Source organism: Macrotis lagotis, chromosome 1 (assembly GCF_037893015.1).
Source record: "Macrotis lagotis isolate mMagLag1 chromosome 1, bilby.v1.9.chrom.fasta, whole genome shotgun sequence".
Taxonomy (NCBI): Eukaryota; Metazoa; Chordata; class Mammalia; order Peramelemorphia; family Peramelidae; genus Macrotis; species Macrotis lagotis.
The window spans coordinates 63,431,674-63,499,852 of NC_133658.1; the positions used below are offsets into that span (position 1 = coordinate 63,431,674).

Genomic DNA, 68,179 nt, shown 5'->3' on the forward strand with positions numbered 1-68,179 from the left:
AGCCAAAGAATTGCACAGGCTTTATTTCTTAATAGTGACTCCCCTCATCAGTTGTCCAGTTGTGTGACTGTCCCTCCCTCTACCCAAGTAGCAGCAGGTATGGTCATTTTCTTCCTAGGCAGAGGGAGATGGGGAAAGGTTAGGTTCCACCTTATTCCAGTGATTCGACAGGAAATGGGTGAGACCAAAATGGAGAGGCCCAGCCTAGGGGAGCCCCATTCCCTTCCCTGAGAATGATTTGAAGGAGGAAGCCCTCCCCTCCCCAAGCCTTTGACCCCAGCCTTAAGGCTCAGCAATGTTGCAGTCATAGCAGAAGTTGTAGTTAGTGGGTGGGGGTGGCACAGGGGGCGGCTGGTCAGGGATGGGCACATTCTCCAGCTCCAGTAGCCGCAGCTTAGTCTCCATAGCCAGCAGCAGCTCCAACTCCATCCGTGTCTGCTCACTGCCCATGGTCCCACCCAGTAAGGCGCTCAGTCCATCGGTCCACAGGTAGAACTAAAGAACAGGCCACAGTGATTCATCCCTTCAGATAGAGAGCTGAGCTCTCCATCCTCCTTCCCTCCTAACTCCCTCCCTGGGCCTCCCCTCTGCCATGCCAGACTGACCCTGCCTGGGCACTTACCTCCCGTTTAGAGGGGGCAATGAAATTGAGATAGGCCTCTTCTTCCCCAGCATCATAGCTGACTGAGAAGGCAAGTTCACAGATGTCCTGAAGAGAAGAGGACAACAGTGAGGAGGGAATGGGCTAGACACAGGAGAGGAATTATACGGCCACTTGTCTCTTGCTCTGAGGTAGCCAGAGCTGCTTTTCTCCCAGCAGCCCTGTGAGGCAGGCAGGGCTTTTTATAGAGGATGATACTGAAGGTCAGAGTGGACCATAGAACTGGAGCTTGCCCTCAAGCCCAGCCATCTCACTATGCTACAAGGCTGCCTCTGTGGCAGGTCAAAGTTCATGCAACACATTCTACCACAGTCCTGGTTGAGAAGGAATGTAAGGATCCAGATAATGAGGACAGGTTCCGGGGGGTGGGGGGGGAAGAGAGAAAGCACCCCAAGGCCAGTGCCTTGAATCCAGAGGTGCCTCCTGAGCCCTTACCTTATTCTGTTTCCCAGAGCCTTTCTCCCGTACGTGAGGACAGTCCTTGCCCAGCAGTAGTGTCCTCAGATCAGCCACAGGGACTGTAGGGAGGAGGGATTGGAGTGGTTATCCCAGATCATCCTGGAAGGGGAAGGGGAGGCTGGAGAGAATTGGGGGCCATAGCTTCTTGGGATCCCACCCCTGAGAGGGGCAGTCCCATGGAGATCCCTCCTGCAGTGTCATGGGGAACCCTCATACGCTTGTCAGGCAGGCTCTCTGGAGAGGGGGGGGCGCCTCCTTCCTCCACATCCCCATATTGCAGCATCTTGTGGTTAGGGGACAAACAGCAGAACCAGGCCTTGTCTGTGGAATAGGGAGAAGAGTGGGGAGAGGGAGAAACTTAGGATCCAGGACCTCTTCCACAGGTTAAGCTTGGGCCCTTCCTCCCCTCACAGGGACCCCCAGCTTTTATCCACTGACCCTGTCGCCGGCGGCTGCTAATCTTTCGGAAAAGTGTCCCCTCACAAAGCCGAAGCAGCCTCTGTTGTTGGATCAGTCCCAAGAGTTCTGGCTTCAGCCTCTCACGAAGCTCCCTGTAGTCAGAGGAGGCACAGACATGACAAAGGGGATGACGAACAGGGAGCTGACTGCTTACAGAGGACAGGCTACAGCAAGGATCCTAACCTGAGGTCCAAAGGACCCCACACATACACAAAGTATCAGTGGAAAGATTCAGGGTGATTGCAAATTTGGACAGAAAAAAGTAATACAAAGACCAAAGACTACCTTTCCTTCACTTGTTTAAACATGGAATACTGAAAAGGGGTCCCTTGGGCCTGCAGGAAAGACTGTCAGCCTTCAGCACCCTCTAAGTGGGATCAGGGGGGAACCAAAGACTCCCAAACCACTAGCAATGACTCTGGACATTTGTTTCTTCTAAAAACAGAGGATCCTAATCTGTTCATTTTCCTGGTGATGAAGAAGGTGCTTGGAGAACCTTGACATGAGATCTGGATTTAAATCCTGCCTCAGTCATTTACTAAGTAGTCAACTACTTTTCACATGTCCTGCTATGCCAGAGGGCCAGCCTCAGGATTACAGTCAAATCCAGTCCTTCACCTCTACTGGCTGAGTGACCCTAGGCATGGCACTGCCTCTCACACATCCAGACCCCCCCAAGGAACCCCTAATACATGAAAGTCCTTATCCCCAGGCCTCAAATGTCCTTATCTCTACAAAGGGGGGTGGTGGTACAAGATGACTTCGATGATTCCCCTCAATTCTAAACCCTATGAATTGTGAGATGTGAGTTCTCTTTTAAGGGTGGGCAGCAGAGACAGAGACTGGAGGTGAGGGGGAGGCCCAGAGCCCTACTCATCACCCACCCCTTCCCTCAAGGGGCTCACAGGATGGGTTGGGCCATAGTGCCCTCCTGGTGCATTCTCTCTGTCTGCCGGAGCTTTAACACCTCGCTGTAGCTGAGGGTGTTCACCTTGGTCCTAAACAGCTCTAGAGAAGTTGGCTTCAGCGCCAGGGTTCGAGTCAGTTGTTCCCGAACCACCTGCATGACCTGGGAATGAATCTCCCTTCAGTATCCCCATGTTCTCTGATCCCAGTGGCCTCCCATCTCCCAGACACTTCCTCCAGACATCAGCTTGCGGATCTCCTTACTTTATCAAAGTCTTCCTGGGTGGCCCGCATCTCCTTCCATGTCTTATTGAGCAACTGAATGCACACACAGAAGAGCTCCTGGAAACTGTTGTCTTGCCCAAAGAACATTGGAGAGAAGTCCTGGGCAGTCTCAGAGACTTGGAGGGTAGGGAGGAAGGGAAAAAGAGCTCAATAAGATCACTTCCTTAATGGCCCTTAGACCTCCCCTGACCTCCAGCTCCATCTAGGATGCCTACAGGGCCTTTCACCATGATCACCCAACCCTAAGCTGACCTGAAACCCCTTCCTCAGGTCCAGAGGGTTATATATATACTGTGATGGGGAGAGAGTATAGAAGGGGAAACACTGGAAGATGAGGCACAAATGGTAAGCAGAGCTAAGAACACTTCCCACCTCCCACCCCCATATTCTGTGGGCAATGCAAACTCACAAGGTTCCCCAATGTGCAACAGCTCACACAGCAACAGAGTGAGCTGAATACTGCTCCGGGCGAAGGGACATTCGTGTTTGTCCTCTCTGCTGCTGTTCTCCAGCACAAACTGGTGGGGAGGGGACCAGGGGAAGAAAGGGAGCTTCAGCTAACACCCCAGGAGAGGACCAAGGCTCAGGGTTCGAGGGGAATTGGAACACGGAACTGAGATATAGGATTACAGAATGGAAGGACATGATGGATAAGGGAATAAGAAGGGCAAGTGGATGGGGCAGAGAAAGGAAGGGAGGACTTGTAGTCACTAACCCGGCTGTAGGCACTGGGTGCATGGCTTGAAAAGTAGAGCATGTTCTCAAGGGCCAGCAGCCCTGGTGGGGCTTTCTCCAGGTCCTGGGCAGGGTTGCTGTTCTAGATCAGGAAAAGGGACAGAGATACCCCAATGGGAGGAGGAATCCAGACAACCAAGAGCAAAGATCAGGAACTGGGGGCTCACTCACAGAGAAACCGAGTTTTCGGAACTCCCGAGCACAAAGGGATCGGCGACGGTCAGCACTCAGACTGCTGGCCTGAGCCTCCCCATCCAACTCAAAGGCCGCTTGGCGTAAGGCTTGCAGCTGTTCCCGCTGCTCCTAAGGACAGGAGGAGAAAGAAGTCACCCCTGCTCCCCTGCTCCTATCACCAATGAAAAGGGCAAACCCCCCTTGGGTAAGTTATATTGCCAGTCTCTATAGATGTCCATACCTGGTTATAAGGGTCCAGTGGTGTACGCATCCGGGGCTCTAGAATCCCCAGCATGAGTGCCTGTAGTACATAGAGATGATGCGCCATCTCATCCCCAAGGGGTGTTGGGCTGTGAATAATGTTCTGGAGAGAAAAAGAGAAAACAGAAACTTTAGCCCTGCTCTTCTGGTTGTGAACCACAGGGTAAGAGGGGGAAGGGAGGGAACAAGTGTTTAGACAGTGCCTAATATGGTCAAGCCTTATAATTATTTTCTCATTTGATCCACAAAACAACCCTGGGAGGTAGGTATTAATATCCCCATTTTACAGGTGAGGAAACTTGCCCAGTCACACAGATAATATATGTCTGGGGCTGGATTTAAACTCAGGTCTTCCTGACTCCTGGACTGATACTTTATCCACTAGCCGATTCAAGAGGAAAAAAAAACAAGGTCATCTTGGGTGTTGTTTTATGCCAATATTGGTCAATCACTTGTCCACAGGAAGGATGGACCCCCACCCCCACCTCACCCCCAGAATCTCTGTCCTGATTATACCACCAGCTGTGGGACTTTGGAGGTCACAACTTCAACTCTTATAAAACTGGGTGTTCACACTCTTAGATCCCTTCCGACTCTTAAGCAAACAATTCCCAGAGAAGGCAGCATGTAATAATAGCAGGAAGCACCCTGGTTGTGGGGTCAGTGGGGCTGGGTTTGAATTTGCTGCCATAAAATGTCGGTCTCAGTTTCATCACAAAAAATGGTGGGGTTTGAACAAGATAATCTCTAAAAACCATTTCAGCTCTTCAAGCCAGGGTGCCACCCAGCCCTCACCTTGTAAATGAATTGGCGAAGGTTCCTCCGCCATAAGTAATCCAGCATGGTCTAGAAGGGGAAAAGAAAACCAGAAAAAAAATACATGGACTCCATGTATGCTTCCCCTGATTCTGCTCCCTGGCTCTCTCTGGATCCTTAAGTACCCTTAGTCCCCCACTGTTTTGGGTTTTTTTAAGGTTTTTTGCAAGGCAAACGGGGTTAAGTGGCTTGCCCAAGGCCACATGACTAGGTAATTATTAAGTATCTGAGACCAGATTTGAACCCAGGTACTCCTGACTCCAGGGCCGGTGCTTTATCCACTGCGCCACCTTAGCCACCCCTTCATCCCCAACTGTTTTGCCCTCACCTGTCGATCAGTAAAGTTGGCATTCTGCAACAGAGCAGTAAGCAAAGCCATGGCTTTGGTCTGCAAAGGCTGGTTTGGCCTGACAGTGGAAGAAATCAAGGAAGGTGTCAATCAGAATCTAAACCCCAGAGCTGCTCTCCCTGCAAGTCCCTGCTCCTAGACCCCAATTGACTTTTAGAGCCCCAGATCAGACTCTTACACCTGAAGATGCACCAGAAGCCTATCCAAGGGCACCTCCTGCTTTACCAGCTGGCCTAGGAGTGGACTGCTGAGGGCCAGGCTCTCCAACAAGCCAAGAGCCAGCTGAGGCACTGAGGCATCCATCAGGTTCATGTTTACATAAGACACCACCTGGGAGAAGGGGAAAGGAGGGAGAAGAACAGCTCCTCCAGCTGAGCCGCCAGATCTCCTTAGCCGCCTACCCATTACACATATGTAAGTGAATAAGTCCATCATGCAGCCCGTCCCTCCCTTGATCCTAGCCTTCTCTGTGTCCCCACCTTCTTGACAAAGTTGATACTGAGAGTTTCCCAGGACACCACGCCATGCTCCATGAGTTCAGAGAAGGCCCTCAGTCCATGGGCCAGGACCTCACCTAGGCTAGGGGGGGAAAAAATCATGGAAAGTTACAGGGGTCTTCTTCAGACCCCTCATTTTACAAATCAGAAAACGAGGCCCAGACGTGACATCCCCAAATCATATAGCTAATGCAATAGCTGGGGTTTCAACCCAGCTTCTCTGACTCAAAATCCAGGGGTCTTTCCACTAAACCCTTAGTGCCTTCTTGGTTTGTTCAACTGAAAAGAGGAAGATCAGAGAAAGAAAAAAATCTCTGTTTCAAGTGGATGGACAACAGTGAGTAGGGTAGAACTATTCATCCCTTATTTGACTGTGGCTTGTTCCTCTGAGAATGACCTTTGGATCACAAAGGAGAAAATGAAAATGGCTAATAGGAACCCCAGATAAGCAGGGCCATAGATTAGTAAAGGAACACAAAGCTGCTCTTAGTGAGGCCCAGATGAACAAGGGGTATCATCGGACTGAAAAGGGGTGAACATGCTAATGTTCTAAAAGGGAATGAGAGTGGAGTCCACATACGAAGAAGCTCCATGAACTTGTCTTCAATTTCTAGCAAAATTCAAAAAGTTATGAGAAGAAGGGAGGGCTTGTTCCTGACCTTTGTGACTGGTCACAAAGAGCCAGCTTGACTTCATCAAAAACAGGTCTTTCCAGATATATCTTTTTTTTTTTGACAGGGTTAATTAAATCAGAGGAATAACTTCAGATGTAGTTTTAGCTAAGCACTTGACAAGGTTTCTCCTGGTATTCTAGGTGAAAGAGGGTCTCAGGGGCCAGACAACAGTACAGCCAGGGGCAACAGTACAGAATTTGGGGACTAGCAAGCCACAAAATTGCTCTTTAGTGGTCTGATAACCCCTTAGAAAGAGGTCTCCAGTGGAGTTCCACAGGAATCTAGTCTCATTTGTCATCTTTATCAGTGCAACTTGGATAAAATGTCAGAAATGGTATCCTTTCAAATCTTGAGGTAATACAAAGCTGGGAGGGTGGCTAACATGTTCTAATCACTGTGCAACCAAGCTACCTCAGTGTAAGAAAAACATTTAAAGGAATAAATGCTGAAAGGCAGTGAAATAGATGGAAGACTGATCTAGGAATCAGAAAGACCTGAATGCAACTGGGTGGTTACATATGCAAGTCACTCAACCTTGAATGTCCCAGGAAAATCTCTAAGACTATTAAATCAGAGATGAGTTGACAAAGCATGCATCCATGGGAAGGTGTTTCTTACGACGAGGATATCATAGACCCAGGCCAGACTAAAAAGTGTCAACTCTTACACATAGTTTCAACAACAACAACAACTTGGAAAAAGGCTAGAAGAGGGGATCTCAATGATGAAATAACAGTTCATGTGAAAAAGATCTGAGAAGACAAAACTCTTGGGATTTTAGATAGCATTAGAGGGGCGCACCCCATTGAATGGCCATTGAATGATTCAACTATAGCACGTGAATGCAGAGAAGGATGGGAAGATTTCTATGAACTGATGAAATGGAGTAAACAGTACTAGAGAAACGATACAAATAATGAGCACAAAAATACAAACGAGAGAACAACCAAAAAAAAACCCTAACCAAAAAAATCCAACAAAACCAAATGCTGTGTAATTCTAATAACCAAGCTTGGCCCCAAAGACAACACAAGAAAATTCATCTCCCTTCCTCCTTTGCAGAGGTGGTGAACAACCGTGCATGGGACATTGCCCATATTCTCAAACTCAGCATTGGGGTTTTTAATTCTCTTTTTAAAAATTCTTCCTTACATAGGATGGCTCTAGAGTGGAAGTTGGGGAATGAGAAAGAGAACCTATTCCAAAACTAAGGTGATGTAAAAATAAAAGGTATCAAGAAAACATTGTTTAAGATAGGCAGTCTGCCTAGGATTTAGGAAGGTATGAGTCCTGTGTATTCTGCCCTGATCAATCACTTCTGGGGTTTTGTTTCTAGATATGAGGAAAGCCCTTGATTTGATAAACTGGACAGTGTCCAGAGGAGAAGGGCCTCATGCTTAAAGAAGTTTCAATTGAAGGATCTGAGAATGTCTAGGTTAAGGAAGAAAAGCATTAAGGGAACGCAATGACAGTTTTCAAGGATGTATGGATTTGGAGAGAGATCCAGCTCCTTGCTACTGACACCAAAAAGCAAAAATAAGAGCAATGAGTGGGAGTTGTGAAGTTCTAGATTTAAGGCTTGACATAAGGAAAAGCTGCTTAACAATTAGGAAAAAGAACCCCAAGTGGAATGAGCTGCCTTAGGAGGGCATTTTTCAGAGGAAGAAACTGAGGTCCAGAGAGAAAAAAAAATTCTCAGTCACTCAACAACTGAATGGCAGAGGCGGGTCCAGTTCTCCTGACCGCCAGATGAAGCATTCTTTCTAATCTTACAAACTCACAAAGTATGACAGGAATCTATGGATCTTCTCCATTTTCTTTGAAGGAGAAACTTAAGAAAGGGGAAGTGATTGAGTAAGGGCTGAGATGCCCAGGACTCCCCTCCCTGCATGCCCTCTCCAGCACTCACTCATCTCCATCCTCGATGATGGCTCCTAGGCGCTGAAGTCCATCTCGGTTAATAACTTCTCCGGCAAAGGTCAGATCTGGAGCCAGTAGTGCCAGGCGGCTGAGAGCTTCCCGCTTCACTTCCCGGTTTCCACTCTGCAGGGCATTCAGAAGTCTTTCTGCCTCTTGGTCCTATGGGGGCGGGAAGATGAGGGTAGGAGGATGTCTGACTTGGAGAGATGGGGGACCATCCAACTAAGAAACCCGAGGGAAATTCCAGGCCTTAAGAGTTAGGTTGGTACAGAGATGAAGAGAGACAGGCGCTTGGACTGCAGATGGGAATAGGGTATCAGTACCGGAGCAATGCCAAGGGAAAGGATGCTGCCGTTCTTGATCTCTGAGCGGTTCTGGAAGAGAGAAAAAAGGAGAAAGGTTGAAATGACTGAAGCAGCAACAAGTCAGATGTCCGAGGAGTCATCCATTAGTGAATGGGTCAGTGACCAGGGCAATGAGGAGTTTGTGAAGTGGTCAGTGTGGGGAGGGGGCTCAATCAAGGGGTTCAATGAGGTTCAATGGTCAATGAGGTCAGTGAAGGAGGAACTAGTGGGTGAGTCAGGGCTGAAATGAGGAAAGCAGCTGTGAGTCAAAGGACGGTTGTTATTGAAGGGCATCCATAAAGTCCATAGCTGAGTCAGGGGCGCTGGGGAGATGAGCAGCCCCGGGAGCCCAACAGGGGCTGCTCAGTGGGGTGTCGGGTAGGAAGGTGGTGCTCACACTCTCTGTGATATACTTCCGATGACCATCGGCGTACTGCAAAGCGTAGTGTTCGGGCTCGGTCAGGTTCCAGCTGCGGGGCGGGAGCTGCCTTAGCCTCCGTTCGTGCCCCTCCCACGCCCCCCCTCCCCTCCCACCCGAGTGCACCCCAACAAGAGGCGGAGGAACTCACGCGGTGCAGACCTCCTTCAGCACTGCCGCCAGGGGCTTGGCCTGCAGGGAGCAGGGGAGCAGTGGGTCACCCACCCCGGCCTCCGGGGGCGGGGGGATCAGTGGTCAGCCCCCCCGGAACAGCAGGGTTTGGGCACAATAGAAGGGCCCGGCTAAGGGATCGGGGACGTAGGGGCTGGGGCACCCTGAGCCGCTCTGGGCCTCAGTGGGCTTCTCTGTAAAATCGGGGGCTCCCCCGGGGTGGTTTCCAAGGTGGCTTCCGGCAGCCAGCCCCAGGACTCATGGCCCGGGAGTGCCAGGGGTGGGCGCGCCCAGGCTGGGGCGGGCCCGCGCCCGGGGTCAGGTGTGGGCTGGGGTTACCTGGTCCAGCTGGATCAGCTGGGGGATGGCCCCTGGCATCTGGATGGCGATCTTGACCACGTTCCTCGGGGGGGCCATGGCCCGCGCCGGCTCAGCCGCCTGCCGGACCGCGGGGGAAGGGTCAGCGCGGGCGGGGCCGGGCGCATTCCTGAGACGCGCCGGGGCAGGTCTGGTGGGCCCCGTCCTGCCCGCCCCGCCCCGGCCCGGCCCGGCCCGCGCGGGCCCAGGTGGGAGGCGCGGATCCCGCCGGGCCCCCGCACTCACCCGGCCCGGCCCGGCCCCGGCCCCGGCCCCGACCCGGCCCGCGCGGGCCCAGGTGGGAGGCGCGGATCCCGCCGGGCCCCCGCACTCCCGCCCCGACCCGGCCCGCGCGGGCCCAGGTGGGAGGCGCGGATCCCGCCCCGCCCCGGCCCGGCCCGGCCCGACCCCGGCCCCGACCCGGCCCGCGCGGGCCCAGGTGGGAGGCGCGGATCCCGGCCCGGCCCGGCCCGCGCGGGCCCAGGTGGGAGGCGCGGATCCTGCCCCGCCCCGGCCCGGCCCGACCCCGGCCCCGACCCGGCCCGCGCGGGCCCAGGTGGGAGGCGCGGATCCCGCCCCGCCCCGGCCCGGCCCGGCCCGGCCCGGCCCGGCCCCGGCCCCGACCCGGCCCGCGCGGGACCAGGTGGGAGGCGCGGATCCCGCCGGGCCCCCGCACTCACCCGGCCCGGCCGCCCGCCGCGACTCCCGGACGCCGCGTCCTTCCCCGGGGAGCGCCCGTAGTTCCGGGTTGGAGTCCCGGGGGTGGGACGCGCCGGGTGCGGGAGAGCTCCTGGGCTGGGCCGGCCAGCCCCGCCCCGCGCCCTCCAGTCACGGCGAGGCTGGAGCCCGGGCCAGCCAGGTGAGAAGGGAGCAGCCAGGGCCAGGCGGAGCACAAGGCACCAGCAAGCAAGCTCGTTCTCGGGGTGGGGGGATGGACCCCCTCCGCGGGCACAATTCCGGGGCCTCCCTTTCCCAGGAGGGGGCTGCCCTAGGTGCTGAAATGACGGCGGGCGCGGGGCAGCCTTAGGCACGGTTTTTATTCATTCAGACACTGTACAAATATTACAGGCAATCTCCTTACACTGCAAAAAGTATAAAAATAATCTTTATATAGGAATCTGTTCATTCCTGTAAATCTCTCTAAATCTCTTTTCCAACATCTACCTGGAGGCCAGGGATGGTACTTCTAGATGAGGCAGGGGCCTCCTCCTCCCAGCCCTGGGCTAGGCTCACACTGGGCCTCTCATTAACCTATCTGGAGCAGCAAGCAGGACACACGGGGGCAGGGGCATGGTCTTGGCAAGGGGCCGGTCGCATTCCTGCTCCATTCACAGAGAACGTGGCTTGGCTTCCCTTCTCCCCTCCACAAGTTTGCAGGACTCTTGACAGACTCCAGATGAGCCTGGTTCAATACTCAGGAAATTGGTTTGTCTGTATGGTTTTGCTTTTTCACACATGGGCATGTGTCCTCATCCTGGCCCTGGGCTTGGCCTTTTGGGCCTCGGGAGGGAGGAGCACGGGCATTGACTGGGAGGGAGATCAGGAGTAGGGTCTCATAGCCTTGGGGATAGGAACTAAGGTTGCGGTATCACAGGGGCAGCAGAGCCCGAGCTCTAAGATGTCTGGACACAAAAGGGAATATATGGGATTTCTGGCCCTAGGGAGAGACACATGACAAATGCTCTGGCTACCTGTTGCCAGAAGATAAACATCTTGGGGGGGGGGGGCAGACTGAAGAAAAGATGGATAAACTGGTCAGTGGAAGGGATAAGAAATCTGACCCTAATTGTGCCATTTGGAAAGGAGGGGATTGAAGGAGTCTGGTGGCTGGTCAGTCTGTATCCAGAGGAATCCTGAAGATGGTACACATGGGGGAAGAAGGAGGGACCAAAGCAACCCCAAGTCAAACAGTCTTGTCTGCACACGGCCCAGGGGCAGCCGCAGAGTCAGAGGTTGAGGACTGGCACATCAAAGAGGTCACAGACGCCTTCACTTTCATCCAGGTTGTAGATGTAGTCATGATCTCCAGGGGGAGGAGAGAGGCGGAGCAGAGGGGCAAACACTGTGGAGGAGAAAGCAGCTCAGGCCTGGCCTCTGGGCCAGCCAACACAGATGTTCTTGGATGATTGGTTAGAGTTGTGCCCCCTATCCCCCTCCACCAGGCTACCCCCCCATCCCCCCCCAAGCTACCCACCTTCTGAGGACATCAACTCCTCCAGCAGCCCGGAATTCATGCATTCTGGAAAGGAAAAGGCCATTTGGTATACACTCCTGCTCCCACTTCTGAAGTCTTATTGGGAGCCACAGGAAAAAACAGGAGGGTGATTGGGATAGGGCAAACAGGGACAAAGGGGTTCCTCTCCCTAGGGCCCTCTGAGTCACACAATACCCACTTGGTCCCTGTTCTGTTAGACAACTGCCTGGAAATGCTGTTAGTGCCAGACAGGTTCAATTTCTCCCTGAGCCAACAAGCTTAGGGAGATGAAGTGTAGGGAGCAAAGTCTGGGCCCAGGCCTCAACATCAAGGAGGCAGTTCTGGAAATCTTCCTGGGTCTGCTACCCTCAGTCTAACTGAGATGCCTTTCCCACCTCATAGATTCTAGGCCACTTAAGAACTTGAAAGGTTAGCACCAGAGGGCCAGAGAATCACAGACTTTGAGCTCAAAGGGACCTTAACTCTTTAAAATGAGGCCAAGAGAGAGTCAATGACCTGACTAGGGTCACCCAGAGAGGCTAAAGCAGGATTTAAACCCCAGTTCTTCCTGTGTCCACCCACTCCACCATTCAGCCTCAGCAGGGGAGACAGAGAAAGAAAGGCAACATTCCTAAAGAGGGACAATCGAGTCTCAGTGGGGTGGGACCCTACCTCTGGTTGGATCAAACATTTCCGACAGCTCTTTGGGAAGTTCCAGTACTGAAACAGAAACAGAGTCAGGCCCTTCACAGCCGCCTCCCTTCATGCTCTGGCACCACTACCACCCAGCAACCTCTAGGCCTGGGGTTTTCTGTTCAGTCCCCCTCCAAAACCTTTCCCCAAGTCATGTTATTGCTGATGGGTCTCAAAGCCACCTTCAGCAAACAGCCATCAAAGGGGCCACATCAATTCAAGTCAGTCCAATGCCAGCCAAGTTGGCCTGAGCCCCAGTTCTGCCCACTCCTTGTTCTCATTTCTTTCTCCAGTCTGGCTCTCACCAGGACAGCTGGTGGGGGTGGAGGAAAGAGAATCCTATCTCCTTTCTCCTCAATGCCTGCACAGGTTTCCTCACATACTTCCCTATGTCTGGAATCCCCTTCCTGCTGAATTCCTCCCGTCCTTTTTCTCCAACTTCCTTTGTCACCACCTCCAGGAAGTCCCAGAAGGGATGTACTTGGTTTGGATCTCACACAGCATTCTGGTCCTCACTCCTCTATCAGGGTGTCCTGGGCCACACCCCTACCTGGTCTGTGAGCTCTCTAAAGGCAGTGACCAGTCTTCCAGAGCCTTATTATGAGTACAACACAGGGATGGGCCTGGACTCAAATGTGGTTCTGAGTCTACACTGCCTCACAGTCCCAGCTGAGCAAGTCACCAAACCTGTTTCCTCATCTATAAAAATGAGAAGGTAAACTTCTCTTCCTGTTGATATTATTGGGGTAGCTTAGTGAATTAAAGGAGGAAATGATGGAAAATGCAAACTGTCACCCAATGGGAAGCAGGATGGTCATTCCTGTGACTGGCCCAGAGTTGCCAAGGACCTATCTTCCAGTCTGAGGCTTGACTTCTCAGAGGACCCCCAAATGCCCAAAGAAGACTAGCTTTCTAGGACCCTTGGAAAATTTCCCCCCTTGTGGCCTGTGCCACCAGGAGGAAGGGTTCTGTGGAATTTACATAGGGTAAGAACCAAAGAAAGACAAAATTCCAGGAACAAGAAGAGTACTGTGGACACCAGGCAATCTGAGTTCTAATCTTGGTTCTGCTACAATTCAGTCATTTCACTCAACGGTCTTGTTTACTTTTCTGTAAAAGGAAGGGCCTAGACTAGACCTTCTTGATGTCTCTTTCAGTTCTCCCATACTTCACAAGATTCTGAGAAGCAGGAGGCACAATGAGCAGTCTCTTGTCTTCAACCCAGCTAAGAAAATACTCACTGCCTGTAGGATCCGGCTTGATTGGCTCAAAAGAGGTAGAAGGGTTGGGCAAAATGGAGCTGCTGTCCAAGGAGGCTGAGGACTGGAGTGGCCGGGTGTCCAGGGCAGCAGTGGATGCAGTGCTGAGGGGACTGAGGATACTGGCATCCTTGTTTTCTGTCCCAGGGCCACTGCTGCTTCCTGCAACTATACCCCCAATCCCCACCAATAGAGATTAGGTCAGAGGGTGACATCCTCAAAGCAAGAAGCCCCCCAAAGTCTCTCTTACCAGACTGAGTTAGTCTGTGGCCCCAAAAACGGTAAAGATGAGGGAAATGGGACAACTGAGAATCTAGAAAGAAGCCAAGCCTCAGAGAGTTTGGGCTTAAAAGATACAGCCCTGGAAGATCTTTCATTACTGGTAACAGTTTTCAGGACAAGACAAATATTTAGGTCTCTAAAATCTAAACAATGTCCTGAATCTTAACATGAATACCACTAGGGTAAGCATAAAGGGTTCTGAAATTCAGCAGCACAAGTAATAATTCCCACCGGAAGAGGCCATTTGAGGAGCCTGGAGGCAATAATCCCCAAACATGAGTGGAGGCACTGTGCCAGGAAGGCCAGGATGGATAACCTGGAGAACTTGAGAGGCTTTACCTAGTTTAGAAAGCTGAGGGCATAAGTCCTGTCTGAATATCTGCACAATTGGCCAAGAAGGGTCAGGCTTATTCAATATGCTGGAATCACCAGGGCCACAGGAGTAGAAGATTTAGAAGAAAAAATCTCTAACCCTCAGAGACAGCCCAGAGTATAATGGGCTGCTTCATCAGATCACATAGTGATCTGATCACCAAAATACTGCAAGTTTTCTCCAGTCTCAGGGGAGCTGGAAAGCATAAGTTCTCAACCAAGATTGTGTGAATCTGTATGTTTGTTGTTGTTTTTAATATTTTGCTAACATATAATTGGGAGAAAAATAAAATATGTATTTTAAAAAATATTTTGCTAACAATTTCAATCTAAGTGGTTTCCTTGGTAATCCTACATGTCTTATTTTATGCTCTAAAATAAAGATTCTGATGATGAGACCTTTGGTCTTCCCTAGACTACCTCCAAAGAAATTCAAGACATATACAAAAAGGCTTAGATCCCCTACTGTCATGGAGACTTTTCTGCCCAGAGTTAAGAGGCTGGACCGAAGATTTAGTACCTAATACAATCAGAGAGGTTCCATGTCTCCTTGATCTTATCTTCCATTCCTCTGTCCTGTCTAACCTAGAACAGGTTCCTTCCTCCCTCCCTCCAGTCCCTCTCACCTGGGCTGGCTTCTGGCTGCCCAATGCCATTCTGGTCCTGGGTACTGGTCGGAGTGGAAGGGCGAGGGCTGCTAGGGATTGAGGTCTCCTGGTGCTGAGAGGGTACTGGTCTCGGCTGTGGAGGGGAAGGAATGGCTGCCTGGCACTGAAGGAGATCCTCGGGCGGAGGCACAGGGACCACCACAGGGGGAGAACTCCATGCGTCCTTGTTCACCAGCAGCACATCGATGGGGCCACTTGTACTCCTCAAGTGGATCTGATACTTCTTCTGCCCATTTAGACCCTAGGGAGCCAAAGAATTTGGCTCAGAGGTGACAGCAAGGGCGACTGGAGAGAAGAGCCTGGCCAAGAGGAGAGGCTCTGCCTCATGGGCTCAAAGCTCAAGGACCCCCTTTCAGCCAGCCCCCGGTATCCTCACTCCACTTCTGCTGCTGGATCACCAGTTCTTGCTACGCATGACCTCCCTACTCCACCCACCCCATTCCTGACTTATCAGCTCCAGCAGCTGGAGCTCTTTCTGGCCTATATGCCCTCCTCCTCTCTCCAAAATGCACCCACCTCAGGGACTGGCACTTCCAGACTGGTACCTGATGGAGCCCGAATGGCCAACAGAGTGTCCCCTGGAACACAGATATTAAGTTTGGGTTGAAAGTAAGACCACTGTGTGCAAAGACTGAGGGCAGGAAAAGGGTAAAAACCACAACAGGTAGAATATGGAGGGAGATATGACCACTACACTGCCACCTCACCCCACAAAAATTAGTTCTGGTGTCTTCGGGGGAGGCTGAAACTTCTCAGTCTCTTCAGGGAAAGGGTCCTAACTACCATGAGAAAGAAAAATCCTGAATCAATGAAGGGGGTCTCCCAAGTATGGCACACAAGAGATACATGGTGTTTGTGAACTCTGGTCCTATTTTCCAGAAGTTCCCTTCTGGGTATAAGCTTTCATTCTGTATTGACTGGAACTCAAAATTCAAGACCACCCCGGTCCCCATGGTCTGAGATTAAATTACCTAAAACCCAACCAATCTGGAGCAAGCCAAAGCTAAATGATATACATCAATCTCTAAAATAGCTGTATGTCACCAGTGGCAGAACTCAATTTCTGCCTTAGCCTCTCAAGTATCCAGGACATAGCCAGGATCACCATACAATGAAATTCAAGCCCAGTAGGATCAGGTCACACCAAATCAGAGAGTCAACAGTCTCTCCCAAAACATTTCCCAAGTCTGCAGAGAGGACACCTCTGCACAGAGAAGACTGAACTCATGCTGAGAATAAATGATAGGGAGGCAATTAGAAACAGTTGGCCCCTTTGCTGAGGACTGCTTCCTTATCAAATACTTTAACAAGCCACTCTCCCAGCATTTAAAGTCACAGCCAAGGTCAAGGTCCAACCCCTGGGCCCCAAACCAGCCAAGGCCAAAATGAGAACAGAATTCAACTTTCTCTTTCCCATCTGGCTCACCATCCAACTGTCCCAGCTAAGCTACAGACATCCTCCATGACAGATGGTACCATATAATGAAAACAATAAACTAAGGGTTAAGGGGGCCTGGTTTTAAAACCCTGTACCCCCCATGAAATTGAAATGTGGCCTTAGGCAAATCACTTCCTCAGCTACAGAAATGATGGAGTGTTATACTGGAGTCAGGTACATGTGAGTTCAAATTTGGCCTTGCATACTCACCAGCTGTGTGACCCTGGGCAAGTCACTTAATCTGTCTGCCTCAATTTAGTCCCAAGATTATTTTAAGGATAAAATGAGATATTTTTAAAGTCCGATATAAACAATAGCTATTATCAATATGACTGAAGGAGGCAGGGCTAGATAATGCCCCCTCCAATATCAGGATCTGAGGCCCCTCCTGGCTCTATGTTCTACAATAACTGAAGGGGAGTCACAAGTAGTGTTCCCACTCTGTATCCTGAGTTACAAATGATGGAGACCCACAAACAACAACCTCCATCCAACAGTCAATGCTGCTTAGTCACCCATTACCTGACAGGAGCTCACAGTGACCACCAGTATCAATCATGGAAGAGTGTAAGGTCACTTCACAAAACTAGCTTTCTCCACCCACAACATGACCTTGTTTATAGTTATGTCACAGTCTTCACAAGGACAGCTGGCTGGAAGATCATGAAGTGTCCAATAAATGGGGTCCCCCAGGAACTCAAGGACAACCTCCCAGTTCCTTCCCCTAGGCAGAACAAAGAGGAAGAACTTTCCTTGGGCAAGAGCAGCAGCTTCCACCCCCTCTAGTCACAGCCCTACCACCTCTGCCAGATCACTACATTCTGTACTATAAACCACAAAGTTGCCACAGCTGCCAAGAGGTCAGTCCTCTGCTTTTCACCACATTAATGACCCTTTCCTCCCACACCTGCTTGGGTGAATGGAGGTTAGGGGGTGGGGGGGAAGGGGGGAGTGAGCATTGAGAAAGGGGGCACTCAACCCTCCAGATCTGCTCACTCCCTGCCCAAGGGGACCACTCACCCGTGAAACATTTGCAGATATCCTCATGAGTCACATATGCTAAGGTGCCAGGGGTTAAGGAAAAGAGTCAAAAAGTTTGCCTGGAGGATTAGGCTATGAAAACAAGTTAAAGAGAATGACTATTCCCTCCTTCTAGCTCTGGAGCTCCACATGGTACTGAAAGGAGAGGTTCAGAAATTCTACAACTGAAAGAGCAGCTCAGTGAAGCTGAGATTACAGCTCCCTGCTACAGGCCTTTGCCTCCGATTGAACCCAGACATGGGTCCAGGTCACCTCCCAATGCCTCTCTGAGAAAGAAAGTATTGACAAGTTGAATCCGAATGGGAAGAGGATCTGAGCAGGAGAGACAGTGACAAGAAGCCATCAGAAATGGCCTTAGATCAGGGAGATGTGCTGTCAGAATTAAGCCAGTAACCCAGGGGATGCAACAGATTGAGGAAATGACAGGAAAGGGAACAGTTGGGGGACCAACACTTGAGAGCTAGGGCCAGCCTTGACTGAGGACTTCCTGAAGCATGGCATGAGGGCACATCGTTCTGGAGCCAGGGTCCCAGCTAAACCTTTTGAGTGAATTCCCCTCTCTAGAGCTCGGTTTCTTGAGGAGTAAAAGGGAGATGATACCTATACTACCTTCCTCTCTCTGTGTTGTTGAAGGGAAAACATTTTGTAAACCTGAAAACCCTAGAAAACAGGAAGCATTAGTATTAGTATTGTTATTTTAGTCTACTTTCTTTTTTTAATTATTCTGCTACATTCTATCTTTGTTTGCCAACACCCAAAACCCTACCGGGTGTGGTCTGACTGTATCTCTCTATTTCTGAAGCCAGGCTTGTCTTTCTTGCCCAGCCTAGATAGTTGTCTTCCTAATCCCTGAGCCTGGCAGCCCTGACCTCACTGACCTGGCTGTGAATGCCACTCTAGATACCCACAGCTGTCTGACTTTGGCCAAGGTAGCTCAACTCTCGGGGCTTCAAAATTTTTCCCCGTTGCTAAATGTAGATGATTCTTCTAGTATACCCTCGCAGGCCTGTTTCTTTAAAAAGGCACTCTAAAAACCCTAAAGATCAGTTGCCAAAACGGCAACTACGATTCTGTGTGACCCAGGATTGTGAATGGGGAAAGAGGGGACGGGAAGAAAAGAGGGAGAGGGAGAGGGAGGCCCTGGAAGGATATCAATTGTTCTGCACATCCTCAGTGACGTTCCGGATGCTCTGCTGGACCCACACCTTGTGCTGGTCCAGCTCCTGCTCCCGCTGCTGGAGCTCCTCGATTTCAGCCTTCAGTTCGATGAGCTTGTCCGCTATCTCCCTGGTGTTACATCCAGGTCCCACTCCCCTGTGTGCATCGGGCCCGGGTGGGGGGGTGAGTGAGGCGGCCCCCTTCCAAAGGCTCTGCCTGCACCCCCGGGCCCGCCCCTTCCCCCCGGGGCCCAGCGCTCACTTCCACTGGATGCTGTTCTTGGACTTCTTCTCGATGAGCCCGATGCCTTCCAGGACGTTGGTGATGTCGTAGATCCTCCGCTTCTGCCGGACCGCCAGGGTGTCCGCCGCCTGCAGGGTGCAGAGGGGAGGCGCTTCAGCCGCGGCCCGGGCCCCGCGCCCGGGGGCTCCCCGCCCCCACCCCCGCGGCCGGCGGCCGCACTTCCGCCTTCCAGGCCCCGACCCTCCCGCTACCGCGCATGTTCGAGCCCCGCCGGGGCGCCGGGGCCGCCGGGCCGAGGCGGCGGCGGGCGGGGGGCTGCCCGGCCCGGCCCCGCGCCTCGCCGCCCCGCGCCGGCCCCGCACCAGTTTCAGGTCCAGGACGCCGTCCTTGGCCTCCTGCAGCAGCGACACGAACTTGGTGGTGAGCAGCCCCAGGCTCTTCTCGTGCCGGCTCGGGGTCCCGGGAGGCGGCGGCGGCGGCGCCTGCGGCCCGGACTCCGCCATGGCAGCCTGCCTCCCTCAGCCCAGGCCAGGCCGGCGCCCGCCGCCCGCCGCCGCCACTTCCGCTTCCGCCGCCCCGCGCCCGGCCGGCAGCCGCCGCGGCGCTTCCGCCCCCTGCTTCCGTTTGAGCGCGGGCTCGCGGCGGCGGGGGCGCGCTGCGCGTGCGCGAGGCGTGCGTGCGGGGGCGCGCTCCCCTCCCAGCCGGACAGCCGCAGGATTCCAGGGATCGTGGGGAAAGGCTCCACCTCCACGGCCGGCGAAAGCAAGCCAAGGCGGAGCTCCAGGGGGTCGGGCCGGGGGACACTCCCTGGAGTCGGGAGGACCTGAGTTCCAATCCGGCCCCAGACGCTTAGGAATGACCTGGCTGTGTGGCCTTGGCCAAGCCACTTAACCTACCCTTTGCCTTGACAAAACCTAAAAACAAAAAAAAAGGGTGCCCCCTCTTTCAATCAAGTCAGCCAGAAAGTGTGCGGGACCCGAGGTTTGCCCTGAGTCCTGACGTTTAAGCACCTACTCTGTGCCCTGTACTACTTGGACCCAGGAAGACCCAAAGTTCAAATCCAACCTCGGACATTTTGTGTGCCTGGTCAAGTCGCTTTACCTCGGTTTCCTAAAGTGTCAAGTGGGTATTATAATACCAACTTCCCAAGGCTCTTGTGAGAAAACTAAATATTGTGTAAAATGTTTTACAAACCACTATGCACATGCCAGCTGTTATAACTTTCATCTCCTCATTTGCAGCTCTCATGGCCATTGCGCCTATAGCCCCCCCCCTTTTTTTTAGGTCTTTGTAAGGCAAATGGGGTTAAGTGGCTTGCCCAAGGCCACACAGCTAGGGAATTATTAAGTGTCTGAGGTCACATTTGAACCCAGGTCCTGTGCCACCTAGCCACCCCCAAGGCTGTCCCTTTTCCACACCATCTCTAAGTCTAGATTGGATTTCTCTAATGAAATGTTTGTCAACCCCCCACCCCACCCCCACCCTCCAGTCCCAGGGACCCTCTGGTCCCCTCTTCTCTCAGTCCCTAGAACTGTTTTCTGCACAATCCAATCCTAGGGTCCCACTTGTTGGGGGCTGGGCATGATGGCGTGTTCCCCCAACCCAAGATTCCCCTTCCCTCTGGTGGCCCTCCACTTATACTGCTTGGAGCTCATATATACAGTTATTTGCATAATGTCCTACCCCATTGGGAAGTAAGCCACCTGAGAATAAGGACCTGATCTTTGGGGTTTTTGTTGGGGGTTTTTTTTGCCTTTCTTTGTATCACAAGTGATAGCACCATGTCTGGCCCAAAGTTAGGTGAGAAAAGAAAGGTATGTGTGGGGTGGCAGAGGAGCAAAGAAACAATGAAAGAAAATGTATTAAAAGAAAGAAGAGAAAAAGAGTGACACTCTACTGAAGAGATTACTGGTACTTCAGATGGAGATAAAAATCAGCAGCTCTCCTTTCCATTTTCCTTCTGTGTGAGGAGGGGTGAGGGGTGGGTTTGGAGGCCAGAGGCACAGAAAAAAGAGGCATTCCCCTTAGTCCTGGCTGAAGTTTGGTCTATGCTCATAACAGGCCACTTCTCGTGTTTTGTACCACTGAATTTATCCAAACATACCTGTTATGATGCCCAACCCCTGCTGCCAAATGGATCTCCCCTGTCTTCTCTGCCCCCACAGGGTGGGGAATAGTTATTCCTAGGATTTTTTTTTTTTTGCTATGGTTACCACAGGTAAGGAAAGAAAGGATGGAGATATTAGGGAGTGATGGGAAATAGAACTCATGTCTACCCCCTTCTATTTCTCTTCCCACTCCCAGCTATTTCCTATACCTGAACTCCCACTAAACCCTAGGAGGAAGACAAAGTATACCTTGGAATCCCCTGGGGTCCATTTGGAAAGGAAAGGGGGGGTGCCCAGGGCACAGAGCTGGGGGCCAGAAAGCCAGACTTTGATGGACACTGGAGGGTGTTAAGTGGCTAGGATGCTACCACTTCCCTGGAGAGGGCATAGACATGTAGGGTATAACTGTAACTGGCACAAATTTGGGTGCTAGGGATGGCTCTCAGGGCTCTCCCCATCCCCCTTATCTAGACATTATAGATTATCCACAGGGCATTTCCGAGTAGCTCCAGTGTCCATCCCTTCACCTTCCATCCCTCCTCCACCCCCACCTCCCTCAACACACACTCCTCCCTCCATATCCTGAGTAGGCTGGGCAGGAACTGAGCCGCCCCAGAGGAGCCTGCCTGGAGAAGAATCCTCTCCAGCTTTTAAAACGAGCTAAGCTGAGCTTCCATAACCAAGCTTGAGTCATCTCCGCCGCCATCTAGACTCAATTCCAATACCAGATCCAGCGCACCCCCCACCTCTTGAGCCATGGGTGTGGATACAGAGGAAGAACAGGAATCTGGAGTCGCCCAAGGTAACGGGGTCACTCTGGGATAGGTGGGCATGGATGGATGGATGGCCTCAGATGTTCCCAACACTTGTAGACAGCCTTGGTGGGGAGTGGAGGTGGTCTTGGGATTCTCAGCCACCTATCATCTAATAAAGGTGGTGGAGTGAGAGGGTGGGCTCCAGAACCAGAGAACTTAAGTTTCTGTAGACCATGTGTCTCTCATGACCTTTTAAGGCCTCAGTTTCTCATCTATAAACTGTGGGGTTGAACTCAATGACCTTTAAACCCTAAAGACTATGTTGCTTTGATTCCCCCATAAGTGATCCATAACAATATGGCATTTAAAGATTATAAAGTCCTACTAACTTACCCCCCCCCCCCAGCATTAGGGGAAACTAGGAGTGGTTATTATAGTTAAAACTGACCAGGTCAGGGCCCCTGCTTCTGAGATCCCAGATTCAGTGACTTCCTGTTAGGGACAAGAGATGGAAACAGCTGAATCCTCTTCCTGCCTCCCCTCCACCCCACTCCCATCCCCCTAAGCAGACTCTGAGTGGCCAGAACTAGAGAAGGCTGAAAGGTTGGCCAGAGGGGCAGCTCTGAAATGGGCATCAGGCATCTTCTACAGCCCCAAGCAGCTGACCAGGCTGGACCAATACCGAAGCCGGGAAGCCCAGAGAATGTGCTCCATCGAGTCCCGAATCAAGGTAGGGAGAGGCTTGAGGCTGGCTCCTCCCTTAGAGCCATCATTCATGGCCCCCATCATTCCCAGTTTGTCCCAGGTCCCCCCTTTTCCCCAATTCTGCCAAAGGACCATTCCCCACCCCTATTGGTATCGTGCTCTGGGGAACCTTCTCTGCCCCCTCCATTGCAGGGCACCACCTGCCACTGATGCTCCCAAGCTCTTTCCCCACAGTCTACTGTACAGTCATACTTGGAGAGTGTGCAGACAGGCCTTGAACAACTAGGCCTGGCACTGAAGGAGGTCCAGGAGGCTCGGGAGGCCCTGTCAGAGGCCGAGGGGGCACTCAGGAGCCAGGTTGAGGCTACCCACACCCTAGAGCCTCTTCGGGAACTGGCAGATCAGCATGGGCAGCTGCAGGCAGTGACACTTCTACTGCCCCGACTCTTGACAGGTGAGTAAATGGGAGAAGTTTCAGAATGCCCCTGGACTCAAAAGTTAAAGAGTGAAAGAGACTCACCTTTGATCTGATTCAATACAAAGCAAATGGAGACCCAGGGAGTTGATAGCATAGTGAGGATCCAAACTCAGGTCTTCTAATCTCCAATCTAGTATTTTTTTTATTATTTTAGATTATTTTACTGATACAAATATATGAGGGATATCATTTTGATTAAGTATTAAGTGTGAAAAATAAATTGAAAACAGCACCAAAGACTAAACCCAGCTACACAAAACTCCACTGAGAGCACAAGAAAAAATGAGGGAGTAGGAAGGGTGGGTTATTTATCTTGAGAAGCCTTAGAGCTATTTTATTTCCAGATATGTGAACTCACATTCTTCTACTACACCACTAGGGTGAAATTAACAGCAGACAACAAATTGGAAAAAGCGGTCCTCAAAATTGATCCGTGAATTTTACATAAAATTTACCACATTTTCTTAACTATATTACAGTAAGAATGCTATTCCATTGAGTTCAGTATAGGAATAATTAAAGCACCTTTTAAAAATTATATAATGGGGGCAACTAGAGTGGATAGAGCACCAGCCCTGGAGTCAGGAGGACCTGAGTTCAAATATGACCTCAGACACTTAATAATTACCCAGCTGTGTGGCCTTGGGCAAGCCACTTAACCCCATTGCCTTGCCCCCAAAAAACTTCAAAAAAAAATTACATAATGTAATGTCAGCCATAAAATTACAATTCTTAGTACTTTTTAAGCTTGTTACAAAGTAACTAAACATCCTCATCCTCAAAATGAGGATCCATGACTCTTGTTTACATAATGAATATTAAAATAACAATTTTTTTGAAACTGACCCAATTCTGTTTCCTTTCAGTATTTTCCTTGAATCAATAAAAGTTTTACAACATGCCAGACATATTCAACATATAAAATTATTCAACCAAGGATCTGTTTCTCAGCCAAGGAATGCTACTCTTGTTCATTTCCTAATTCATAAAAATTAAAAGTATCTCATGTATTTGAAGGTGATTATGTAGCTTTAGTGAAAAGATGCTACTTAAATATTAGTTAGGTAGTACAGTAGACTGGGCTTAGAATCTGGAAGACTTCTAAATTCAAATCTGACCTCACACACAAAGTCACTCAATTGTCACATCACTATTTGTCTAATTTCCTCATCTGTAAAATGAAGGAAATGGCAAACCACTTCAATATCTTTGCCAAGAAAACCCCAAATGGGGATCACAAAAAGTCAGACACGATTGATAAATGACTGAACAAAATGCAAATATTGCATTTAGAATTAGGGTATTTTCCTACCATCTGCTGTGACTGTTGGCTTCTAATAATCCCCAAACCACGTTTACTGGATTATGAATTTTATGTTACAAGATCTCACTGTGGCAAAAAAAAAACCCTTAAAAAAAGAAGGGATAGAAAGATTTGGAAAAATTGATGAGTGGACTGCACCTAGGAGATATCAAGTGCAGTCCACTCATCAGTTTTTCCAAATCTTTCTATTCCTTCTTTTTTTTAAGGTTTTTTTTTTTTTTGCAAGGCAATTGGGGTTAAGTGGCTTGCCCGAGGCCACACAGCTAGGTAATTATTAAGTGTCTGAGGTCGGATTTGAACTCAGGTACTCCTGACTCCAGGGCCCATGCTCTATTCACTGCGCCACCTAGCCACGCCCTTCTCAAAACTTCCCACACCTCCCTCTCCCTTTCTGAGTTAAGAACTTTGCCATCATAGCTCACTAAAGATGAATCTTCCAACTGAGGCTATCTGCAGTACTGCGTCTTTTCCTGTTCTTCTCATCTTGGATCACTCAGATGTATCTTCAACTATCTCCATCCATCTTTTCATGAAGCAGTGGCCTCTTTGTTAAGGCCAACATTTACATATACAGATGATCCCATTCCATACTGTTTTCTCCAGAAGATAGCTTCCTCTATCATCCATACTTAATCTTCAAATATTCTTTGCTTCCTGATTGCATCTCATCTACCTACAAATATACACATGTTGATCCCATCCTCAAAAACTCTTTGTCAGTTCATACCATTAGCAGATGAATAATTAAAATCCTTGAGAATGAATGTACAACATATGCTTCTACTTCCTTTCCTTTTTCTTTAGACTGCCTCATCATTCAACATCATCCAACAGCACTCTCCAAAGTTACTAATGATCTCTGAATTGCCAAATCTTGGATCCTTTCCTCAATTCTTAGTCTTCTTGATCTCTCTGCAGCCTTTAAAATTGGCAGTTATCCTCTTGACATTCTCTTCTCTCTAGTTTTTCATTTAAACTGTTCTATCTTGGTGGTTCTTTTAGTTGTTTGATCCTTTTCAGGCTCCTTTGTTGGTCCTGATTGTTAAACCATGAGAGTCACCTGCTTCTCTTCCCCATCTCTGATATTTCAATTAGTGATCAGCTAGATAGTTTCAATTATCACTTCTGTGCTGATGACTCAGATCTACTCGTCCAGCTCTGCAATCTCTACCAACTTCCAGTCTTATTTCCAACTGCCTAGTGGACATCTCAATTTGGATGTCCTCTCAATCAACATGTCTAAATCTCTTATCTTTCCACTCTCCAAACACTCCATTCTACCTAATTCCCTCACTACTGTTAATAGTAGCACCATCCTCCCAGGCACTCAAGCTTGAAACCTAGATATCATCCAGTCACTTGCCAAGGCCTATCAATTTTTACAAAATTGGGTAACTTTTTTTCATCTTATTCTGCCACTACCATCCTGGTACCGGGCCCTTATCACCTAATGCTGAACTATTGAAATAACCTCCCTAGTCCAGTCTATATTCCATTCAGTGATCAAACTGATGTTCCTGAGATATCATATCTCTATTCAATAAATTCTAGTGATTCTAGTGACTTCCTATTATGTTAAGAATCAAAAAGAAAAAAAAAGAATCAAAAAGAAAATCCTCCATTTGGCTTCTAAAGCCCTTTATAACCTAACCCTTCTTAGCCCTTCAGTTTTCTTATGCCCTTCACATATTCTGGGATCCAATGACACTGGACTCCTTTCTATTTCTTGCATATAACACACCATATCCTGACCCCATGCAATTTCACTGGCAGTCTTCCATGCCCAAAATATCTCTCATCTCCACCTTTTAACTTCCTTGGCTTCAAGTCTCATCTGAAGTCTCACCTTCTGCAAGATACCTTTCCAGTCTTCTTTAATCCTAGTGCCTTCCCTCTGTGTATTTAAGTTTGTTTACATATAATTGTTTGCATATTGTCTTCTAATTACATCATGAGCTTGAGAGCAGGGACTGTATTGGTTTTTTGTAACCTGAGTTCTGATATCATTCAACTGAAAATGCTCATTCCAAAATTACCAATGCTTTCTTGATTGCTAGATCTGTTTGATTATTGCTTTTAGTAATCTCTCTGCAGCATCTGAATATTGTCGACTACTTCTTTTGGAATATTTTTGCCCCCTCATTTTCTTGCCTTTCTCTCTTGGATCTCTTATCTGACCTCTGTTTCTCAGTCACTTTTGATGAATCTTCGTGAGAACTTCGGAGTATCCTCCAAAGCTCATCCTAGGTCCTCTTTTCACCTTTGCTGTCTTATTTGGAAATTTTTCACTAGCTGTTTTTTCTTTTTTTTTTCTTTTTGCAAGTCAAATGGGGTTAAGTGGCTTGCCCTAGGCCACACAGCTAGGTAATTATTAACTGAGACCGGATTTGAACCCAGGTACTCCTGACTCCAAGGCCGGTGCTTTATCCACCGCACCACCTAGCCGCCCCCAGCTGTTGTTTCAATGATAATTTCTATGCAAATGATGCCCAGATGTATTTTTTCAATTCTAGTTCCTCTTAAGATCTCCAGGCTCTTTTTTCTCAACTCTTGACGGACCTTTCAAATTAGCTTTCCCAGAAGCACCTGCAACACAGTCATTTCTTCCAAAAACATCATTTTCTCGTGGTAGCCTGTAGTGAATGCCTCCCACTATTCACCAAAAACCAGGATGTGACGCTCATTTTCTGCTCAGCTTCTAAATCTGTGGCAAGGCTGCATCATCCCCTCACCATAACGGGGAAACGGGAGAGGCAAGAACCTTGGGTCTCTCGCACCTTCCCCCCACCCTGCCTACGCCAACCCCGTCCCTTAGTCGTTGCAATAAGTCGTTGCTGCCGTTGGCCCCGGAATCCCGTTCTCTTCCCTGAATTCGGCAATCCTGTTATTCCACAGAACCCCACGCGGAACAGTAACGGTAGGGAAGGGCCACCCACTGCCTCGTTCTTTCTACTGGGTTATGATGCTCTTGGGCTTCAATCTTGATCAAGTCACTCACCCCTTACCCAATCAGTTGTTCTAGACGGAAGGAGCCCAACCTCAGTGAATGAGGAGCTTGTTGAAGAGAGTTATGGACCTTGCTAAAGTATGACTCATCCACAAACTCAGTGTTTGGTTACTTTAAAAAAAAGGTTTTGGGTTTTTTTTTTCATTTTCAGCTGGAGTTTAATGTTTGTCACACTGAATTTTACCAATTGGGAAATGGAGGCACAGAGCTAGACAGTGATATAAATGTTCAAATGTCACATAACTGGCTCAGGACTGAGCTGAGGTTCTGATGTCCAGTCTTTTTTAGAGACTTCTTAGGGACTTACTAATCCACTGTTAACTACTTTTCTTCATAGTACCTGAGGCAGTGACCAGAACCCAAGCCCTGATCAAGGGCAATTGTTTCCTGGAGGCCTATGAGGTCCTACGGGAGCTGGAGCAATTACGGGATGAGGTGTTGGACCCACTTGGGGGACCTGAGCTGCCCCTCTTTGAGGGTTTGACAGCTCTGGGGGAGGAACTGGGCCTAGCTGTGGGGAAGGCTGTAGGTTCAGCTCGGCAGCTGGCTCGAGATAATCCTGCCCTGTTAGTAGCTGCAGTGCGAGTAGCCGAGTTTGAGGAGGAGAGAGATGCCCAGTTCCTGTCACCATCCCCTGGGCGTCCCCGAGCCTGGCGGCAGCAGTGTCTTAAAGCCCTTCAGAGGGCCCTCGAGAAAGCCTACTTTGAGGTGCCAGCCCCTTCTCCCCCAGCCCTGGCAGGACACCTGGCAACTCTTCAAGAAGCTCTACCTGCTGAGCTGGCCCTGGCTGAGTCCCTCGTGGCGCCTTGCTGCCCTAAAGATTATGGTGTGGTGAAGCTGTGGGCTCACACCTTGCACCAAGGCCTCTGCCAGCACCTTCGTCAGCTTCTGGACCGGGAAGACCTAGGCCTCCAGGATATCTTCACCTTGTTGCATTGGACCCTGCATATCTACCCAGGGTCAGTGCCAAGCCAATGGTGGAGACAGGGACATTTTGGGCAGGGAATCAGAGGAGCTAAGTGTAAAGCCAACCCTACAGTGTTGCACAGTTACAAATCCTCCAATTTTCCTCAGCCCTGAGATGATGGGTCATGATGACCTTGGACCTGAGGCAGACATCTCCAAGCTAGAACCTTTGCTCTCCCCGGAGACTGTGGAGCAGTTAGAGAGAATGTACACAGAAAAACTGAAGGTGAGGATGGGAAGAAATGGGACCCCTGGAGAGACATGTTCTGGCTCCATCCCACATGGCACATTTTTCTTTCTCCAGCTCTTGATGTCTCTAGATATTTCTTGGCTTTCTTTGAGGGCTCATATAAGGTTCAGACGAAATGCAACACTTGTCTTTGTGGAAAAGATGCAGGAACAGTACAACTAAGTTAGGCAATGAGAAGAAACATAGCTGTATTTGAAAGCAGCAAGATAGAAATGAAAAGGACATAGATCTGAGGGTCCAGAGACCTGGGTTCTAATTCTTGCCTTCAGTCAACACTAGCTTTGGGACTTAAAGTAAGCAATCTCCTTCTCAAGTTAGTTTTCTCATCTTTAAAATGGGAATGATTGCTTACTTTCCATGGTTGCTGTGAGGAAAAGGGTTTTGTAAATGATCAAATATTGTAATTTATTAGATTAGAAAAGGGCAGAGTAAAAGGAGTAAGAGAAAAAAGCCCAAGTTGTCTGATTTTTGTATTGTACTTTAAGCATGCTGTAGTTGAAAGTTTTTGAGTTAAAATTCTGTCTGCTGGCTGGTTCTTGTCCTTACTGAGAATCACCGAAACATCACTACTATACTAGAGACATGTTAGAGTGTGTCAGACATGGCTGATGAGGCCAATATGAGCTTAGAATGCTCTACCAGATTGGATACAAATAGTCCATGTGAACATTTGAGGTTCAAATTCTGTCTATGTGATGAGTTTTCTCTGTAAAATGAAAGGGTTGGCCTAGATGACTTTCCAACTGGTTATTGGCCATAATTTGAAAACAAACTCATAGGATCTATAGAAGGGACACTATTGACTAGTCCAGGGTCTCACTGAGAGAAGCTCCTACAGATATGATTTCTGGGCAGTCAGCCTGCCTCTGCTTAAAGTTCAATGAGGGTACAGCCCATTGCACTTTGGGAGAGCTCCCCATGCTAGTAGACAACTAATCCTTAGGAAGCTGGGGCTAGTTTCTTCTAGGAATACTTTTTCTTCCTAGAGGGTATATATGTGTGTGGAATGGTATATATAATCTACATCCTCTTTATTGTGCTTCTTATCTTTTTGTTATTTGGGGGGAGTGATTGAAGTGAAAGTGACTTGCCCAGGATCTCACAGCTAATAAGTGTCTGAGGTCGGATTTGAACACAGGTCCTCCTGACTCCAGGGCTAGTATTCTATACATTGTGCCACCTAATCCCCCCCACACACACACACACCGTGGCTTTTCTCTGGTCATCTCTCACCCTTTATCCCTCCCTAGATAAACATAGCTGAGTGGCTACAGAAGGCCCTGGATGAAGAAGTGGCCGAATGGTTCAGGGAACAGGAGCCCGACATTGACCCTGAAGGCTTTTATCATTCTTCCCTGACTGCTGTTGTTCTGCAGGTCTGTGTGCTGGGAGTTGGGGGGGGTGGATTGGTGGAAAGGGGCAAAGAGAATTGCTTGAGGTGAGGGAGGATGCCTTGTTTTTGTATTGAGAGGTGGCGCTGGCTCACAAATGTGCCCTGGCCCTTCCCACTGCCAGATTCTAGATGAGAATATCCGGGTGACAGCCATGATCAGCTCTTCTTTGCAGGAGAGGATACATGCCATGGCCCTGAGAGAGTTGGGTACCTTCCTGAGGAGGTCTGTGCCACCCCATTCCTGTTAAGTGAATTATACTGTAAGAATAATGGTCCTGACTGCTGGCATTTCCTTAATGGGAAGATGTCAGCATGAGGGCACTCTAAGGCAAAGAGGTGCCTGGGCTTGGAGCAGAGGAGGTGGTGTGCCCCAAGAGGGAGAGTACTGCCTCTGAACCTGGGTTCAAATCTTACCTCTGATACAACCTATATGACCTTGGGAAAGTCATTTAAATTACCCTGGACTTCAATTTTACTCATTTATAAAATGAGGCAACAGGGTAGAGGTGACAAATGATGCAAGCAGATACCTGTTCTGGCTTAGAGTACAGTGTTTCCAAATGGATGGTAGTAGGCTGAAATGTGGGAAAGACAGCCCACATACAGTGATGAGCCTCCTGCATAGAGGCTGGTGCTAGTGGCTGGTCTCTTCTGGCCCTGGCTCCCCTGTGCTTTGTCCACCTCCCCCTGTCTCCATGTCCCCAAAGTGGGAATGTTAGTACTGCTCACCCTTTTTTTCCTGGCCATAGCCTCATTGAAGCACTGGAGCGTTTCTCCCAAGAGCACCTGAAGGATGCGTCTAGGCCCCCTCACTATGTGCCTTACCTGCTGGCTTGTCTCAATCACTATGCTGCCTTAAGGTATTAACTGCTCAGAGAGATGGAAGGGCTTTGGGAAATCTGGACCATGAGGGAGTGTGCTAAGGTGACCAAAGAGGACTCTGGCATCTTAAGGCTGTAACCTCCAGTAGAAGTGGTAACTTGAGGTTAATTCAATTCAGCTCAAGCAAACACATTAAGTACCTACTAGGAGCTTGGCTCTGGGCTACTGAGACAAAAAATGGTCTCTATAAGGCAATTTATTATAAAATTTTTCAAAAAGGATTCAGATTCAAAGGTATCTCTGTCCTAGATTTTAGGGTCAAGGGGGCTGGCCCTGGGTTAAAATGTCATCCATTTACTAAGCTGTGTGATCTTGGGGAAATTATGTCACTTCCCTGGCCCTGTGTTCTCATCTACAAAATAAGGGGCTTGGATTAAATCAGTTTGAGCTCTCAACCCCACAATCCTCTTAGTCTGGGCATCAGGCTTATAAAAGCATATTCCTCTTTGCAACTCTGAGCAATTATCATTTTAATTTCACAGATTAGAAAAGAGACGATTTGGAAAGAATCTGTCATCCCAGTCCACAAGCATTAAGCACCCCTAGTCACTGCATCCGTTCTAGTGCTTCTCTACAGAGAAGTCAATTCAAAATGTATGCAAAAGTAATTGGGTGGGAAAATCAAGCTCTAGTGTGTTTATGGGGAAACGGACTCGGACTCGCTCAAAGATCCACACATAAAGATCCTAAGTTAATGGGAGAGTTAGCATTTCCATTTCTGGTTCCGAGTTCAGTGCTCTTGCCCCCGCCATCTGGCTAAGTATGAGTGCGTGAGCCCCAACACACGGTGGGCCTCTCACACCTGTCCCTGCCCCTCCCTGGCAGCTCTTCGGTCTCCCTCTTGCAGCCCGCTGGGCTGCCCCCCGCCGCCGGGGGCTCAGCCACCATCCAGGCAGCCCTTGGAGATGTCAAGAGGAAGATTTGCAGACTGATCCTGGACGCCCTACTGCAGCAGCTGCAGGTCTGCCCAGCTCCCACCTCCTTCAGCCCTCTAGGGCCCTAGGAGGGGCGCAAGGCTGGAGGAGGCAGCAAGGGCCTAACTGGCTCCTCCGCCCCCAGCCCCTGTTCGTGGCCCTGCCCTCCCGCCGGTGGCTCTCCGGCCTGGTGCAGCTGGACAGCGTGTGTGAGCGGACAGCCGGCTTCTGCGCCGGCTTCTCCAGAGTGCGGAGTCCCCTAGCTCAGGTGCGGGGTTGTCTGCTGGGGGTCGAGTCCGGCTTCGGGCCCTGGAAGCCCCGGTCTGCATGCGGGGCAGGGGGTGGGGGCCGGCCGGCCGGAACCCGGGCCAGACGCCCAGCTTCACAGGTGCTGCTGGCGGAGAGCGAGCGCGCCGTGGTGCTGGAGTATCTCGGAGGGCTGCTGCAGGGGAGGCTGGTGTGCCGCGGCCCGGCGGAGAGGCTCCAGGCTTCGGAGCGGCTGCTGCAGGACTCGGCCCAGCTCCGGGAGCTCTTCCTGGGCTTGGTGAGGGACGAGCCCCCGGGCCAGGGCGGCGTGGGCGCCCCCGGGCCCCGCTGACGCCCGGCCCGGCCCTCGTTGCAGGGGCTGGAGGAGGGCGCGCAGAGCGGGGCGGTGCTGGCCGCGCTGCGGGAGCTGTTCCGCCTGCGGGACGCGGCGCTGCTGGGCCTCGAGGTGACCAGCTTCAGCCGCCAGTTCCCCGACGTGAGGTGCGGCGGGGGCGGGGCGGGGCAGAGGGGGCGCGGCGGGGGCGGGGCGGGGCGGGGCAGAGGGGGCGCGGCGGGGGCGGGGCGGGGCGGGGCAGAGGGGGCGCGGCGGGGGCGGGGCAGAGGGGGCGCGGCCGGGCGGCCCTGGACCTGTACGCCCCCTCCGCAGCGAGGAGCACATCGGCGCGCTGCTGGACGTGCGCGGGGACGTGAGCCGGGAGCAGCGCCAGGCCGTGCTGGAGGCCATGCGGGCCCACCCTCCCCCGGCGCCGCCGCCCGCCGGCCGCCGCCCGCTCTTCAGCCTGGTGCCCGTGCCCGCGCCCGCGCCCCCGCTGGCCTTCTGCTTCCCCTCCGGCGCCTGCGCCTGAGGCGGGGCCGGGGCGGGGCCAGAGCGGCAACGGGGCGGGGCTCGGGGAGGAGCCGGCGCATCCACCTATCGCGCCAGACCCCTCCGGCAGCCCGGCGGGCTGGACGAATCGGGAGGCCCGGCTCGCGGAAGCTCCGCCCCTAGGTAGGCGGGGCCAGAGCCGGCGGAGTAGCATGCCGGCGGCTCCTGTCTCCTCGCCGGGCTCCGGCCTCTCCCCCTAGGAATCGGCCCCCCCCCCGGAATCCCCCCGCTTCCGGCGCAGCCGCAGAGGCTGACGCGAGCACGTCGCGTGCGTGCATGCGTGCCGGCGTCGGGCTCGGAGCGGCCGCCCTCGGCTGCAGTGCGGACGCGGCGCTGCGGGGCCCACGGAGCCAAGGCCGGCGGACAGGTGGGGCGGGGCCGGGGGGCGGGTTCCGGGGCCGGTGGGGGCCGGCGCGGGCGTGCCCCTGGCCGCCGCGGCCGCCGCCCGCCCCCCGCGGGCCCTTCCATCCTCAGTGTTTAATGCGCGGGGCCTCCACGGCCTTGGATGGAGAGCGCAGGGCGCGCTCTTTGTGAGCTCCCGGGCCCCGCCCCGGCCCGGGCCCGCCCCGCCCCCGTTCTCGACCCCTATTGGCCCGCGTCCTTCTCCCTTTCACCCTCCCGCCCCTGCCCGGCTCCCATTGGTCAGCGCCGCGCCGCCTTCCCTTTAGCTCCTCCCTGGAGGGGCCGCACCGGGGCCGGACCCTGCGCCGCGGCGCCTCCACGCCCGGGGCCCTGGCCCTCGGAGAAGCCCCTGGAGGAGCCAAAGGAGGGCCTCGTGGGGGGCCCTGGGGCCCGGCGGGGTGGGGCCCGGGCCCGGGGCCTGTGCCGTGCGCTCTGGGAGCCCCGGCCTATGTGCGCACGACAGCTGGGCCGAGGGCGTGATCTGTGTGCCTTTGAAGACCTTATTTCCAACCATTGCCGATACTGCTTCAAAGGACGCTTGAAAATGCATAGTGCCGTCCCCAATAAAGTATGTGTTGAGAGTGGGAATCCGGGCTCAGACACTGAACAAGTCATTTCACCTCGGTCTGCCTTGGTTTCTGGTGTAAAATGGGGATCCAGCAGCCGCCTCCCGCGGCGGGCGTGAGGTTCAGATGAGTCTTCCCAGAAAGCCAAGCATGGCCAGCGTGGGGTCTGGCTGGCCCCAGATGGTTGAAGTCAAAGCGCACAGAATGACACGTGCTCAAAAGCGTCAATGGCTCTGTTAAATATTTTTGTATAACTTTTTAAGTGGGGAAAAAAACTATGGAGGGTGAACTAGAAGGGTTCTTGGTTGGGAAAGTACTGATTGCCAAGATAAAATTTAAAAAGCACTGTTTTTGGAGTTAGAGGGTTTGCAGTCTTGTCTGCCGCTGTATCTTTGGTCAAGTTACTAGTTAACAATTTCCCTTCCCTGGGCTTCAGTTTCCTCATTTGTAAAATGAGGTGATTTTTAGGGTCATTTTGTCAATGGGCTCATCAGATTCTAAAACAGAGGCATCCAATCTTTTAGCCCAACAAAACTTGTCAGGGGGCTCGTTTTTTTGTTGAACAATGAGACCCAGAAGAGGTAAAAGTTTGGACACCCCTGCTCTTAAAAGATTCTGCACCTAAGTACAGATTTAAGTCATCTGTTTGTATAGAAAAGAATCACAGGAGTGAATGAGTTCTGTATAGGAAGGTATGTAGAGAAGGGATTGGGAAGAGAGATTTTTGCCTCTCTTTTTCATTGGGAAGTGGCAGCAAGGTATCTAGGAGAGCATATCAATAAAACAAGTCAGCATGATAGGATCCAGAATTCTGTTGAAACCTTTTTCACAGAACTAACCTTAGGGAGCTGTGTTTCTTGATTAAATAGATCCCAACTGGACATACAGTAGGAATGAGTGGTTTAGAGAATTCCCCTGTGACAATTACATTCAGTTAAACTAAGCTGTTAATATATCTGTGTCCCAAATGCTGGGTACTTAAAGGATGAGATTACACAGGAACTTAAGGATCACCTCATCCAGATTTTATACAGAAGAGGGAACTGAACCTCAGGGAGGTTGTTAGGAATTGCCTTTAAAATCGGCTCTTTGCCAGTTTTTTGGGTCTCCCAAGTCTCAGCTGGACTGTTTGATTTTCCCATCCCTCCAAAAGTTCTTTAAGCCGTTTTCCTCTTTGGGCAGGTCAGATCCTCTGCCTGTGGATCTCAGGGTTAGGAGAGGTTGGCTACAAATTTATTCAGTGACACTGAGTACAGCAACTTTTTCTATAGATAAATTTTTTGCAAGACTAAAAAGTTCTAAGAAGTCCCATTCCCTCATTTCCTGTTTCTGGAGAGGTAGGCTACAAATTTATTCAGTGACACTGAGTACAGCAACTTTTTCTATAGATAAATTCTTTGCAAGACTAAAAAGTTCTAAGAAGTCCCATTCCCTCATTTCCTGTTTCTATTCCCTGGGGACTTGTCCCCATTTCCAACTTTCTAATAATTTTTCTTCTCTGTAGGACTCATTCCCCCAGCCTTGAAAGGTTGAAGAAGTAAACCCCTTCCTCTAACTTGATCTTAAGTTCAGTGCCTGTAGGGTATTGGATATTTAGGGTCAAAAAACCAGGAAAAGAAATAACTAGCATTTATGTAGCCCCTCTTGTGTGCAAGCAGGAAGGTGCTCATCTGCATTTCACAATCTCCATTCTACAGTTGAGGAAACTTGAGGTAGACAAGAGGTTGTAACTTAGCCAGTGTCACCCAGCTGGTAAATGAGACTGAATTTGAATTCAGGTCTTTGTTTTCAAGACTTGATATCTATCTGCTGCACCACCAACTGCCTGGATCCTATCTCCTTACTAGTTATGTGATTGTGGGCAAGTCATATCTATGAGAACCTTCTTTCCAGCATTATGATTTTCGAGTTATAGACTATGGGGTGCTTGTATTAATGTAGAAGTTCTGATAGACTGAAAATATGAGAATTTCAGTTCTAGTCCTGATGTTTACCCTGGGCTACACACTTGTCTGAACTTCAGTTTGCTCATCTGTAAATGGGCACCATCAGTGCATTACATGAACTTACAAGGTTCTTGTAAAAAAAAAAAAACCCAACACTTTGTAAATCTGTAAAGAATTGTATTGTTCCATGTAATTCAGATTGAAACATGAGGGGAATAGATAACAAAGTTGTTTACCATTTATTCATTCTGCAAATTATTGGACAGAAAAATAAATGCTGCTTTTATGATGTACCTACTTTGTATCTGGCACAGTACAAAGATTGAGAACATAAAGGCCAAGGACAGTCCCTGCTCCCACGGAGCTCAGTCTAATGGAGATAGTGTGCAAACAATTATGTACACAGGTGAGGTAACAGGATAAATTGAAGGTGGTTTCAGAGGGAAGGCACTGGAATTAAGGAGAATTAAAAAAAAAACCTTCCCTCTGGATTTCAGCTGAGACTTGAAGGAAGCCAGAAGGTGAAGATAAAGGAGAGAGTCCCAGCCAGGAGGAGGAATAGCCAGTGAAAGTATTCATAATTAGGCAATGGAGTGGCTTGTTTGAGCAGCAGCCAGGAGGCCAGTGTCACTGAACTGCAAAGTACATAGAAGGAAAATTTAAGTCTGTAAGGGTAGGGGGGCAGCTAGGTGGCACAGTAGATAGAGCACCGGCCCTGGAGTCAGGAGTACCTGAGTTCAGATGCGGCCTCAGACACTTAATTACCTAGCTGTGTGGCCATGGGCAAGCCACTTAACCCCATTTGCCTTGCAAAAACCTAAACAAAAAAAAAATAAGGGTAGGAGGGGGCTGGTTATCAAGGACTTTGAAAGATTTTCTGTTTAATCTGGGAGGTAATATGGAACCACTGATTGAAGGGGTGATATGGTTAGATCTGCATTTTAGGAAGGTCTGTTTGATGGTGAAGTGGAGTCTAGAATAGTGGGCAGAGAGCCCGCTGTCCTAGAGACTCCCATAGTCATGAGATGAGGATCTGCCTACAGGTAGTGGCAGTAGAAGAGAAGAAGAGAGATCTCTCAAAGATAGAAACTTCAGGATTTGCTCACTCGATACTGGATAAGAGAGGATGTGAACCTGGATGATAGAACCTGGCAGGTGGGACTAGTGTTGGGGAAGTAATGAGGGGAGTTTGGTGGGGTTTTTTTTGCAATTAAAATTTGAGGCTGTCAGTATTTCTTCTGAAGGCTCATTGAAAATATATTCAGGACAGTTCCAAGGATGACAGAGATGACACATATAGTTTCAATTTGTTTTTCTAGATATTTATATTTGGAAAGCACATACTAAAAATTCTTGGGGCAGCTAAGTGGTGCAATGGATAGAGCACCAACCTTGGAGTCAGGAGTACCTGAGTTCAAATTCAGTCTCAAGACATTTAATAATTACTTGTGTGACCTTGAGCAAGTCACTTAACCCCATAGCCTTGCAAAAAGAAAAGAGTGACATATTCTTAAATCTCTGTGGCTTGGTATTATGTCTGAGTTTTAGTCAGGGGCAGTCATTTTTATGATCTAGTTTGTCTAGTTGATTTTAAATTCTGGAAAAAATCTACTCTAATTGAATTGGACATAATGTATTGTATTTACTTTACCTAACTCTCAATACTGTGTGAAGAAAAGTCCTTTGTAAACCTTGATGAGAACTTAGAGAAACAGATAGCCAGGCGTCAGGCCCCAGTCCTACAGCTCCTTCCATATTCCTTGGTCCTCAAGGGGTACATGAGGCAATGTCTTCCAACAGTTGGGATCATTTGGGGGGAAAATTCTAATATTTAATATTTTATGATTCTTCTTCCCCCCCAAAAGAGTAAAGTAATGAGAGCTGTTAAACTTTGATGATGAGTAAGACTAGAGAGAGACTTAGCCAAACAGCAACAACAAATAATATTTACATGGTGCTTTGTTTTCTGAAGAAATCATTTTATCCTCATAGCAACCCTGGAAAGTAGGTGCCATTATCACCCCCATCTTACAATTGAGAAAACAGACAAATACTGACTTGCCTAAGGTCATATAGCTAGTATCTGAGACAAAATTTGAATTCAGGTCTTCCTGACTCTAGGCCTGGTACTTTAGCTAAACACTGTGCTCCTCAGTTTGGCTGCTGCTCAAACAAGCCCCTCCATTGCCCAATTATGAGACCAGATGAGGAGGAAGGTGAGTCAGCCTAGTGATGAGGTAGCTTTGGAAGGAACCTCCAGGAAATCATTTAGTTCAGTTTTTCACCACTGGGCAAGTGTATCTAAACAGGAGGAGGATTCTACAATACCCACCTATTCCTAGAAGTGGAGGGCCTATTTTTTTTAAAAGTAAAAGTGAAGTGGCTAGGTGGAGCAGTGGATAAAGCACCAGCCCTGGTGTCAGGAGTACCTGGGTTCAAATCCGGCCTCAGATACTTAATAATTGCCTAGCTGTGTGGCCTTGGGCAAGTCACTTAACCCCATTTGCCTTGCAAAAACCTAAAAAAAAAAGTGATTTTCTTTTGGACATTTTTTGGTAGTTGAACATTTCATGACAATGTAAGAACTAATGTGTTCTATAGCAGAGGATTGGTTCAAGTCCTTGATTTACTACATGCCAGTTGTGTTAAAACCTCTATATGTCCTTTAACACTTCTGTTCCCTGGCAATTCCCCAAATTTCAAAGAAGATGGCATTCATCATTGGAGAGAGGATGTTCTTTACCAGGAGGTCCCTAAACTGAAGAAATGGCAGGGGTGTGTTTGTGTGTCTGTGTGTGTGTGTGTGTGTGATGTGTGTGATGTGTATGTGCATGTATGCAATTGGGGTTAAGTGACTTGCCCAAGGTTGCACATCTAGTATCTGAGGTCAGATTTGAACTCAAGTCCTCTTGACTCTGCTGTTGCTCTACCCACCAGGATACCTCACTTCCCCACAGGTCTAATTTTTAAAAATTACAGTCATGAGATGAAGAAATGAGTAAAGGAAAAAGGAATTGTAGATGTCATCTCATTGCACCATTTCCTTTTACAGTTTACAGAGAAGGGAACTGAGGCTCTAACCAAGGTCTGTCTTCTAGTTAATGGCAGAGCCCCAGTGATCTATGTTGCCCTTTTTCAGTCAGACCACACCTGCCTTCCCTTAAGGACTCAAGGGTCCAGGCTCTACGCTGAAAATCTGGTGAGCTCTAGAGGGCAGCAAGTTGTTTCTTCTTGGAAGTTCACTCAGACACAGATCCTATGCCTTGACCCTTCAGTCATTTGTTTCAGTATTTGCTTTCTGAATTAGGCTCTACTCTTAGTCAATGAAATGAGCAGGTAGTGGGAACCTACTTTGTGCAAATACAGTGTATATAGAGAGATTAAATAGGGGAATAAATAATCATGTCTTTTCCAGTACCAAAGATCATATCGATTTGATTATAGGCTCTACTCTTAGTCAATGAAATGAGCAGGTAGTGGGAACCTACTTTGTGCAAATACAGTGTATATAGAGAGATTAAATAGGGGAATAAATAATCATGTCTTTTCCAGTACCAAAGATCATATCAATTTGATTATTTCTTGAGCTAGAGTAGACAATTGGGAATGGGGAGGGTTAGGTCAGGAGGAGAGGGGGGTGCCTATAGGGCAGATGGGTGGATGCCCACCCTATATTGCCTCTACATGGTGTCTGATGGGTTTATCTAAATAGAATGAAGTAGCACAGTATGAGTGTCTGGGGCCAGATAGAAATGAAGAGGGATAGAAGGATGGAAGAACAGAATTATTAAGCAACTTTGTCCTAAGCACTTTACCAAATAGTGTCTTTCTGATTTTCACAACTATCCTGGGAGTTAGGTTCTTTTATTATTCCCATTTTACTCTTGAGGAGATTGGCGTAAACAGCTTAAGTGACTTGCCTAGGGTCACCCAGCTTGGAAGTATCTGAGGTTGGATTTGAACTCTTCCAGACTCCAGATCCAACCTTCGATCCACTGAGCCACCAGCTCCTCTGTAGGACTTGAGTTGGGATGAAGGCTGACTTCCCATCCATTCCCTCCCTCAGGCCTCTTTGGCTACCAGAGCTTCCTTTCATACCTTTCTGGACAGTAATCTGCTCACCTTTCAAGCCTTCTTTTCCTCATGATCACATCTGATTCTCCTTTCCTTTCATCATCTTTATCAGATTCTCCGACTCCATATCCAGTGGTTTTTCTGCCCCATTATATTCCATCCGGCCCTGTCATTAAGCAACCATTCCTACTTTGTTTCATACACCTCATGTTATTTTGTGTCCCCACAGGCCAGGATCGAGGATAGTGGGAGATCACACATCCAGATGTGACTCTTCTCGGAGGGCAGAATGGTGCTGGACTCAGGGACCCAGGCCTATGAGCAGGCGCCCCCTTCCCTCCCTATCAGGCCCTCCTCTGTTTCTGGGTTGGGGAAGATCTCACACCAGAATGGGCCGCAACTGTACCCCTCTATCCAGTCGCCGATGTCAACCCCCAGCTCCCACAAGTCCTCCCCAGTCGTCCCAGTATATTCTAGACCCTCTACATCTCAGCCATCAGGCCTGGCCTCTTCCCGCCCCAAGGTTGCAAGTCCGAAGTCTGAAATAAGACGACTCTCATCAACCTCACTGAGTCGTAATCGGATCCGGCGCAGTGAGAGTTCCTGCTCAGTTGGAGGGCCCAGCAGGAAGGGACGCCTCCGGCCTGCCTCCTCTCTGCCCCACATTGCTAAAAGCAAGGCGGAGGAAAGCCGGGCGCCTGGGAAGAGCCCCTGCCTGCTGGTGGCCTTAAGACCCAACAACCTGGAGCAAGAGCGAGACCGGTTCTTTCAATCAAGGTACACCTACAACCCGCAGTTTGAATACGAGGAGCCAGTTCCTGCTGCCGTGTTGGAAAAGTACAGTGAGGCCTCGGACAAGTTCATCCCCCAGGTCAGGGAGCCAGGGACGCCTCCTTCCCCCTTGGTTGGTCTGGCCCCTTCCCCGGTGTAGTGGGTTCCATAGGAGCAGGAAAGAGCTCTTGCCCTGCCCCTCTCCTCAGCTCCTGACTCATCCTCTCTGTGTCCCCCCCCACCCCCCACCCCGCCCCTGGCCTCCAAGCCTCTAGCAGTGTCTTTCCCCTGCAGAGTTAACTGTTTCTTTCCCACTCCCTCCTCTCCTGGTCTTCACCTCAGCTTCATGCTGAATTCCTGCCATCCCACTGGCCTGGGGATAAGCTCAGGCTGAGGCCATGGCTAGGATAAGGGTGACAGCCCCTGGCGGCGGGGTGTGTATGGCAGGCGGTGAGGATCATTGAAGCAGTCCTGGAGAAGTATGGCAGCTACGAGCAATTCGAGGCAATCACTGGAGGCCAGCTGCTGACTAAGTGCCAAATCTGGTCCATTGTCCGAAAATATATGCAGAAGGAAGGCTGCTCTGGAGAGGTGAGTCATGGGAGGAAGGAATCCTTCCTGGACTGGTCCATCCCAAGTGAGGGGGTCCTAGAGAGCAGAGGGTTGGGGGGTGCCTCATTGGTACCTCATTCTTCCCTGAGATTTATGGGGAACCTTGGGAAAAGGAAGCAGCTCTGACCTGTCTCTGTCTTCCCCCCTGACAGGTGGTGGTACAGCTGAGTGAGGACCTGCTGTCCCAAGCCGTGATGATGGTGGAGAACAGCCGGCCCACGCTGGCCATCAACCTGACTGGGGCTCGCCAGTTCTGGCTGGAAGGGATGTTGCGGCATGAGATAGGTCAGGATGAGGGACCGACCCTCCAAGCTAGCAGGCGTACTATGTCATGGATAGAGAAGGCCTGGTCCAGGAGATGGGGGTTGGGAAGGGGAATGGACACAAAAGGGAAACTGGGAGATGGGGAGAGCTGTAGAGGAGGCAGAGGTTTGGGTGGAAGGTGGATCTGGGTATGGTCATCGAGGGATCTTGGGGAGCAAGCTGTGGCCCTGTAATCTCATTCCCTTTATTTCTTCCCCTCCTTCCCTGAGGACGGTCCCTCCCTGGAATGACCAGCTTCCCTCATCCCTCTTACTCACAGAGGTAGGCAGGCAGAGCCCCTCCCTGGGGGCCCATCATCTCCTCTGCCAATACAATCTTACCCTTCTGGGCCTTACCCTCTCCTCACTAACTTTTTCTCTGGCTTCTTCCCCATTTCATTTGGGTTGAGGCAGGGGGTCTGAGATGCGGCCTGCAGCCAGAGGAGAATCCAGGTGCCCCACCTGCTCAGCTAGAGGCCACCAGCTCCCTCTGATTGTAGTACTTGGTCTTCTTGTGCCCTCTTCATTCACTCCTCCAAAAAAACTCAAAAATAACCTCCAGGGTATAGGAGGAAGCTCCCAGAGGGTGCAGGTGGGGGCCAGTCCACGGGGAGAATCCCAATGATCAATCTGGTCATGTGCACATGTGTGGAGTGAGGAGAAAAGGAGGGCTGTCTCTTCAGTGGGTTGGGGGAGTTAAGGGACCTTGCCTGGGGTCACTAATCACTTTTCCTTTACTTCTATCTCTTTTCCTAAAGAATCTTGTTACTCTGGGCTTGAGATGTCTGCAGAGAGGCTGGGGTGTGACTGGGGGGGGCAGGATGTGCATGTCTGTGAGGGAGGGAGTGAGTGAAGGTTTGTTGTAAAGTCTCAGCCTTGTTGTGGTGGGGTCTGGACTGGGGTCTTTTTGCTGTATCTCTCTGTGAATTTATGTGAGAGTGAGTGAATAATTGCTTCTTATGTGTGACAGGTGTGTCTGAGTGAAGGTGTGCAGAGGGAGGACTGTCTGCATTGCTTCTGGGGCAGCAGGGAGGGGGCTTTCCTTGGACTGGGGTCCCCAACGCTCTGCCTTCCCCCTCACAGGCACCCATTATCTTCGGTTTGTCAATAACACGCAGCAGCCATGGAACACCTCTGACGGCCGGCGGCAGTACGGGCTACAGCCCGCCAACCCCACTGAGGAAGGGCTGGCCAGCCTGCACAGTGTGCTTTTCCGGAAACAACCCTTCCTCTGGCGGGCAGCATTGCTGTACTACACCATCCAGCGTGCAGCCCTGATGTCCTTCCACCAGCTTTTCCACGACCTCGCACAGTATGTGCAGGATGCCTCAGTGCGCTGGGAGTACTGTGTGCGGGCCAAGAGGGGCCAGACAGACACATCCAAGCCTGGTGAGGGAGCCCTAAGGACTGCGTGCTTCCAGAACTGTAAAGTAGGAGAGCCAGAAGGGCCCTTTATTGGGGTGGGGGGGAAGGGAGAGAAACGGTGACTGTGAGGAAAAGGGACTTGCTCAGGGTCATCCAATGAATTTGTGACAAGTCTCCTGGTGCAATTCAGTCCATTCCCTAGGCCTGAGTTCTCAAGACCAGTCCCAACACCACCTCCATTCCCTCAATATACAAGCAAGTCATTCCCAAGATTCATTTTTTAAAGGGATTCCTAAGAATATGAGCCGAGCCACCTTTTCTCATGGAAAAATGCTATACACAGGCTCAGCTCCTGACTTGTATGCTATGTATTCCTTCATTTGTAAAATAACTATTAGAAGACACAACCTATTTTAGTTTGCAGAGTGACATGTAAAGTTTAGGGGAGGTAGGCATATAGGTATCATCATCTTTATTTTATGGAGGAGGAAACAGACACAGAGAGGTGAGGTGACCTTTCTCATAGCTCTTTGGAGGGTCCTGTAGCATGGGTCTGGCCATCTCTAAGGTTCCCTTCTAACACACTCTAATACCCTGGATCCATCTTGGATGAGATAACTGCTTCAGAGTCCAAGAAGTAGACAGGAAGGAGAGTCCTGACTTCCCCAAAGATGGTGGAGATGAAAAGTTCAAATCACTGAGTGCCCCCCCCCTTATTTGTTTATATTTTTCATCCCTTTGCACATGTATATTTTTAAATTACAAAATTTCCTTCTACCCTCCCTTCCCACCCCCCACCCTTCAGTGGCGAACAGTCAGGTTAGCATTGTATATACATATTTTTGATAAACATGTTTTACAGATTAGTCATTTTCAGTATGAGGAATTAGGATTAAGGAAAGAGATCCATAAGAGGTAATTTTTATAAAGTGTTCATCAGATTCTGATTTATTTTGTGTGTGTTTTGTTACATTTTGTTTTGTTTTTCTTCCTCTGCATGGGGATCACATTGTCCATAGCTAGTCTAGTACAGTTGTCCTAGCTTTTTGAACTGCTGAGAGGAGCTGCTTCTATCTAGGTTGATGATCTCACTATGTTATTGGGTTTTTTGGGTTTTTGTTTTTTTTTTTTTGCAAGGCAAACGGGGTTAAGTGGCTTGCCCAAGGCCACACAGCTAAGTAATTATTAAGTGTCTGAGACCGGATTTGAACCCAGGTACTCCTGACTCCAGGGCCGGTGCTTTATCCACTACGCCACCTAGCCACCCCACAATGTTATTGTTGACGTGTACATTGTTCTCTTGGTTCTGCTCTCATCGCTCAGCATCAGATCCTGTAACTCATTCCATACTTCTCTAGAGTCCAACCATTTATGGTTCCTTATAGAACAGTAGTATACCAGAGCATTCTGCCATCCCCCAATTCATAGGCATCCCCTCAATTTCCAATTCTTGGCTATTACAAAAAGAGCTGCTGTGAATATTTTGGAACATGTGGGACTTTGCCCATTTTTTATAATTTCTTCTGAATTGGAATTGCTGGGTCAAAGGGAATGAACATTTTTATTTGAGCATCCTTTTTTTTAAAGGACTGTCTTGCAGAGAAAAGGTCAGACACATTCTGCTTGGCCCCAAGGACCAGAAGGTAGATGTTGCAAAGGCAGATTTGGCTCATTATAAGATAAACTGAGTTACCTATTAATGAAAGCCTTAAGGTAAAACCTGGATGACCACTTCTTGGGGAAATTGTAGAGGGGAGTTTTCCTCAACTAGGAGTTGGATTAGACTTTCATACTGAGATTCTGAGGTTGAGTGTGACCGTCCTTCCTTAAGGAGAGAGAGTCCTGAATCTCTTCACTCCCTTGTAGGCTGCTTCAGTAAGGACCAGGTATACCTGGATGGAATCCTTCGCATCCTCCGGCATCGGCGGAGTATTGATTTTCATATGCTGACTGCTTTGGGCAAGGTGAGGCTGACCCCATGGGAGGGGGCTCCAGAGGAGCCTCCATGGGAGGGGGCTTCTCTCGTCAGGGCAGCTCCAAGTCCTGGCCTCATCCAGGGCCTTCCTTGGCATCCCTGCTGCCGGATCCAGCCCAGTCCTAGCACCAGTCGAGAAGGCCTTGTGAGTATGTCAGAAGCTTGCCAGTTGCTGGTCTGGTCAATGAAAGAGCCCCAGCTTTGACTGTGGGGTGGCGGAGCAGCTCTGCAACAGGAAGCTGTCTCTTGACCTTTCTCCTCATAGGTGATAAGACAAAGTCCCTGGGATCCTTTCTCTCCTTCCCCTCCAGGTCTCCTATGAGGATGTGAATCAACTTCGACCTCATGGAAAGCTGGAGAAGACACGCATCCCTCACTTCATGCAGGATTTAACACGTTACCACCAGCAGCTGGAACACATCATTGCCACCAACCGCTTGGATGATATCCAGCTGAACATCCTGTTGCCAGACTGAGGGGCTGCGGGTGGGGATCAGGGGTTAGTGGGTGACTGGTCAGCTGGCTGGCCAGGGATCAGGGAAATGAAAGATCCTTGGTCAACTCCATTAGCCATGGGCAAGAGCATGGCCAATAGTTCCATGCTCTGAATATTAGGGAAATTGGGGAAATGGGCTGCATAATATATGCTTGGAGTTCTCTCTGGAAGGGAGCTCTGCAATCTATCTTCAAGCCTAGAATCGGAGGGGAATTCCTCCTAGAAGGCCAGGAAAAAGATCCTGAGACTGCCCTGTCCACTAGAATGAAAAGATCCCAGCAGGGATGAAAAGGGAGATGGACTTGGTTTGGTTTCTTGGGGAGAGGAGAAGGAGCCGGCTCTGGGTGTATACCTATAGGGGAGTGAGTATGTCAGGAGCGGGTGGGGAGGAGGGTCTCCTTGTGCATGAGACAGATACAATAGGGTTCCGGGGCTCTACTTCTTTGCTTCTCCCATCCTCTGCTGGCAGGGACTGGTCCCCCCAAAGAGTCATTTAAGCCTCTTGCTAGGAGCAAGAGCTTCTTTTGGTGCTTAGACCCCTTGATGTCTACCTCTTGCTGGGCTTGCGTGGAGGGCAAAACATCCATGTACCCTTCCCCAGCCAAGGCCCTAGAACTGCTGCTGACCTTTTGAGTGTGCCAAGGCTCCTCCCTCCTCCGCTTTATCAGTACTACCATTATGGAGATAGCATGCAGGTCTGTGGATTCCAGCAATTCAGTTCAAACATTAATTTGGCATCCACTGTGTTGAAGGTCCTGCATCCATCCCTGAGGGTAGAAAACTGAGAAACAAGAACCTCCCTCGGCCCCGCCCCCCTCCACCAAAAGCTTACAGGTTGACAAGGGAAGTCTGGTAGCAGCAGTATGAGGTAGAATTCGAGAGGCCCCTAAGGACATCGGGTGAAGGCAAAGTGGTGGGACTGGACTGTGTCACTCCTCTACATGTCAGGGTGCAGTGGGTGGTTATGAGTGTGGGGAGGCTGCTCTGTGATCCTTGCTCCTCTTTCCTCCCTTCTTTTCCTGCTGCCTTGGGCTTCCCTAGGAGAGCTCCACTGTTCCCCTTCCCCCAACACATACCCCATTTTAGGGAAAAGTTGGTGAATCCAGATGTAATACCTTTCCAGAGTAGGGCAGTGTCCTGAGTGCTTGCGCCTTGCTCTAATGGGGAGATGGCTCCTACTCTCAGGGACCTTCCAGTCTCCAGAGGCCCCGGCCTTGTCTTCTTTCTGATCCTGAGTTTATGTTTAGACCTGGGTTTTATCAGAAGTAAATGAAATTTGTGGTTGGATAACAGTACAGTTAGGTGACTGTTGAACCTTTTGGACACTGACTTTTAAGAAGGAATGAATAGGTCAGTGCCAGCTTGAAGGGGCAGGTCTACGGACCAAGCAGGTCTTGGGCTTTGGTGTTTTTGTATGAGTAAAGTTAATGAAGGCCCTAAATGTCTAGATAATGTAAAGGGAGAGGACTAATCTGTGGGAGAGTCAGGATATAAGGAAAGCCCAGTTGGAACTGATTTATTTGTGTGAAACCCTGTGCTGAATGCTAGGCTTGTGATTTTACTGAGGCAAGGGGAGCAGAAAGTCCTTTGGCTTGATGGGTTGCTCTGGTTTTTTGGTGCCATCTCCCTCATAGCAGAGTGTCTTCATTTGTTGTAGAGAGGCAACTGTTAACTAGTCAGCAAAAAACAAGTAGAAGCTGCAGGCACAAGTACTAGGTGCCCCCACGAGCACTAGCCCTGCTCCTGGCTAGTTTTGATACTGGCTGAGTCTCTTCTGAGGCCTAGTTTCTTCTTCTGTAAACTGAAAGGTTAACGTTTTAGGTTCATGAGTTTTAGAATGTGCTCAGACTTTGGGGATCTTTTTTCAGAAACAAGGTCTGTTGTAACTTTGGAGATGGGAGATGACCAGCTACTTTTCAGAATATTCTTGGTCACATGGCAAATATAATCCACCAATAGTATTAACTCACAAAGTCAGTATTTACAGTGCTTTCCTCAAAACCATCCTGTGGCATTAGAGAGGAATGGGGAATGGAAACAGTGTTTTATAGATTAATATCTAGGCTCAAATGGGTAAAGTAGCTTCCAAGGTGTCAGAGGCAAGGCTGGAATTCTTCCCCACTCTGATATATGGCCATAACCAAAGCAAATAGTGCATGTTGCCTTTTTTAAACCTTGACTTATTTTCCTAATTCAGATGTTGGTATTTGTGTTGATCTGACTTCCTTTGAACACAAATGTTGCAAGATGGGCAGATCAATTAGCCAGTGTATTTTGCCTTGGACTCCAAGTCTTAAGACCCCAAGCCATCGCCAATCTGGTCAGGCCTGGTCAATGATTTCATCAAGGCCTCTCTTGGTTGTGTGCTTCAAGGGTTCAGTGCTGTTAGAAGCTGAGTTATTATTGGGGAACACTTGACCCTGTGGAAACAAGCCTGGAGCCCCTGACTCCATTGCCCTTTATCCTGTACCTCAGCAGGAAATGTTTTTGTTTTACCATTTCCATCCCTACCTGGCATCCTAGGAACCTAAAACAATGATCAGATGAGCTTAGGTCACATACTAGTGATCTTAACACTCTGTGGGAAAGAGGCCTTGACCTGTGGCTATGGTGTAGGTCAGATTTGTTCAGGAATTGGCTGGATCAGCTTGGAGTTGGGATTGTAAACTCTTGGAGAATGTCCAGGCAATTCTCAGCTTCCTTTTGCTCAGCTGTAGAACTGAGAGAGTTGGACTAGATCTCTAAGGTCCCTTCTACCTTGGAATCCGATGATTCTTCTTTAGTAAGGAGGATAGGGAATGTGGCAGGAGGCTAGCTTCCCTGGAGGCTGGGCTTGGTGTTTGGGTGTCCTCTCTTCCCTCTGCCCAGACAGCTGCTCTAGCAGTGCCTTTGCCTGGAGAGGAGGCTCTGGTGCTGTCGGGAGATTCACTTTTACTGAACATATACTTAAGGTTGGAGGGTTACCCATCCCCCCTTGTATGTTGATATCTGGAATTGCAAATGATTTCTCACATCACTTTATTTCTCCTCCCAGAAAGGAGGGGCAAGAGGAGCTTTGGAATAAAATTATTTTTTACCTTACTCTTATTACTTTGACCTTTTTTTTAAATGTGTCACAAAACAAATCATTTCAATTCCACCGCTATATCAAACCTGCTATTGTGGCAAAAACATTTATGAAGAAATTCTAATACAGTGGTGGCAATACATAAAATATGCTGCGCTGGTAATCCTCCATCTCATTCCCCTGCAGGAAATACTTGTTTCATGGCCCTTAACACGTTTCTCAGTTATTCCAAGTTTACATCCTTTAGCACCATCATCATTTACATTGTTGAAGTCATGATGCATCTTGTTCTAATTGGCTCTTCTTACTTACCCTGCATTGATTTGCACAAATCTTCCCACACTTCTATTTTAGATTCATTATTTCTTACTGCACAATTTTATTCCTTTGTATTCTTAGATCATCATTTGTCCAGCTAGTCTCCAATTTATGGGCACTCATCCAAACTGGCCCTGAGGAAACAAGCCTTGATTCCTTTGCCTTCCATCCTCTACCCCACCAGAAAATACTTTTTTTTTTTACTACTTCCACCCCCATCCTCATTCCAGGAACCTAAAACAATGATCAGACTATCCAGGAGCTTAAGTCACTACTAGTCTCTTAACCACATAAGAGGCCCTGACCAATGACTAAGGTCAGTACAGTAAACAGATGCTGCTTTAATTATTTTGGTCTATATTGGGACTTTGTTTCTGACTTTGACTTCCTTGGGGCAGTGAAGTGAACTAGTGAGTTCACTTCATACAAGTTTACAGACTTGAGCTTTTTTTATTGGTTGTTTAAAATAAGTGTTTAGTGCTAAACAATGACAATACAAATGCAAAGAGGAAGAGATAGTCTTTGCCCTCAAGGAGCTTAGATTGCATGAAAATTTAAATTGGTTCTTAAAAATTTTGAGTTCCAAATTCTCCCTCCAAATGCCCGTTTCCCTTCCCTGATGTAGCCATGCAAAATAGTCATGTTGGTTTGATCTGCATTCAGACTCCATTAATTTTTTTCTCTGGAGGTGAATAACATTTTTCATCATGAGTCCTTCGGAAATGTCTTGAATCATCATATTGAGGAAAAGGGCTAAATCATTCACAGTTGATATACAGTATTGTGTATAATGTTCTCCTGGTTCTGCTCACTTTACTCTGTATCACTTAATGTAATTCAAGTTTTTTTTGGAATCCTCTTGCTCATCATTTCTTACAGCAGAAAAGAATTCTGTTGTAATCATATGCTACAACTTGTTCAACCGTTCCCCAGTGATGGATATCCCCATTTCCAATTCTTCCACTACGAAAAAGACTGCTATAATTTTGTACAAGTAGGTGCGTCCCTTTTTTTGGATTTTTTTGAGATAGACGTTAGTGATATTGCTAGGTGAAAAGGTATACACAGTTTTATAACTCTAATGGAGCATGGTAGAGAATATCTAGAGTCAGGAGTAAGCTTGGAGAGGACTGAAGACATGGCAGGCCTGGACAGCCTTCTTAAAATAGATATTCTGGGAGAAACCAGCCACTCAAGAAGAAACCATAGGTGAGGAGTCTAGGGACAAGTGAACTAGAATGAAAAAATTTCTATGATATGTTAAAGTCTAGAAAGCTAGGAGTACAGTCTGGAAATGAATTCCAAATTGACATCTAGAACAGCTGGTGGTCCTCATAGTTCTGCCACCAGGAGTGATGTGCTTATCTCCCTACACCTCCAATATTGACTATTTCCATCTGTGCCAATTTCTATGGGATGAGGTGAAACCTCAGAGTTGTTTCACAATATATATTTCTCGTCAGTGATTTGGAATACATTTTTATGTGGTTCTTTGTATTTTACAATTCTTTTGAAAATTTTGTCCATTGACCATTTATCTTGACTCTCTGATCTTGGAAATGAGGGATGGGTTGGAAACACTAATTTGAGAAGAAGATTGGGCAATAGAGGAACTTTGAGTACTTAGGCAGCTTCAGCCTATAATAGTCCATCCAGCTAACCCATTTTATATTTTAATACCTTTAAAAAAACCTCAATCAAGGCTTCCCCAAAACTGCAATTGAATAAATGATCCCTTCCCTGACCCCCCCCCCCCACCATGAGAGGCAATAGATAAGAGGGCTAGTCTTGGAATCAGGAAGTTTTCCAGGCCCTGCCAGGGATTCATAACCCCTGTGCTGTCAGTAATTTACCTTAGTGCTCTAGACAATAAATTACTAACAAAGTGCCAACCCGCATTGGTAAGGGGTCATGGATTTCCATTTAGCAGGTTTTGGCCCATTGAATCCAACCCCTTTCATTTTACAGATGAAGAAACCAAAGCAAAGAACAGTTAAATGATTTGCAGAGATGATCACAAATAAGGGTTTAAGGCAGGATGATTATTCATATTCCTGATTCCATGCCCAGAGTTCTATCCCCTGCACCACCTAACTTTCTAGGATGAGTTCAATTGGGAGGTCCAGATATCCATGAAAGCAAAAATTTAACCCAGTTCTAATCCAGACCCCTAAAGGATTCTTATATATGTGGATTTGGCTAATTGCTTTTCAAATCTCAAGTTCGCTGTGTAACATTGAGTCATTTCCCCCACTATAAAATGGCAGGGTTGAACCCTTCTAGCTCAGAAGCCCATGAGCCTACTCAGCCCCCTTTCTAACATCAGGAAAGACAGTTCTCTCATTTATGGTTGATGCTTAAGTGTCCTACTTGAGTACGATTCTTTTTTAGACTTGATCAGATGGCCCTAGTTGTAGTAGGAGACCTTGCTCTTTTTATTTTTTTATTTTGTTTTTTGGGGTTTTTAAAAGATTTTTCAAGGCAATGGGGTTAAGTGGCTTGCCTAAGGCCACACAGCTAGGTAATAAGTGTCTGAGGCCAGATTTGAACCTAGGTACTCCTGACTCCAAGGCCGGTGCTCTATCCACTGCACCATCTAGCCACCCCTACCTTTGTTTTTTTTAAATGAAGACAATGTCCATTCTGTGATTAAGACTAGAAGAAAGAAATAAGGCAAAGACTGGCCTTTTATACTCAAAAAAAAAAATCTGGGAGGAGAAAACCTTAGGGTTCCTGACCAAAACAACCACTGGATCCTGATGACTCCTGAGGCTGGGGACTGCACAGCCCTCCCTCACTTAAATTCAATTCACTTGTATGTCATGGTATCACCTTCCCAATGTCGTGATCCTCCTTGAGAACGAAGGACAAACAACATTAGTTGTACTAGATGATCTCTGTGGTCTTCCTATTTTTTAACTAGACCTAAGATTTCATTAGTACGTCCCCCTACCAGTGCAGATGAACACCTGCTCTACCACCCTCCAGTAGATGTCACTGGTCCTTTTTGAAGAATGAACAACATTTTAGAAAATTACCTAGGACCCAGAGTAGTGAAATGATTTGTTCAGGATCACACAGTCATAGGAATGATTTGACCCAAGGGTTTCCTGACTCCAAGGCCACTGTCACACTCTCTATGGTCTTAGGATAATTGTAGATTGTCTAGTCTAGCACCATTATTTTACAAATAAAAAAACAGATCCAGGGGAGAGATTAGGCCAAAATCACAGTAAATAAGTCAGAATTTGAACCCAGTCCCTTTTGCTCTACATCATGCCCTTGAGGTTCCTCTGGTAGTTAAATGTTCTAGGTCCTTTCTTGTTCCAATATTCCTTCCATTTAATGTTTTATGTTTTTAAATCCTTTATAGTTTTAACTCTTCTAGCTCTGATACTCTATGACCTATGTTCTAACCTCCTCTACTCTTCCAACCATCTTTGTCTATAGACTATGTACTAATATTCTATAGTCTAGGGTCCTCTCTGGCTCTTAGCAACTCAACATGTTAAGGTCACCAAGCGAGAGAATGTAGAGCAAAGAGGGCCGGGGAGGGGCTCAGTATGTACTCAAAGTTAGAAGTCTTCATGAGAATGATAAATGAGCAAAAGAGATCAAGGTAAGCAAAACAGAAGAGATCAGTATCACAAAAATCTGGAGAGGAAAGAGTATCCAGGAGAACACAATGTTAGCATCTGCAATGTTTGAAAAGAATGAGAACTAAGAAAATTGCTGGTAGAGTTGGCCCACACACTTGAGAAAAAGAGATAAAAACAAAGAAGTTGAGTAATGAGATCAAATTGCAGACAGTTTGGAGGTTTCGAGGGGAGGAAGTGAAGTGTCGTTTTTTTCTTTAAAAAAATTTTAAATTTCTGGGCTTTACAAAGTATTTGTCCACATTATAGAACAGAAAGAGTGATTTGTACATTAAACTACACATTTATTATATAGTATGCTTTTCTGTTAAAGTATAAAAATACATTTTACTTTCAAAGCTATCTAGTTTTTCCGTGATTCAGTCTGGTTTTTTAAAGGAACCTCTCTCTCTTAAACCCTCTTTCCCTCCCATTTAACTCAGAATTGAAATGAAAGAAAAAAACATCATTAGAGGCATGGACAAGGAAGCAAAATTCCTATAGTGGCCATTTTCAGAACCGCCTATCCTCAGTCTGCATCTCGTGTCGGGTGGATTGATCAGAGTTTCATGCTCAAGAGTTATAATTATGAATTGGAAATTTCACTCTTTGTTATACTTCAATCCTTTGTCCCATGACTCCTCTACAAATAAAAGAAAAGCATAATTAGCACTAGTTATATTTAATGCAGTGTGCTCATCCCTTCCCCTTCCTTTCCTCTTCCCTCTTTTCAAAAACCAATCACAGGTTCTTACCCTTTCTTTCCTTTTGACTGCTCTTCGTATGATTCACCTTTTGAGACTGGAGTTTCTAATTTATTCTTCCTTGAGTGCATCTTCCCTCTTATCTCTCTCTCTCTTTCATCTCCTGCCTTCCTCTTCTTTCCCTATTATTCAATTAGACTATATTTCTTTACCAAACTATTCTACCCTTTGACTGGTTCAAATGCAAGTAAAATTCAAATGATACTCAGTACCCCAACTCCTCATTTGTAAAAGTTTTCCACTTCCAGAATTTGTGAGAAAGCAAGGCCAAGACCTTTTTTGCCTTCCTTTTTTAAAATAATCAAAACATAACAAAACATTCCTGGGGTTTTTTGTCTTATTTTATTTCCTCTCTAACCCCCCATGAGGAGCTGTTGTGGTGGCAGAGACACTCAAGACACAACTGCCAAAAAAAAAAAAAGAATCATTTCAAAACATCTATAAACAAAAACCTCAGAGAAAAACACTTGGCATCAACTCAACTGAAATTCCTGGAAGAAATGAAGATAAAAGCAAAACAAATTCTACAGATATACAAAAATATAGTTTCTTAGGTGTCCATAAATTGGGGAATGGTTCGGTAACATTTGGTATATAAACATTATGGAATATTATTGTGCTTATTGGTGGAATGACAAACCTGCATTTCAGAGGACTAATGATGAAAAATACTACCCACCTCCTAATAGAGCGGGGGAAGGACTCAGAATGCAGAATGAGAAATATTTTTGTGGACATGGCAAATGTGTAAAATTGGTTTCATTGACTAAATTTGTAACATGTATATATTACACACATGGTTAGATGGTGCAGTGAGTAGAGTGCCAGTCCTGGAGTCAGGAGTACCTGAGTTCAAATCCTGTCTCAGACACTGTGTGACAGGCAAATCACTTAACCCTGATTGCCTTATATTCAGGGCGATCTCCAATTGACGTGATATCTGGCCATTGGACCCAGATGACTCTGGAAGAGAAAGCAAGTGCTATGACTTAGCACAGCATACACTTTACTTAAATCCAATTCACATGCATGTTATGGCATTACCTCTCTGATGTCATGGATTTTTTCAAGAACAAAGGGCAAAACATATATTTCATACACATATATGCACATTATTATTCCAGCTTTATTAGTAATATTCCAGAGTCTTCCAGTTCTAAATTCTAGGGTTCCTAAATCCTTTGACAATTTTTTCATATTCCCCTGCCTGTGGTAGGATGAGTCCCAATCGCAAGAACATTCCAGCCAATGTGTGAGAGTCAGCAGGTGGCTTCCAACAAAATACAAAGACTTCAACCTCTTTTGGACCAAGTTCTTTGGATCTTTATCTCACTGAATGGAGAGAAGTGTGTGGGAGTAACCACTGTTAGGGAAAAGAGAGCTCTTCTCCAGGAAAAACAAAACTGGAGGGTTGGGTGAAAGTCTAAAACCCTGTGGAGATGGTATAGGATAACTGGGTTTTGGGAACCAGGAGCCAATCAGCCTAGGGTATATGGAGAGTCAAAGACCAGGGACAGGACCGTCAAGTGTCAGTCAATAAACATTTTATTGAGTCTACTGTCACCAGGCACCATGCTAACTATTGGAGATACAAAAAAGATGCCAAAGACAGTACCTGCCCCTAAGGAGCTCACAATGCAGAACTCAGGAATTTGAGACTCCATCTCTCCAACAACACTTCTCACAATAATATAACTGACCTAGAGTAGCAGATACTTAGGTAAAGAAAGCTCCATGGATGCTAAAGATAGAGGATTCAGGGATGGCAAAGCAGCTAAAGAACAAGTAAACAAGGGTCTTCTTTTCCAACCTTCCCATTTTTTCCTAGAAAATTGAGTTTGTTCTTACTTTAGCAGGATCTGACTCATTCAATCTCCAAAAGGAGAAAGCTGGGAATGGTGTCAAAAAAGGAACGTAAGGAGCTCTTCTTTGGGGGCTCCTATCAAAAGAATGCCAAAGGAGATTGAAGGATCACCTCATTTGGTCTCTGAAAGTTATGGGTTGCTCCTCACAATGACATTAATAAAGGAAATCTTTTGGCTATAAAGGGTGATTCCATAGACCAATTAATAGTTCAAGAAATACTCTATCGGGGCAGCTAGGTGGCACAGTGGATAGAGCACCAGCCCCGGAGTCAGGAGTACCTGAGTTCAAATCTGACCTCAGACACTTAATAATTACCTAGCTGTGTGGCCTTGGGCAAGCCACTTAACCCCATTTGCCTTGCAGAAAGAAAGAAAGAAAGAAAGAAAGAAAGAAAGAAAGAAAGAAAGAAAGAAAGAAAGAAATACTCTATCAAATATATAGAAAGGAGAAAAATTTATGACCAAACAAGAAATAGAATGCATAATAAATTGCAAAATGGATGATTTTGACTGTATTAAAGTTTTAGCACTAATAAAGCCAATACTTGCCAAGATTAGAAGGAAAACAAAGTTAGGAAGCAATTTTCACCACTAGGGATTCTGATAATGGTCTCATTTCTAAAATATATAGAGAGAATTGAATCAAATTTATGAGGTTTCAAGTCAGTCCCCAATTGATAAATGGTCAAAGGAATGAACAGTTAGTTTTCAAATGAAAAAAAAAATATATTATATATATAATCATATAAAATGTTCCAAATCATCACTAATTAGAGAAATGCAACTTAAAACAATTATGAAGTACCACTCACACCTATCAGATTGATTAAGATGACAAAAAGGTTGTAAGAGTTTGGGACATTGATGCACTGTTGGTGGAGTTGTGAACTGGTCCAAACATTCTGGAGAATAATATGGAACTATGTCCAAAGAGAAATAAAACTCATCATACCCTTTAACCCAGTAATAACAGTATTAGGCCTATATCCAGAAGAAATCATAAACATGGGGAATGTTCCATATATTCCACAATATTCATAGTAACCTATCCATTGCAGTCAAAGAATTGGAAATTAAGGGGATGCTCATCAACTGGAGAATGGCTGAACAAGTTGTGGAATATGAATGTTACAGATTACTATTATTCCATAAGAAATAATGAATGGTCAGACTCTTGAGAAGTATGAAATGAATCACAAGAACCAAGAGAACATTGAACATATTAACAACAACATTGTGAGTTGATCAATTTTGTTGGATGCAGCTCCTCTCAGCAGTTCATAGAGCTGGGACAACTCTGGGAGACTTGCTGTGGACAATGCTATTCACATTCAGAGGAAGAAAAACCAAACCAAACAAAACAAACAAAAACCAAACTATAGAATCTGAATGAACACTACATTCATTTTTAAAAAAATATCTCTTATGTTTTCCCTTCCTGTCTCTATAAACATATTAAACACAAATATATATGTACAATGTTCACCAGACTGCCACTGAGGGGAGGTGGGGCAGGAAGGGAGGGTGGAAGGATATTATGTAAATTATAAATATGCATATGCATGTGGATGAATGTTGAAAAACTTTCATAATATGTAATTGGAAAAATAAAACATCTATTGGGGGGGAAAAATGAAATCTAAGAGACCTTAGAACTAAAAGAATCCTTATGCTGTCTACAACCACTCGTTTTATAGTTGAGGAAACCAAGGCCCAGGGATATAAATAATTTGACCAGTGTCACACCTAGAAAATTCCAGTGAACCAGAAGATTTCCTGAACTTTTTTGGTTAGATATTTCATCTCTAATGGGACTGCAGTTAAGAATTACCCCACTTGGGGAGAATTTGCCCTCTCTGGTAGAATAATCATCTACAACAGAGAGGAGGGGTCTGCTGTGCTTGGTACTGGAGATAGAGGTCATGAGAGATGGTAAAGTAACTGAGCAACCAAGATCTTCAAAGGGTGAATAGTATTTAAGGTGGAGAAGATTTCAAGAACAGGTACTAAACTTACTGGGGAGGAAGAAGCAATACTTCGAGTCCCATGGATACTATTTACAAGGAACTGCACATTAAAGGAGAAAATAACTGCCAAGTGATGAGAATAGAAAAGAATTGAAAGAGGCAGTGAAGAGGACACCAATTTCTTCTCCCAGCCATGTGTGAGAAAGAAGGGGTGGCAAGTCTTGGAGACAGTTGTAAGAGATGTGGTGACTTCAAGGGAAAGGAAGGTTTCAAAAAGATACCAGATGATGGATGGAAGGTGAAAGAAAGAGATTTAACAGTAAAGGAAAATTCCAAAGGGTACAATGAAAGGGAGAATAGAGAAGAGGAGAGAAGCCAGAATGGCTTCTGGTAGATGTTGCCTTAGACTCCTAATTCCACTCCTACCTCACAGTGATTCTGAACAGCTCGCACCAGTCCCGCCTACATGGCCTGGTCCACCTGGTTAGATGGCATATCTGGGATAATATGCCTGAGTGGAACCCAAGACTTGGAGTTTCACTTCATACTATGGATGAAGGCTATGTGCCTCCCTCATTGTTGGCAATTGGACTGAAACCCTGGTCATTCGAGTTCTTATTGTGCATGTGGCACAATGTTCTCAGGAAATATAATTCCAACCTTGAGAAACCACAAATGAATCCGTGAGAAATGGGATTTTCTGTCCCTTTCTTCTCCTCTCAAAGTTCCCTCTAGTCTGAACTCAGGCATAATATCAGATTGAGTTCATTCTTGCCAGGAATCTGACTTTGAACTAGAGGGAGTCTGCTTCCTTTTCTTACACTCTTCAAAGCTTGACCCCTCAGCAATAAATAGCTTAAGTAAAAACTATGGATCATTTCCAGAACTTCCTCAAAAATGAAGCAAAAAAAGCCCAGTATAATCTGAATCAAGAATGTGATGAATAATGTATTCCTATACTCAAAATAGTTCACATAAAATACTCATTTCTTGCATTAACAGAATGACTTAAGATAGTATCCAGCAACTTATAACTACATAGTATTCAGCAACTTAATATATGAATATAGTAACAAGGTACTGAGAATCTGAAACTTTATCATAATTTAAAGCAGTTTGCAAGACTGCTGACTGGGCATTTTACATTGGTTCTCTACTCTCCAAATAAATCCAGTATATGTCTACTGCTACAATGGCCTTCTCAGTGATCATCTTCTCCAAGAGCACCAAAGTCTATGCTTTGCAAGGCCTCCCTTGCAACAGATTTGACAGAATGGGATGCATGACCTTTGGATCTCTAGAAGTCCAGACCCAAATAAGTTCTTCTCTGGATAGGTGCTTGTTCATCTAAGATCAAGAAAGGACAAATGCAAAAGAAGTAGTCCAGATCCAGGATCAGGCTTGCCTGGAAAGGACATGTGTTTTGGATATTGTGTGTGCATAGCCACGTGAAGGTTAAAGTAGGAGTTAGGGCAGCTTCTTTCTTTCCTCTCCACCATTACCATCTTGAGCAAAAAGTCAAAATAGTCTTGATATGATTTAGAGCTGCAAAGGGGGAGAGGCTGAGGGGGAGGTCACTTCCTTTTGCATTCATTGAGTCAACCATCAGACCTTCTGACCCCATAGCAAATAGGAAGATTCCTATCTCAATATGAAATTAGAATTTTAGTTTTAGCCTGATTCACACACATGGCTAGAAATAGGCCCCCAAACTTCTTTGTGGTCAACCAGAACCAGGAATGGCAAATTTGAATGTGCTCCATGGATTGTCCTGATAGGTCAATTTGACCATATCACAGAGTATAAAGGGAGCTTGGTGGTACGATGGTTAGAGCTTTGGACTTGGAGTCAAAAAGAATCCTTTTTCTGAATTCAAATCTGATCTCAGATTATTTACCAGCTGTGCAACTCCCAGTAATTCACTTTATCTTGTTTGCCTCAGTTTCCTCATCTGTCAGTTGACCTGAGGAAGAAAATGGCAAACATCTCTAATATCTTTGCCAAGAAAACCCCAAGTAGGCTCACAAAGAATGGGACGTGATTGAAAATGACTGAACAAAAACAAAAACAGTGCAAAAGATCACTGAGACAGCATAAAGTAATGTTGTTCAAAGAATATTAGAATTAGAAAGGGGTCTTGCCACAAGCTAGCTGGGTGACCTCAAAGGTGACTCCCAACCTCAACTTCCTTCTCTCTAAAATGGGAGTATTAATATTTATCCTACTCAGCTCACAGGGTTGCTGTATCACTGCCACTCTAGATAAATGGAATTCTCCTTTGCATTTCTCTGGTTTCTTTCCAGAACTACATATTAGTGAATTAGAGAGGTAAGAGGAACTCTTACAATGTTGTATGATGTTGAACTGAAGCAGATGGTTTAAAAAAGACAAAGATGGGCTGGGGAGGTAAAACCACCAAGAGACTGTCATGCTAGAAAACCATTCGACCCATTGGAGGAGGGTCTACAACAATGAGAATGGATGTGCTTATCTTCCCACATTTCCAAGACTGATAATTCCTACCTTTTATCATCTTTGTCAGTGTGAAATCTTACAGTTTGTCAGGTGAAATCTCAGTTATTTTGATTGGCATTTCTATTATTCATGATTTGGCACATTCTTCATTTAAACACCAATTTGCAATTATTTTGCATGTAGATCCTGCCCCTTAAACTATTTTCTCAGGTCTTATTGTGAGAAAAAGACTACTGGACTACCATTCTATTCCATTGTTTCCTGCTATGTGATCAGAAATAGAAAGGCTTCAAAGAAGCTGGGAGTTCCAGGTGAGACAAAGAGCCCAGAACATCTGGTAACTCCTAGCAGAGGTACTGAGCTGCTGTGCAGGCAGCTTGAATTGAACCCCACATAGTTAAGTCAGGACAGATCCCAGAGGACTCCTAGAGAGCCCTGGTGGTTGTAGTGAACATCCTGAGTGGAAGCGGAAGGAAAGAGGAACAGAAGTGCTGGAGCTGGAAGAGGGAGCAGCGGGGAGCAGCAGTTGATGATCAGATCAGTGGGACCTGAAGAGGACAGGCAGTTACTGTGGAACCCTAATAATGACGAGGCCAGGATTGGCTCGCCCCAGTCACTGGGTCTTCTCCACTATTTCCTCTGATTGTGGCAGTCAATGCCAGCTGGTTTCATGTGTGCAACTTTTCTCACTCCTAAATCTTCTCTCTGTCTCACAGGTAGTGAGGGTAGTCATGAGGGTTACAGGTATAGGTGATCAGGCTAAGCACACCCCAGAATACCTTTTTTTTTAGATTTTTTTTTTTGCAAGGCAAAAGGGGTTAAGTGGCTTGTCCAAGGACACACAGCTAGGTAATTCTTAGGTGTCTGAGGATGGATTTGAACTCAAGTACTCCTGACTCCAGTACTGGGGCTCTATCCACTGTGCCACCTAGCTGCCCCCCCCAGAATACCTCTTAACAAGTATCTTAAATATTTTCTTTGTACAGCAAAAATGTGTGTGGTTACAATATGGATTGCTTGAGAAATGATAGTAAATAACTTGAGGAGAGGAGAATTGGGGGTTAGAGAGACCCTAGAAAGGTTGATGTCATTACAAAGTCAATTTTAAAAAGTTACATGAAAAAAATGGAGTTAGGCCAAAAAGAGTCTCTTAACTGTAAGGTACTGATAAACCGATTTCCACAATTTAATAATTTAGAATATTACAATTAGAACAATAGGGCAGGGAGGGGTTCTTAACCCCGGGGTCTGGGCTACCTGGATAGATTTCAGGGGGGTCTATGAACATAGATGAGCAATATTTATGAAAATCTATGTATGTGTACATATGTTCATATATATGTATATATATATATATCTTTATTTACACTAACCTCATTGAAATTTAGAATGCTAAATTTAATTTTGATTTAATTATGATTAAAATTAATTTATTTAAAATCACCACTGATTTCATCAGACTACTAAAGGGATTCATAACAGAGGATGAGAGAGAGTTAAAAAAACATTGCTCCAAATTAATAAAGAATATATATCTCTGGAGCCATGTGCTGAGCCAGCTCAAAGGGCAGGCTTGGGTGCCCTCTGGTGAGCAATGAGAACACTCCACCCTGTGGAATGCTGTCTTTGAAAGTATCATCCCCTGGTGGTCAAAATATGTATTACACTGTAAGCCTGTCAATTATTGAATAATTAAATGACATTGACTTTTCTGTGGATGGTAGAAAGCAAAGCAATGAGCCAGGTGGGAGCTGGTTTTTGATCTAGCAGCAACACAACTGCCCTACCTTTCTGAAAGAGAGATCTCTGGTCTGAGTCACTTTGTCCAATAGGAGCTTCTCATTATCTACCTTTCTCTTCTGACATCCTGGGTTTGGGGGTCTGTGGTACCCTGAGCTTCTCCAGGATGATGTTGCATTTGTCTGGGCACAGTGAGTACAAAAGCAGCTCCATCTCCAGGTTGCTCAATCAGGGATTCCTGGGACCCTTGAGTTCCTCTGACACAGCTAAGAATCCACTTTCAGATATTTTTGGGGGGGGGGCAGGAGATAAAATTTGAGCCACAGTTGAAATAGATTCATGAAATATTAAGTGTGACTTGGGGGCAGGCAGGTAGGTGGTACAGTGAAGAGAGTGTTGGGCCTGGAGTCAGGAAGAGTCTTAACTTCCTGAATTCAAATCTGACTTCACATGCTTCCTACTTGTGTGACCTTGGTCAAATTGCTTAAACCTTTCTGCCTTGGTTTCCTCATCTGTAAAATGAGTTAGAGGAGGAAATGAGAAACTACTCCAGTGTCTCTTCCAAGAAAACCCCAAATGGGGTCATGAAGAGTTGAACACAATTGAAAAAATGACCAAACGCAACTATAACTCATCCTTTCACTTTTGTAAAACAATAGACCAAACCTTGGGAGAGAACCTGGGCCAACATAAATGGCCAGGATGGAGTGGGGCATATTTCTTAGAGATAGGACAACTTTATAACTATCCTACCAGAAAGGTGGGACAAACTTCTTCTACCTTTAGTGATTGTGACTAACCTCATTTATCATGACATGTTCATCTCAACATGAAGATTTAATGAGATAATTGACATGAAAATATAGAAATGAGAGCTATTATTAGGACAAAAGACAATTGTCTTTTATCCTCAGTTGCTGACAGAACTCTCCCAAATCCTGAGTAAAGATAGGTTGAGGGGAACAGGAACAAATTATTTCTAAAACAGAGGATTTAGAGTTAAAAGGATTGTTAGATTAGTCTTTCTGCCATTATCCTCTTTGGACATACCCTCCTTAGAATCTCTAGCTCCTTTCCAAGGTTGAGTTCAATAGCTGCCTCCTATAATAAAAAGGAAGATACCCAGTTTACATTTTCTTTGTATGCTGCTATCTTTACCTATCTATAAACAAATGTTTTCCCTGAAGAAGGATGTAGGCTCCCTGAGGACAGAGACTGCGCCAATTTTATATGTCTATACTCAGCACCTCTCACAGTGCCTGTCACATGGACAATTCATACATATTTGTTGATTGACTGATCAGCTAATCCAATCCTCTTCACTTTTCAGAGGAGAAAACTGAGTTTCAGAGAAGGGCAGACAGGGGATACCCCTAGGAAGGAGGCATCTTTGCCTTAATAAGCACTTTGAGCTCCCACCAGCCCCAGCCCCACTGTGACTTTGCTCCATAGAACAGAGCTGTCACACCATCAATCAATCAACATGTCTTAAAGCCTTCTCTGAGGATCCAGATACAAAAGGAACCTAATCCCTGTTTTCAAGGACCTAATATAAAGTCCTTGTAGAATATAATACGACTGGATGAAGACAACACATCACTCAGCAGTGGTCAGGGAAGAGAGCTTTGAATTAATCAGTCAGAGCAATTGGGACTGACCAAAGGGGAGCACTTTCATGTTGTTTTCAGGTAGCCATTGTAATACTGATTTGATGATTATTCCCTGAAAAAGAAGTGGAAAAATCAATATGAAGGAAGCACTACTTTCTTTGGAGTTTGGATGCACAAACTTGACCTTTGACTTTTGACCCGCCACTAGACTTTGATGTCTTAGAAAGAGAGAGTTAGGCTGATGCTACCTCACTTAAATCGAGTTAAACTGTCACCTGTGATGGCATTGATCCTCTTCAAAAACAAAGGGCATGCAAAGGGGCACAAACAATACTAGGCAGGTAACAAAGATGCTCCCCCAACCACCTCCACTAGGGTCCACCTCAGTTTCCCTCTTTCGCTTCTCTTCCAAATTGGCATTTTCTTTATCTATAAAATGACACTAGAAATACTTCCAACTCTCAACCTCATGGTTCTAGTATAAGGAACATACTTGTTTTAAACCTATAGAAATGGAAGCTATGATTTTTCTCATTAATAATATTATTGATCTAATGCTACTCTGGACACTTTATTAAGTTTATTCAAGTAAGGTAGAAACAACTCCAGACCCCAAGCTTTAGCTGAACAGGAACTCAGAAGACTGGCTGCCCCAGCCTGAGCAGTCTCCTATCCCAAGGACGACCTCACTCCTTGGTATGGCAGCTAAGATGGGACAGGGGTCATTTAAGTTGACTCCATCAGAAATCTAGAGGAGACAAGATAAGAAATAAATTGAGTTAAAAGAGGCTCCAGAGATGGAACAGGAGCCATTCTGAACTTCCCCCTTCATTCTCTACCCCTCAACTTTTCTGTTCCCCCTTTGGACATACCCTCCTCCTCTCCAGCACCTTCATCATTGTCATCTACTACTCCATAGTCTGGTTCCGGATCCTCATAACACTCTGGAGGGTCATTGTTTTCTGGGGTCTGTGGCTCTGGCTCTTCAAGAACTTCATTTACAGACTCATTTTCTGGGGTATATGATTCTGGCTCTGGATCATTTGAAGCCACTTGGTCATCAAGAGTGTCCAAATCTACTACCCCAGCATCCTGTGATTGCTCTCCACCATCTGTCTCTTCCTTCTCTGCAGGGTTAGGAACCCCATCGGTTGTATCCCCACCTGAAATCTTTTTCTGGTCATCCATAGAGCAGGAGTCATGACTTCTCGGGCAATGATAGCCATATCCTGAGTAGAGAAGATGATGGAAGCAGAGAAAAAGGAGATTATGCAATTCCAGTCATATCAGTTCCGTTTCTAAGCAAGCATCCCTTTCCTCCGACCCTGGTCCCTTTTCCTTCTCTGCTCTTCCCTACTTTGGAAAACCTAGGCCTACTCCCTTCTCCAGGATCTATTTACTCTCTGCTTAGGGAACAAAAGGAAATGCAAGTCTCCTTGACTCATAAAATATCAAAGTTGAAAGCATATCAGAATATGAAATGTTCCTTAGATCAATGGATAGGATAAAGTGCCAGTCTGGAACCATGAAGATGCCCTGCCTCAAAACAAATCAGAGTACAAATCCTGCCTCAAAAATTTACCAACTCTTCGACCCCGGGTCTTTCACCTCTCAGCCTCACTTTGCTCATCTGTAGAATGGTGGTAATAATAGCACCTACCTCACAGGGTTGTTGTGACCATCAATGAGGTCATATTTCTAAAACAGTTTGCAAACCCTAAAACTCTAATGTCATGTTAGCAATTTTTGTATCATAGAATGCAAAAAACTAAGAGGTTGCTTGGAAACTAGAATGTTAGAACTGAAAGGGATCTTCAGGCATTAAATGACAGGACACAGGGTTTGAGAAAACAGGCTGTTATAGAGGAGGAAAAGGCCTTAAAACATAAAACATAAGAACACTGGACAAAGATTGTTGGGCCTGGAAAATTTCTTCACTTTACAGATCAGGCCAGAGAGGAGATAGAATTTGCTTAAGGCAAATTTATGGAAGAATTAGGACTAGGATTCAAGTCTCATAGGATTGTAGAATTTTGAAAGAGCTGGGATTTAGGAACAGGTGTAACTTCTGGTCTACATTCCTCATCTTAGAAATGAAGAAACTGAGGTTCAAAGAGTTATTAAAAAAATTAGTAAAACCAGCCTTTGAATCCAGGTCTTCTGACTCCAAATCAAGCTTCCTTTCCATTATTTATTTCTATCTGCATCTTTCTTCTGTGTATAGAAGGACCTTGAAAACAAGGTCTCTGTTCCTTTGTATATTTTCCTCCAAAGCACAACACCCAGTAGGCACTCAACTGAAGCCTTTCCTTGTGTTTGTTGAATGAATAAATGTTGGATGACAGATACCATATTTGATTCTCAGTTCTTTATATAACCTCCAGTCCCTTCAAAGGAGGAATTTCACTCCACAAAGAGAAAACATAAATATCAGTGATCTCAGTGATTGAGAAGCAGAAAATATCAAAACAATTTCCTCCTAAGACATTATCTTCTCTAATCTCTACCTAAAATTTAGCACTTTCTTGACTTTTGAATGTAGATAATAAACATACTGAGAAAGGGGTCTGTAGACTTCCTCAATCTGTCAAAAAGATTTGGTGAAGAGCCCCCTTGATTATAGTAAGGGAGGTTAAAAAGAGTAAAAAAAGGGGTGGCTAGGTGGCACAGTGGATAGAGCACTGGTCCTGGAGTCAGGAATACCTGAGTCCAAATCCGACCTCAGACACCTAATAATTACCTAGCTGTGTGGCCTTGGGCAAGCCACTTAACCCCATTTGCCTTGCAAAAAAAAAAAATCTAAAAAAAAAGAGTAAAAAAGATCCTGGACTACTGGATTTCCAAATTATACATCTTGTTCCTTGGGCAGTTGGGCAGGGGAAATCATAAAATCATGGAAGATCTTCATATATGTATAAAAAACCAGGAAGATACAAGACTATGCCATACTCTGCCTTAAACCATCAAGGGTTGGGTTGTGCTGGCTAATAAACATTGTAGGCTGATAACTACCAATCTCCTTTGCAAGCCTGGCAATGTGGTATTGGGGGGGTGGGAATCCATGCTTGGTCTCCTTGGTCTCCTGTTATAACTTTGTGTTCACTGAGTGAATACCCAAGGTCTACTGGAGGATAGGACCTCATCTCTTTCTCCATCTCTCCCTTCCCTTCTCTTCATTCTACCCTCTTGCCTTACTGTGCTATCTTGAGACACTGCTTACCTTGTGGTGTAATCCGCCAGTTCCAATAAGGGTCATTGGAGTCGTAAGGGTGGATCTCAGATGCACACTTCAGCAGTTCCTGGCAAGCAAACTCACCCTTCTTCTCAACTATTAGAAGCAACCGGCGCACCCTACGCTCAGGGTCATCCATAGCATCCAGGGCCTCATATTCACTCTCTGTGATGATGCCTCGAGACATAAGTCCATCCAGTAGGATGCTTGAATCATTTTTGAGGCCCTCTACCAGTTGTTTCCGCCTCTGTTGGATTAGTTGAGAAGGCCTTTCCTGGACGTTGCCCATCTCAAGGGAGGAGAAGTGTGAAGAGAAGCCTAGAATGGCACAATTTCACACTCCCAGAACAGTTCCCACCCCAGTCCGCTGGACACTTAGCCCCCATTCCCACACAACCTTTCACTCTCATAAATAACCTATTTCCTGAGCCTCAATTTCCACATCTATAAAATGAGGTTGTGAATACTTTGTGTACTCAGACTTACTGTGAGGACAAAATGGAAGAATATGTATTTTTTGTACTTGAATATTATACTAAATGTACAAATGAATATTGCCCTAAATTATATATGAATCTTGTAGGATTTTCATGTGATTTGTGAATATGATTAGCACCTCACTTAGCAACCACTCCCTCCCTGCCCCAAAGCTTCTCTGTGAAAAAAGAGCAAAGATTACAGTCCCAATGATTTCTTCTGCCATCAACTTTCCCAAGCCTGGGAAATGTGACTTCCTCTCCAGTCCTTAACTTTCTAGACAAATCCTGCTTCCTTTAATTCAGCTCTGGTGGAGTTAGCTGGTTATCACTGAGTCTTTGTAAACATAATACTATAATATTTAAAATGAGAAGAGTTCTTGGGTGGGGAGGGGCAGCTAGTTTACTGCTTTCATTTTACAGATGAGGAAATTGAGACCAAGTCCTGACCATGTTAAACTTTTCTACTTCAGAACGTTGAGGATATTTGATTTCCCAGCTGTGGCCATTTCCTTTCTGATGCAGATCTTATCTATCCAAAGACCTTACTTGGGCATTTTTGACCTATTGCAGTCAAAAAATACATCACTTGCAAAACTCTACTTTTTGTGGGACAAAAAGTTTCCTGTCCCTCCCAGTAGTCAGAGCCTTCCCCTTCCATCTATTCTGTAGGCATCGTGTATGTGCCTCGGTTCTTCTCTATAGCAGATATATGTGTATGAATACACACACACTTACACACACACACACACATATATATCTCCACTATCCCCAGGTCTCACCGTCCTCCATCAGCCTTTCCTCACCCTATTCCTATCTCATATCCCTAGGTCTCATTACAACTATGGTGATCCTCTGAGGGCTAAAGATTTGGAGGCCCTTGATTATATGTTCTCTGAAGACAAGAGAGGCTATCCCCTCTTCTGACATGATTTCATCCATTCTGTGGCCTGTGTTAGAATGCTGGGCCTGGGGGCCAATGAGAGGGTAGATACTCAGGCACATCATGGGAGTTCCCCAGTGATATCTGAGTATACCTACTTTGATGGGATCACCAGGTCTTTTCACATCTAGGTAATCCTCCCAAGCCTTCCCAGCAGACAAGTCCTCTCCACCCCACCCCAGACCTTATTTCCCAAGGTCCAAGTTTTCTTACCAGGTCTGACCACCCTCCTCCTACAAAAAAGAAACCCTAAATTTGACCTAGGTATCAAAATTCCAAGTTTTCACTCATGTCCTAATATAAAAGATAATGAGTTTTTGCCTGACTTGTGCCTCAGTTTCTCTCCTCTGTTGATATGGAGAGGGAGGATGACTCACCGCTAAGACATCAGGGCCCAACAAAACCCATACTCCCACTTCCTCACCCTGAGTCGGCCTTGCTCAGGGGAAAGAAGAGAGTGAAAGGGAGAGTGTCTCACAGCTCACTCACCCTGGTTGATGCCTCTGGCTCAGAAGGGAGATGACTGTGCAGAAAGTCTGAAGTGGAGGAGACGAGAGGGACAGGGAGTCCAGGGAAAGGGAGGGGCTTCTGCAGCTGCCCTGTGGGGAGGGAGGGGCACTGGCAAAGGGCCCAGGGCTGCAGAAGCTAAATGGGTCAGCTCCTTCTCTCAGCTGTACACAGCCAGGGAAGGCATAAGGGGCAGAGTTGGATTTACAGAAACCTCTTCCCTGACCTATGGAAAAAAAGTCTTTTTGTTTTTCACTGACCGCAGAGTTGGGGGGACAGTGGGGGGGGGGGGAGTGGAGGGAAGTAGTAGAAATACTCACATT

General features: G+C 47.0%; 5 protein-coding genes across 13 annotated transcripts; 2 read left to right on the forward strand and 3 right to left on the reverse strand.

Annotated features, from left to right (window-relative positions):
• Positions 1-201: 201 nt before the first annotated feature.
• On the reverse strand, positions 202-10,250 carry ELMO3 (engulfment and cell motility 3). Of its 2 annotated transcripts, XM_074202555.1 has the most exons (21): positions 10,167-10,250; positions 9,469-9,567; positions 9,110-9,150; positions 8,938-9,010; positions 8,520-8,570; positions 8,186-8,355; positions 5,585-5,684; positions 5,284-5,435; positions 5,085-5,163; positions 4,736-4,786; positions 3,921-4,043; positions 3,677-3,808; positions 3,486-3,587; positions 3,180-3,288; positions 2,750-2,886; positions 2,485-2,648; positions 1,559-1,671; positions 1,337-1,441; positions 1,097-1,179; positions 623-709; positions 202-495 (listed from the first exon to the last, which is right to left on the reverse strand). In XM_074202555.1, exons 2-21 carry the CDS (start codon positions 9,544-9,546, stop codon positions 283-285), a joined length of 2,163 nt encoding a protein of 720 aa, XP_074058656.1. In that variant the 5' UTR covers positions 9,547-9,567; positions 10,167-10,250; the 3' UTR covers positions 202-282. The 2 variants fall into 2 exon arrangements, with proteins under 2 accessions (XP_074058656.1, XP_074058667.1); XM_074202566.1 differs by lacking the exons at positions 5,284-5,435; positions 5,585-5,684.
• A 254-nt stretch (positions 10,251-10,504) lies between these two features.
• Positions 10,505-19,418, reverse strand: E2F4 (E2F transcription factor 4). Its single transcript, XM_074202618.1, has 10 exons — positions 19,197-19,418; positions 18,853-18,962; positions 18,586-18,747; positions 17,413-17,456; positions 15,471-15,532; positions 14,913-15,195; positions 13,615-13,800; positions 12,353-12,400; positions 11,681-11,725; positions 10,505-11,548 (listed from the first exon to the last, which is right to left on the reverse strand). The coding sequence occupies exons 1-10, from the start codon at positions 19,335-19,337 to the stop codon at positions 11,433-11,435; spliced, it is 1,197 nt and encodes a 398-aa protein (XP_074058719.1). The 5' UTR covers positions 19,338-19,418; the 3' UTR covers positions 10,505-11,432.
• Positions 19,419-21,301: 1,883 nt separating this feature from the next.
• EXOC3L1 (exocyst complex component 3 like 1) lies at positions 21,302-32,728 on the forward strand. 3 transcript variants are annotated; one of them, XM_074202632.1, is made up of 13 exons: positions 21,303-21,744; positions 22,267-22,427; positions 22,637-22,856; positions 27,549-28,170; positions 28,286-28,403; positions 29,678-29,803; positions 29,943-30,043; positions 30,570-30,680; positions 31,528-31,663; positions 31,762-31,884; positions 32,005-32,160; positions 32,239-32,363; positions 32,530-32,728. In XM_074202632.1, the coding sequence occupies exons 1-13, from the start codon at positions 21,699-21,701 to the stop codon at positions 32,726-32,728; spliced, it is 2,244 nt and encodes a 747-aa protein (XP_074058733.1). In that variant the 5' UTR covers positions 21,303-21,698. The 3 variants fall into 3 exon arrangements, with proteins under 3 accessions (XP_074058726.1, XP_074058733.1, XP_074058742.1); XM_074202625.1 differs by having other exon boundaries at positions 21,302-21,744; positions 31,762-32,160; XM_074202641.1 differs by lacking the exon at positions 32,005-32,160 and having other exon boundaries at positions 21,304-21,744.
• An 18-nt stretch (positions 32,729-32,746) lies between these two features.
• Positions 32,747-48,338, forward strand: MATCAP1 (microtubule associated tyrosine carboxypeptidase 1). Of its 4 annotated transcripts, XM_074202670.1 has the most exons (7): positions 32,751-33,115; positions 39,966-40,607; positions 40,955-41,098; positions 41,272-41,404; positions 42,505-42,810; positions 44,653-44,750; positions 45,073-48,338. In XM_074202670.1, exons 2-7 carry the CDS (start codon positions 40,026-40,028, stop codon positions 45,235-45,237), a joined length of 1,428 nt encoding a protein of 475 aa, XP_074058771.1. In that variant the 5' UTR covers positions 32,751-33,115; positions 39,966-40,025; the 3' UTR covers positions 45,238-48,338. The 4 variants fall into 4 exon arrangements, with proteins under 4 accessions (XP_074058749.1, XP_074058756.1, XP_074058771.1 ...); XM_074202648.1 differs by having other exon boundaries at positions 32,747-33,115; positions 44,653-45,165; XM_074202655.1 differs by having other exon boundaries at positions 32,747-32,871; positions 44,653-45,165.
• Positions 48,339-61,384: 13,046 nt separating this feature from the next.
• LOC141513459 (nucleolar protein 3-like) lies at positions 61,385-67,923 on the reverse strand. Of its 3 annotated transcripts, none has more exons than XM_074223288.1 (4): positions 67,839-67,923; positions 65,919-66,248; positions 63,571-63,927; positions 61,385-63,446 (listed from the first exon to the last, which is right to left on the reverse strand). In XM_074223288.1, exons 2-4 carry the CDS (start codon positions 66,217-66,219, stop codon positions 63,439-63,441), a joined length of 666 nt encoding a protein of 221 aa, XP_074079389.1. In that variant the 5' UTR covers positions 66,220-66,248; positions 67,839-67,923; the 3' UTR covers positions 61,385-63,438. The 3 variants fall into 3 exon arrangements, with proteins under 3 accessions (XP_074079389.1, XP_074079406.1, XP_074079399.1); XM_074223305.1 differs by having other exon boundaries at positions 67,774-67,861; XM_074223298.1 differs by lacking the exon at positions 67,839-67,923 and adding an exon at positions 67,727-67,828.
• Between the last annotated feature and the right edge of the window lie 256 nt (positions 67,924-68,179).

Excerpts from the sequence above, each read along its gene's own strand:
- ELMO3 (XM_074202555.1), bottom strand. The coding sequence starts at position 9,546 with ATGGCCCCCCCGAGGAACGTGGTCAAGATCGCCATCCAGATGCCAGGG. Across the intron at positions 3,809-3,920 it reads CACTGGACCCTTATAACCAG|GAGCAGCGGGAACAGCTGCA; the intron begins GTATGGACATCT and ends TCCTGTCCTTAG. Across the intron at positions 1,180-1,336 it reads AGAGAGCCTGCCTGACAAGC|TCCCTGTGGCTGATCTGAGG; the intron begins GTATGAGGGTTC and ends TCCTCCCTACAG.
- E2F4 (XM_074202618.1), bottom strand. The coding sequence starts at position 19,337 with ATGGCGGAGTCCGGGCCGCAGGCGCCGCCGCCGCCGCCTCCCGGGACC. Across the intron at positions 15,196-15,470 it reads TGGAAGTGCCAGTCCCTGAG|GGTCTAAATGGGCAGAAGAA; the intron begins GTGGGTGCATTT and ends TTGGCTCCCTAG. Across the intron at positions 11,726-12,352 it reads AATGTTTGATCCAACCAGAG|AATGCATGAATTCCGGGCTG; the intron begins GTAGGGTCCCAC and ends TTTCCTTTCCAG.
- EXOC3L1 (XM_074202625.1), top strand. The coding sequence starts at position 21,699 with ATGGGTGTGGATACAGAGGAAGAACAGGAATCTGGAGTCGCCCAAG. Across the intron at positions 21,745-22,266 it reads GGAATCTGGAGTCGCCCAAG|ACTCTGAGTGGCCAGAACTA; the intron begins GTAACGGGGTCA and ends CCCCCTAAGCAG. Across the intron at positions 30,044-30,569 it reads TTGGGTACCTTCCTGAGGAG|CCTCATTGAAGCACTGGAGC; the intron begins GTCTGTGCCACC and ends TCCTGGCCATAG.
- MATCAP1 (XM_074202648.1), top strand. The coding sequence starts at position 40,026 with ATGGTGCTGGACTCAGGGACCCAGGCCTATGAGCAGGCGCCCCCTTCC. Across the intron at positions 41,099-41,271 it reads AGGAAGGCTGCTCTGGAGAG|GTGGTGGTACAGCTGAGTGA; the intron begins GTGAGTCATGGG and ends CCCCCCTGACAG. Across the intron at positions 42,811-44,652 it reads GACAGACACATCCAAGCCTG|GCTGCTTCAGTAAGGACCAG; the intron begins GTGAGGGAGCCC and ends ACTCCCTTGTAG.
- LOC141513459 (XM_074223288.1), bottom strand. The coding sequence starts at position 66,219 with ATGGGCAACGTCCAGGAAAGGCCTTCTCAACTAATCCAACAGAGGCGG. Across the intron at positions 63,928-65,918 it reads CTGGCGGATTACACCACAAG|GATATGGCTATCATTGCCCG; the intron begins GTAAGCAGTGTC and ends TTCTCTACTCAG.